At 44.7% G+C, this 72,089-nt stretch overlaps 1 protein-coding gene across 1 annotated transcript; it reads left to right on the top strand.

The window, feature by feature from the left end:
• Nucleotides 1–28,407: 28,407 nt before the first annotated feature.
• Nucleotides 28,408–52,547, top strand: LOC132385539 (zinc finger protein 239-like). Its single transcript, XM_059957678.1, has 2 exons — nucleotides 28,408–30,032; nucleotides 50,664–52,547. The coding sequence occupies exon 2, from the start codon at nucleotides 51,198–51,200 to the stop codon at nucleotides 52,335–52,337; it is 1,140 nt and encodes a 379-aa protein (XP_059813661.1). The 5' UTR covers nucleotides 28,408–30,032; nucleotides 50,664–51,197; the 3' UTR covers nucleotides 52,338–52,547.
• Nucleotides 52,548–72,089: the final 19,542 nt, after the last annotated feature.

Below are 72,089 nucleotides of genomic sequence, written 5' to 3'. Positions count from 1 at the left end.
TTTCTGAGACACCTCTCTCTAAAGATGTCCTCAATACTTTGTAGATTAGTGCCCAAGATGGAGCTGACAAGACTTACAACCTTCTGCAGCTTCTTTCGGTCCTGTGCAGTAGCCCTTCCATACCAGACAGTGATGCAGCCTGTCAGAATGCTCTCCACGGTAGAACTATAAAAGTTTTGAGTGTATTTATTGACATGCCAAATTGCTTCAAATTCCTAATAAAGTATAGCCACTGTCTTGCCTTCTGTATAACTATATCGATATGTTGGGACCAGGTTAGATCCTCAGAGATCTTGACACCCAGGAACTTGAAACTGCTCACTCTCTACACTTCTGATCCCTCTATGAGGACTGGTATGTGTTCCTTTGTCTTACTCTTCATGAAGTCTACAATCAGCTCTTTCGTCTTACTGATGTTGAGTGCCAGGTTGTTGCTGTGACACCATTCCACTAGTTGGCATATCTCACTCCTGTACACCCTCTCGTCACTACCTGGGATTCTACCAACAATGGTTGTATCATCAGCAAATTTATATATGGTGTTTGAGCTATGCCTAGCTATACAATCATGTGTATATAGAGAGTAGAGCAGTGGGCTAAGCACACATCCCTGAGGTGCACCAGTGTTGATCCTCAGTGAGGAGGATATGTTATCAGCAACCCACACAGACTGTAGTCTTCCCGTTAGGAAGTCGAGGATCCAATTACAGAGGAAGGTACAGAGGCCCAGGTTCTGCAACTTCTCAATCAGGATTGTGGGAATGATGGTATTAAATAGTCGTGTTTGTGTTGTCCAGGTGGTCTAAAGCCGTGTGGAGAGCCATTGAGATTGCATCTGTTGTTGACCTATTGTGGCGATAGGCAAATTGCAGTGGGTCCAGGTCCTTGCTGAGACAGGAGTTCAGTCTAGTTATGACCAACCTCTCAAAGCATTTCATCACTGTCAACGTGAGTGATACCGGGCGATAGTCGTTAAGGCAGCCCACATTATTCTTTGGCACCGGTATAATTGTTGCCTTTTTGAAGCAAGTGGGAACTTCTGCCTGTAGCAGTGAGAGGTTGAAAATGTCCTTGAATACTCCTGGTAGTTGGTTTGCACAGGCATTAGGGATACTCATGTTGGGAAATTGTCATGAAGATAATGGTTTCATGGAGAATGTGTAGATAACTGTTAGTTAGCACATGACAGTGAAGAAAGTTTGATGCATTTTCCATGGAATTTATGTGAATTTTTTTTTCTATGGGACGGGTTCTTCAGCACAAAACCATTTCAGTACCATGAGTAAAGGAAGTGTAGCAAACTTGTTTGTTAATGCAACAATGAGCTCCATCGATTAAGTGCACGATATTGACTAATATACATAAACACAGAAAATGCCCATGATGGACATTACAAACAGTAAATTTGCATGGGTGTGTCAGTGTTCACACAGTAATTACCTTCATTTTCCCTGAGAAGGAACATTCAAACCATTATGTTTGTGCTCACCTGAATCATATTTATTAATGGGAAATAGCCTTCTTAACGTTATTCCCCATGCATTTCAAATTTACATTACTCCCCATGCATTTCAAATCCACAGTAATTTGCTGCAGAGCCTACAGAGAGAAGGTTACACTTTAATTTGCCCTACCAAGGTGCAACCCCTCACAGTCATCTGGGTTCAACTTCATCTACCATTTCTCCACCATATCTGCAAATGATCGCTGTATTCTTTGCCAGTCTTCTGCAGTGTCCAGAATTACACCAATCTTGGTATCATCTGCAAACTTCCTAACCCACCCATCTACATTTTCATCCAAGTTACTTATATACATTACAAATAGCAGCGGTTCTGGCATAGATCCCTGTGAAACACCACTAATTACAGAATTCCAGTTTGAATAAGTCCCTTCAACCACTACCTTCTGTCTTCCATGTGCAAGCCAGTTCTGAATCCAAGCAGCCAATTCACCACAGACTCTTGCATCTTAATCTTCTGGATTAGACTGCAATGATGGACCTTGTCAAACACCTTACTAAAATCCACTGCCCTAATCTCACCAATCTCTCTCATCACCTTGTCAAAAAACTCAATCACGTTGGTGAGACATGACCTGCCCTTCGCAAAGCCATGATGGTTCTCCCATGGGATTCCAAATGCATGTATATATTATCGGTGAGAATTCTCTTCAGCAAATTCCCTACAACTGATGTGATCAGTCTGTAGTTTCCAGGATTTTCCCTTGTTCCCTTCTTAAATAGAGGTATAACATTAGCCATCTGGGACCTCGCTTGTGGTCCAGCAACCTCATGCCTTGTCTCCTTCAGGTCCTGGGGATTTATCCACCTGAATACTCATTAGGAAACCCAACTCTTCCTCCTCCTTGGCTACTAAATGCCCTAACGCATTTATACATTCGGCACTGATCTCCTGGTTGTCCATATCTTTTTTTCTGGCTTACTCCCCCAGCCTTGTGATCCCACACTCTTCCTTTTGTTCTTGATATATGTATAGAATGCCTTGCGATGTACCTTGATCCTACTAGCCAAAGCCTTTTCATGGCCCCTCCTGGCTTTCCCAATTCCCTTGTTTAATTCTTCTCTGGCTTCTTTATACTGCTTATGTGCCTCGTATGATCCTAACTTCCAAAGCCTTACGTACATTTTTTTTCTTGACTAAATACATGACCTTTCTAGACATGCAAAGCTTGCTTATCTTTCCAGCTCTGTACTTCCTTCTAGCAGGAACATACCTTTCCTGTACTCAGTGCAATTGATCTTTAAACACCCTCCACGTATCTGATGTGGACTTGCCAGAAAAAAAGATTTCTCTATGAAGTCTTCTTAGTTCCTGCTTAATGCCTTTGTAATTCGCCCTTCTCCAATTTAAAACTCTCCTACTAGGACTATAGCTATCCTGAAAGTTAAGGAGTTGTGGTTGCTCTTCCTTAACAGCTCACCCACTGAAAGGGCAGTCACCTGGCCGGGTACTTTACCCTCCTTTCATTGGATCATCCGCATATTGATTTAACAAACCTTCCTGGATACACTCAACAAATTCTGCTCCATCTAAACCCATTGCACTAAGAAGGTCCCAATTATACTTGGGAAGTTGAAATCCCCAATGACAACAACCCTATTACTTTTTAAACATTTCCTTAATCTGATTACATATCTGTTCCTCGATGTCCCTAATGCGATTGTACCTTTCATACTCCCGAGTTCGACCCAAGTGGTTCCTAGCCCTTCGAGAAACTAAGGTCTCCCGGGTAGTGTTGCAGATCTGACAGCCAGGTTATTGGTTTCCCTCCAGTTTGGGTGCAACCTCTCCCCCAGAAACGGTTCCAATGACCTGCTCAGCCCCTCATTCAATCGCACTGTTGCCCCATTCCAACCTGCACTAGCAGAGACGGATACAGGGCTGAGAGATGCGAGGCAAAGCAGCTTCAATTTCAAGGATACTATACATATTACAGAGTCGGAGGTGTTTGTTGCCTTGAGGTAAATTACTAACCAGGTTAGGTCTTACACAGTGAATGATAGGACACTGAGGCATGTGGTAGAACAAAGTGATCTGGGATTGCAGGCCCATAATTTATTGAAAGTGGCGTCACAGGTTGGCAGGGTTGTAAAGAAAGCTTTTGGCACTTTGGCCTTCATAAATCAAAGTGTTGAGTGCAGATGGAATGTGATGCTGAAGCTGTGTAAGACATTTGAAGTATTGTGCGTAGTTCTGGTCACTTGCCTCCAGGAAAGATATAAATAAGGTTTACTTTACAATCATGTTGCCTGGAATGGAGGACCTGAGTTTTATTGAAGGGCTTTATTCAATGGACCATAGAAGATTGAGGGGAGATTTGATTAGAAAAAGTTATCCGCGACGTAGAGAATGTAAATGCAAGCAGGCTTTTTCCACTGAGATTGGGTGGGACTACAACCAGAGAATCACTGCTACTTTGCTAAAAAAATTCAGCCTTGCCTCTGTTCTAAAGGATCATCCTCAATTCTGAGGCTGTGCCTTCTAGTTCTGGATACCCCCACCACAGGAAACATCCTCTCCACATCCACCTTTCAACATTCGTTAGGTTTCAATGAGATCTCCACGCATCCTTCTAAATTCCAGTGAGTACAGGCCCAAAGCTGCCAAACACTCCTTGTATGTTAACCCCTTCATTCCTGGAATAATCCTTGTGAACTTCCTCAATCTCTCCAATGACAACACATCCTTTCTGAGATAGACAGCCCAAAACTGTTTATAATAATCCACCCGTCTATATGCAGCCAGACCAGTGTCTTATAAAGGCTCAGCCTTCTTTACCACAGACTCAACCTGTAAATTAACCATCTGGGAGTCTTGCATGAGGACTCCTAAGTCCCTCTGTACCTCTGATGTTTTAACCTCCTCCACATTTAGTTAATAGTCTGCAGTATTGTTCCTTTTACCAAAATGCATTATCATGTATTTCCCAACACTGTATCCCATCTGCCACATTTTTACCCATTCTCCCAATTTCTCTATCCTGCTGAAATCGCATTGCTTCCTCATCACTAGCTACTCCTCCATCTATCTTTGTAACATCAGCAAACTTTGCCACAAAACCATCAATTCCATTATCCAAATCATTGACAAACAATGTGTGAAAAATTGATTTCCCTTTACAGAAATTATGGTGATTTTTATTCATTGGTCTCCAAGCAGCCTGAAACTTCATCCTTAATAATAGACTCCAACACCTTCCTAACCTTTGAGGCTAGGCTGACTGGCCTGTAATTTCCATTCTTTTGCCCTCCTCCCTTCTTAAAGAGTGGAGAGACATTAGCAATCTTTCATTCTTCTGGGACCATGCCAGAATCAAGTGATTCTTGAAAGATCATGAACAATACATCCGTCATCTCTTCAGCAACCTCTCTCAGGACTCTGGGATGTCGTCCATCTGGTCCAGGTGACTTATCCACCTTCAGACCTTTCAGTTTTCCTGGCACTTTTCCCTTTGTAATAGCAATGGCACTCACTCCTGCTCCCTGACAGTCATGTACCTTTGGGTCATTGCTAGTGTCTTCCACAGTGAAGACAGATGCAAAGTACCCAGTGCCATTTCTTTGTCCTCCATTACTACCTCACCAGTATCATTTTCTGGCGGTCCAATATCAACTCTCACTTCCCTTTTACTCTTTACAGAACTGAAAAATACTTTTGGTATTTATATTATTATATAAATAATATATTATTATTTATTTATATTATTATATTATTGACTAATTAGTCCTCATATTTCATCTTTTCCCTTCTTATAGCTTTTTTAGTTGCCTTTTGTTAGATCTTAAAAGCTCAGAATCAGGTTTATTGTCATGACATTTGTTAACTTAGCAGCAGCAGTTAGACAAGAAAAATTAAAAAAAATATTGGAGTTCTTTGAGCACCTAATGAGTGCAGTGGATAGAGGGGAACAGGTGGATGTCGTATACTTGGATTTCCAGAAGGTGTTCGATAAGGTGCCGCACAAGAGACTTATAAATAAAATACCGATGCACGGAGTCAGAGGAAGTGTATTGGCATGGATAGTGGATTGGTTAATCATAGAAGGCAGAGAGTTGGTATAAATAGGAGTTTCTCCGGTTGGCAGTCTGTGGTGAGTGGGGTGCCGTAAGGGTCGGTGCTGGGCCCGCAGCTGTGTACCATTTACATTGAAGAGGGGACTAAGTATAGCACATCAAAATTTGCTGATGACACTAAACTGAGTGGAAAAGCAAATTGTACAGAGGGATATAGATAAGTTAAGTGAGTGGGCCAAGGTCTGGCAGATGGAAAACAACATTGGTAAATGCGAGATCATGCACTTTGGAAGGAATAATAGAAGAGCAGATTATTATTTAAATGGTGAAAGATTGCAGAATGCTTTTGTGCAGAGGAACGTGGGAGTGCTTGTTCATGAATTGCAAAAAGGTGGCTTGCAAGTACAACAGGTTAATAAGAAGGCAAATGGAATGTTGGCCATTGCTAGAGGGATTGAATTCAAGAGCAGGGAGGTTATGCTGCAACTATACAGGGTACTGGTGAGGCCATACCTGGAGTACTGTGTGCAGTTCTGGTCTCCATGCTTGAGGAAGGATATACTGGCTTTGGAGGCACAGCAGAGGAGGTTCACCAGATTGATTCCAAGGATGAAGGGGTTAACCTATGAGGAGATTGAGTTGCCTGGGACTATACTCTCTGGAGTTAAGAATGAGAGGGGATCTTACAGAAACATACAAAATTCTGAAAGGGATAGATAAGAGAGAAGTAGGAAAGTTGTTTCCATTGGTAGGTGGGACTAGAACTAGGGGACATTGCCTCAAGATTCAGCGAAGAAGATTTAGGATGGAGATGAGGAGAAACTTTTTTCCCAGAGAGTGGTGAATCTATGGAATTCTCTGCACAGGGAAGCAGCTGAGGTTTCTTCACTAAATATATGTAAGATACAGTTAGATAGATTTTTAGATAGTAAGGGAATTAAGGGTTATGGGGAAAAGGCAGGTAGATGGAGTTGAGTTTATGGACAGATCAGCCAAGATCTTGTTGAATGGCAGGGCAAGCTTGATGGGCTGGATGGCCTACTCCTTCTCCTATTTCTTATGTTCTTTTGTTCTTAATAATAAATAAATCAATTACAACATATGTATATTGAATAGATTAAAAATCGTGCAAAAAAAAACCAAATATATATTTAAGAAGTGAGGTAGTGTTTAAGGGTTCAAAGTCCATTTAGGAATCAGATGGCAGAGTGGAAGAAACTGTTCCAGAATCACTGAGTGTGTGCCTTCAGGCTTCTGTACCTCCTATCCAATGGCAACCGTGAGAAAAGGGCATGCCCTGGGTGCTGGAGGTCCTTAATAATGGACACTGCCTTTCTCAGACACTGCTCTTTGAAGATGTCCTGGGTACTTTGTAGGCTAGTACCCAAGATGGAGCTAACTAGATCTACAGCTTCTTTCGGTCCTGTGCAGTAACCCCCCCCCCCCACCCCACCCCATTTCCAGACCGTGATGCAGCCTATCAGAATGCTCTCCACAGTACATCTATAGAAGTTTAAGTGTATTGTTGATATACTAAATCTCTTCAAACTCCTAATGAAGTATAGTCACTGTCTTGCCTTCTTTACAACTGCATCAATATGTTGGAACCAGTTTAAATCCTCAGAGATCTTGACACCCAGGAACTTGAAACTGCTCACTCTCTCCATTTCTGATCCCTCTATGAGGATTGGTTTGTGTTCCTATCTTACCCTTCCTGAAGGCCACAATCAGCCTTTTCTTCTTACTGACATTGAGTGCTAGGTTGTTGCTGCGACAACACTCCACTGGTTGTCATATCTCACTCCTGCATGCCCTCTTGTCACCACCTGGGATTCTACCAACAATGGTTGTATTATCAGCAAATTTGTAGATGGTGTTTGAGCTATGCCTAGCCACACAGTCATGTGAATACAGAGAGTAGAGCAGTGGGCTAAGCACACACCCCTGAGGTGTGTCAGTGCTGATCGACAGTGAGGAGGAGAGGTTATCACCAACCCACACGGATTGTGGCCTTCTGGTTAGGAGGTCGAGGATCCAATTGAAGAGGGTGGTACAGAGGCCCAGGTTCTGTAACTTCTCAATCAGGATTGTGGGAATGATGGTATTAAATGCTGAGCTATAGTCGATGAACAGCATCCTGACATAGGTGTTGTGTTGAACAGGTGGTCGAAAGCCATGTGAAGAGTCATTGAGATTGCATTTGCTGTTGACCTACTGTGGCGACAGGCAAATTGCAGTGGGTCCAGGTCCTTGCTGAGGCAGGAGTTCAGTCTAGTCATGACCAACCTCTCAAAAGCATTTCATCACCGGGCTACCGGGCGATAGTCATTAAGGCAGCTCACATCATTCTTCTTAGCCACTGGTATAATTGTTGCCTTTTTGAAGCTAGTAGGAACTTCCATCTGTAGCAGTGAGAGGTTGAAAATGTCCTTGAATACTTCCGCTAGTTGATTGGCACAGGTTTTCAGAGCCTTACCAGATATTCCATCGGGACCTTATGCCTTGCAAGGGTTCACTCTCTTTAAAGACAGCCTAACATCGGCCTCTGAGACAGAGATCACAGGGTCATCGGGTGCAGCAGGGATCTTCACAGCTGTAGTTGTATTCTCCCTTTCAAAGCGGGCATAGAAGCATTGAGTTCATCTGGTAGTGAAACATTCATGCTATTAGGTTCCGCTTTGTAGGAAGTAATGTATTGCAGACCCTGCCAGAATTGTCGTACATCCAATGTTGCCTCCAACCTCATTCAAAATTGTCTTCTTGCCCTTGAAATAGCCCTCCGCAAATCATACCTGGTTTACTGGTACAGGCCTGGATCACCAGACTTGAATGCCACAGATCTGGCCTTCAGCAGACAATGTACCTCTTGGTTCATCCATGGGTTTTGGTTTGGGAACGTACAGCAAGTCTTTGTAGGCACACACACAACCACACAGGTTTTAATGAAGTTGGTAACAATTGCAGCAAATTATCCAGGTTCAAAGATGAATCCCTGAATACAGTCCAGTCCACCAATTCAAAGCAGTCCTGTAGGTGCTCCTGTGCTTCCCTTGTCCGTACCTTCTTGGTCCTCACTGCTGGTGCTGCTGTCTTCAGTCTCTGCCTATACTCAGGGAGTAGAAGTACAGCCAGGTGATCAGACTTCCCGAAGTGAGGGTGTGGAATAGCACGGTAGGCATTCTTGATGGTGGTGTAACAATGGTCCAGTGTGTTGTTTCCTCTGGTATTGCATCTGTTTGATGGTAGTTGCTTAGTGATTTTTATCAGACTGGCCCGGTTAAAATCTCCGAAAGCAATGGTGAAGGCGTTAGGGTGCACTGTTTCGTGCATGAACCATCATCCAACGTCCCACTCACTTTTGCTACCTCATATGCACTTTCATTGGCATTAATGCAAACCTTAACTTGCCTTGTCAGCCATGGTTGCTGACCAGTGCCATTTGAGAACTTCTTCTGTGGAACATATCTATCCTGCGCCTTGTGAACTATTCCCAGAAACATCAGCCATCTCTGCTCTGCCATCATCCCCACCAGTATCCTCCTCCAATCCACCTGGGCAAGCTCCTCTCTCACACCTCTGTAATTCCCATTATTCCACTGTGATACTGATATATGTGAGTTATGCTTCTCCCCCTCATGTTGCAGTATTAATTCAATCATATTTTGATCACCGTCTCTTAAGGGTTCCTTTACATTAAGCTCGCTAGTACGATCCAGGTTATTACACAACACCCAATCTAAGATGGCCTTTCCCCAAGTAGGCTCAAGCGCAAGCTGCTCAAAAAAACCATCTCTTAGGCATTCAATAAGTTCCCTCTCTTGCAATCCGACACCAACCTGACCTTCCCAATCCCCTTGCATATTGAAGTCCCCCATCACAAATGTGCCATTACTCTTATTTCATGCCTTTTTCAGCTCCCTTTGCAATCTCAGCCCCACATCTTGGCTACTATCTGGAGGCCCATATGATTCCCATAATTTATCCTTGCTCTTTCTGAACTCCACAAAGATTCAACATTCTCTGACCCTATGTCACCTTTTTCTAAAGATATAATTCCAATCTTTTCCCGACTGTCCTTTTGATATACAGTATATCCTTTGATGTTGAACTCCAAACAATGACATTCTTTCACGACTCAGTGATGACCACAACGTCATACTGACCAATCTCTAATCGTGCTACAAATTTGTCCGCCTTACTCCAAATGCTACGTGCATTTAAATACAGCACCTTCAGTCCTGCATTCCTCGCCCTTTTGAATTTTGCCTCTGTGGTACAATTTAACTCTTTGCTGTGTCTGCATCTGTACCCAATCACTGACGTAAATCCTTCCGGCAGCTCCTGCAGCCAAGCTGGTATTGCTTCATAAGCTTTCCTTTGTACTCCACTGGTGAGGCTGAGAGGGGGATCTTCATGACTGTGCTTCTCAGCATCTCCATACCTTTGGCCCAGGTTTGTATTGAGGATCATCATCACCAGATGTTCTTCCAGAAAGCCAGATGTCAACCACCACGACCACTGGCCCTGTGTAATTTGCCATCAGTAAGAAATAACAGATCCTACACTGCATACAATTATAAAGGAAGTATAGTTATGAACGTGAACTTAACCAAACTGTTATTAAAGAAGAAAGAAAAAAAAACAGCCCAGTCAAATGTGCACAAGATTGGAGCTCAAATCTTCCTGTAACATGCTGGAAGGTTTCACTGATAATATATTGGTTTCTCTGTAGCAGCAACGTTTGGGTTATGACTAGAGATAACGGGGGTTGGAATGCTGTTGTTCTTTCTTATGAGTCTGGAAGAGAGATTTCCGCGGTCTTTTGCCAGGGAGAGATGTGAAGACACGAATAGAGAAAGATGGTAGACCGCCGGATGGAGTGGACTTGGAGTGAGGGTCCGAAGGGCAGCGACAATCGGAAGGGGTCGATTGTAGACAAATGGCTTATTAGTGAGCTCCAACTTTGCGCAATAAACTGTTTCATAATAAAGGGCCCATTATATAAGTAGGAATTATAACACTTAATTGTTTAATCGCATATTGTGTACTGTTTGTTATTTCAAGGTACTGATTTGTAACAGGGGACTCATCACGCAGTATCCACCCAAACGAAATTTCTTAAGTTTGGCTGGGCCGGGAGCTATCACCCTCTAATTAAGCCGCTAGCCGAAGTGACAGTTACAACTGTGGGGGCTACGTTCGGGATAGATTCCGGTGATTACCCTGAGCAATGAACCAGTGGGGCAGATATTTGTACTCCGGATGAATTGTTAATTCGCCTGTTAAGTACTGTTAAAGTTGTGATTGCGGGCGGAAGTTTGATAAAATGGTGGGCGCAGCTCTCATTTTAATGCAGGCCAGTGATGAGGTAGCGGTAGCTGGGAGCAGAGATTTCAAAGACAGTGTTCTCTCATTTCGGAGGAGTGAGGGGAAACTGGTCAGATTTGGAATGTCTAATTAGTCCACGTCCCCCAGTGAAGAGTGAGGATTCCGAGTTAGTATCTGCCCTTTCAGGTAGATGGAGATCGTCAGCCTGGGAAGGCATTGCATTTAAGAGAGGCAGAACTCTGATTTCAAACCTCAGCTGACAAATCCGGAGCTGGCAGTCCGACGTTGCTTTCAACCTCGCTCTGGCAACTCCTGTGATGACACCGGTGCCAAGCTGTGCCTTGCCCTGCCCTTGGACAACATCGGTGTCGTGGAGAGGGGAGACTCACTGTCTTCTATACAACCTTGCCCAGGCCTGCGCCCTGGAGAGGGCACAGATCTATGGTCTCGCGAGACTAACGGATGCCACACATCTGCCCTTACTTCTCTGGTGAATAAATGGAAAAATCAAAGTCCCAACTATGGCAGGATCCGCCTATTCTCTGGAATAACGCCCACCCAAAGGGGAGGAGGAGTATGGGCAGAGCGGACCTGTCAGTTGCTAGATGAGTGGCAGTGCTCTGATGATGTAAGGCAACAGAGATTGGTTGAAAGTTTGAATGGGCGGGCCGTTGACGTTGTGAGAGCTGTTAGGTTGCAATCTCCCGTAATTACAACTGTCAATTACATGAAAGCACTGGGCAATACTTTTAGCACGATGGGAAGCCCAATGGAGATCATGGTGGGGTTTTAGAACATGTGGCAGGAGAAGGGGGAGAAGCTTTCTGCTTTTATTTTTTGGCTAGAGAGGAAGCTAAACTGCTTACGGCGCAGAGGGGTCATTCAGGCGGCTGAGGCGGATCAGTTAAGAATGGACCAGATAGCCAAGGATGCCCAGTCCCATTACCAGACTGCGTGGGGTCTCTGAGAGTCTTGTAAGACGCATCCCCCCCATCTTTTGTTGAGCTGATCAGAGAGGTATGGGAAGAGGAGAATGCTGCAGAGGCTTGGGAGGACTCCGTCAGCAGGGTACAGGCCTTGGTAGTGGTCCCCTGCGGTGAAGTGACCACAAAGAGCCTACCGCGGGGAGCAGTAGAGGAGATTGCGGCAGAGTTGAGAATGGAGATACGTTGGCTGTTATCAGCAGGTGTGACCCCCCCCCCACCCCCCCCCCCCGTATGATGGAGCTGATGGGGGGCGGGGCAGATCCCCCAAGGAGATGAGCAATGCGGAGGGCTGCTGGCAGCAGGTGTCACGCCAGAAGGAGAGTTAGCCCCCGGGTACCTCAGCAGGGAGAGTTGTTGGGAAAACCTAGAGGAGAACAGTGAGGGAACGGCCTGGTGTCTCTGGGGACACGTTCCCAGCAATGTACCAAGGAACCCCCTGAAAGCAAAAGACCTGAAAGCTTAGTGGGTCCATGCTCCAGATAGAGGGTATTTATAGAGGGTTGCTCTGGATAGAGGGTATTTATCCTAAAGCTATACTCAACACCGGATTGCAGGTCACATTGTTGTACCGTTCGTTTTACAACCAGTATCTGAAGCATTTACCCTTGACCCCATTCAGCGCACTGGAGATCTGGGCGCTCAGTGCTGGTGATTATCCAGTGATTAACTGTTATTTGTCAGTGAAGTTGGCGTTCTCAGAGGCCGATGTGGGAGTGTCTGAGGTCCTCGATACATTGGTACTGTTTTGTCTGGACCCTGTTGAGAAGGGCAGTGTCTCAATTCTGGTGGGGACCAACCCCCCTCTTGTGGGGGCCTGCAAGAAGGCTGGCGAGAGCTTTCCGGGAACATTTCAAGCTGCTTTTGAGGAAGTGTGTGGCAGCATTGATACTGAATTTAGAGGAGGGACTATGTGGTTCAGCTAGTGATGCGGCCCAGGGGAAGAGTAGCGAGAGTGATGGGGACCCCCACATTTCACACAGTGTCTGAGTCATTCAACTCCGGAGACTCCCCGGTTCCTGCGGGTTGGAAGAGGAGGTTGATAGAGAAGATGTTGAAGCTGGAAGGTGACAAGTTTGATGTGGGTTGTTCCAAGAATACATGTTCACACTATTGGGTGACTGAAGATACCCCATTCAGAGAAAGGTTGCAGTGACAGGCCCCTGCAAAGGTGGAGGATGTTTGACAGCATTTGTGTAAGTTGAAGAAAGCTGGGATCATCACTGAGTCCCGAAGCCCCTATGTGTCCCCAATAGTAGTGGCCCAAAAGAAGAATGGGAAGGTACGGATGTGTGTGGACTGAAGGACTCTGAACAGGCGCACCACCCCTGACCAGTACACTGTCCTGAGGACTGAAGATGTGCTGGCCTGCCTGAGTGGTATGAAGTGGTTCAGTGTGCTGGACTTGACTGGATATTACCAGATCACCATGAGTGAAGCCAGCAAAGAGAAAATGGCATTTAAATGTCCCCTGGGAAAGGATGTCCCAGGGCATCTCTGGAGCTCCTGCAACCTTCCAGTGGGTCATGGAGAAGACGGTGGGGGATATGAATTTGCTGGAGGTATTGGTATATCTGGATGACCTCATAGTATTTGGATCCATCTTGGAAGAACATGAAGCAAGGTTGTTGAAGGTGCTGGGCCACTTGAAAGCTGAAGGGTTAAAACTTTCCCTGGACGAGTGCCAAATGTCTGTTAGCTATGTTGGGCACATAGTCTCACAAGAGGGGGTAGCTACAGACCCAGCAAAGATCGAGGTGGTCACCACTGGGCCAAGACCCCAGACTGTGAGCGCTCTGCGCTCGTTCCTCAGGGTCTGTGATTACTATCGGAGGTTTGTGAAGGGCTACGCAAAAGTGAGTCGCCCTTTGAATCAGCTTCTGTGCGGTTACCCTCCCTTGGGGAAGGGGGGGGGGGAAGGACAGGAGGGTGGAGAGTACCTTAGCCCATCAGAGCCCTTTGGACCGAGGTCGGGTGCAAAATGTGAGGAGGCCTTTCAGTCGCTGAAGGAGCTGCAGACCCAGGCACCGGTGCTGGCTTTTGCAGACCCCCGCACATGGATGCCAGCTGGGAGGGTTTAGGCGGCGTCCTGTATCAGGACCAGGGCTCTGGGTTGAGACCTGTTGTGTCTGTTGCCCTCTGAGAGAAACAAGTTGGAATTTCTGGTGCTGAAATGGGTGGTGGTGGATAAGCTGAGTGACTACCTCTACAGGGCCAAGTTTGAGGTGAGGACCCCCTAACTTATGTCCTGGCCTCGGCGAAGCTGGTGGTTGGTGGCATTGTCTGCCTATGATTTCAGCCTGACTAGGAAGCAGAATGTTGATGCTGATGCTTTGTCCCGACGGGCGCATGAGGGACTGGTCAGGGACGAGGAGTGGGAGAGCGTTCCTGCCCCGGGGGTGAAGGCCGTGTGTCAGTTTGCCATCACTGTGAAGGCAGAGGAAAAGGAGGGGCAGGATTGAGTGGTGGACCAATTGGGCCATCGCCCAAGTTTATTGTAACCCGACTGCTCTGAAGACAAATCAGCTACCAGAACTGAGTTCTGGGGAAGTGGCTGCTGCTCAGCGAGATGATCCGGGCAATGGTACCATTTGGGTGGTGGTTGAAAAGGGAGACGTGGCTCAGGCGGAGAAGACGAAACATGCCTCCATTGCTACGAGAATGGTCTCGGTTGGAGTTGAAGAACCAGATTGTATACCGGGTCACATCACCCCCAGACCAACCCCGGCGTTGCCAGCTGGTTCTGTCCGAGAAGTATCGGAGAAGTAACTTCAACATCATGAAGTTGAAATCACTTCATGATGATTCTGGACATTTGGGGGTGGAAAAGACCTATGGATTGCTCAGGGGCCGGTTTTACTGGCCCCGAATGAAGTCAGACGTCGAAGAATACAGCAAGTCATGCAGTCGATGCATACAGCGAAAGACGCCGCCCTTGTCCCAGTGTGGGGCCTCTGGACCCGGTGTGCAAGTCCATAGAACATCACAGACCACTACACCAGATATGCTCAGGCTTTTCCTACCAAAGACCAGAGGGCGTTTACGGTGGCAAAACTGTTCTGGGAGATTTATTTCATTTACTATGGCCTCCCCAGGCGGATACAGCGACGGGATTTCGAGAGCAGACTCATCCATGAGTTACTGGGCATGCTTGGAGTCGAGAAGTCGAAGACCATGTCCTATCACCTGCAGGATGATTCCCCAACCAGAGGGGTTTAATCAGACCTTGCTAGACCTTGGAGATCAGCAAGAAGAGCAGGTGGGGTCAACATATTGGGCATCTGGTTCACTGTTATAACTGTACCTGAAATGAAGCTACTGGTTACTTGCCATACTAACTGATGTTTGGGTGCGAGGTGAGGTTGCCCATTGACCTTTGTTTTGGGACTGACGAGGGTGATTTACGACCAAAGACTTATCTGAAGTACCTGTCTGACATGAGAAGAGAGTTGAAAAGGGCTTATGAATTAGCTGGAGTCGCGGCTGCCAGCCAGAATCAAGGGAATAAGAGGAGGTATAATCAAAAGGTGAGGCTCTCCCAACTCCTGCTGGGAGACAGTCTTCATAAGGAATTTGAAAGCACAAGTTGGCTGACCACTGGGTGGCTACGCCCTATATGGTGGAAAGTCAGATGCCAAACCTACCAGTTTTCCAGGTGAAACCAGAGGATGGGATTGGGCCTGTCAAGATTCTCCATCTGAACCTCTGGGTCAAGAGGTGCAGGTAGACTTAGAGCCCGACTTGGAGACGACACCTAATAAGAGGACTCTGGAAATGTGAGGTGACCACTGGGCCCGAGAGAGATACTGATTTGGATGATGAGGACCTGGATGTGTGGTCTATGCTGCCTTTTGCTAACTCCCCATTGACTGAGGACAAGACTCCTGGCCCTTCTCCCATCGGGACAGGTGAGGTGGGAGGGGCTATCTGTGGGCAGCCTGGATTACAGAGGGAAGTGGGGCTTGGCCACGGGACAGAGGGCTCCAAGTTGCAGGTGGGCCTGAGTGATAGATCAGGGGAAGCCTTGCCAGATAGACCGGTAGTATCCCTAGTGTCGGAACCTGAAGAGTTAGATGATGGGGTGCGGAGGTCTCAGAGACCACTGGATAGGCTGGCCTACGTAGCACCAGGGAAACAGAGTGTGACCCCTACTGTGTTGCTGAACTACGTCACTGCCTTTTACACCTGGATTGGACTATGTGTTTTGCAGGAAGGGTTGGTGAATTATCTTAACGTCATGGGGACATGACTAAATTTGGTGGAGGTAAGGGGTAAGTGTAGTCAAAAGAACAAGTTAATATGTGTACGTGACTAGGGTCAGGGTATGTGACTAGGGAAGTATAAGAGGACGGGGAACAGGTAACTAAAATAGAGTGTAGTCGGATGTGGCAACCACAGAGAAGAGGAACCACTTCCCTGCTAGGACAATGTGTCTGACAGATTCTCTGAGCTTTGTGTCTATTCTGAGATTCTCGCGCCTATACCTTCTCTGAGTATTTCGCGTGCTTAGCAACAATGCAATAGCCAATCAAACGATGAATTTGAATCAGCAACCATATTTGCGAATGTGGAGCACCGCTTCTGACTATAAATATGACCTCTGTAAAACACCAAACTTTGGAGTTGGCTACCGTACACCCGGAGTGCGTGTGGCTGCAAACTCTCCGCTGAATAAAAAACAGATTCAGAGGTTAATTCGTGTTCTTTCCTCAACAGAGCAGATTGAGAAGAGCACCAGACGGAGTGGACTTGGAGTGAGGGTCCAAAGGGCAGTGACAATCGGAGGAGGGCGACGGCTGACTTATCAGTGAGCTCCAACTTTGCACAATAAACTGTTTCGTAAGAATGGGCCCATTTTCTTTTTTTTGTTTTCTTTACTAACCATATAGTCAAAGTAGGAATTATAACACTTAATCGTTTTATCTCATATTGTGTACTGTTTGTTATTTCCAGGTACTGATTTGTAATAGGGGACTCATTGCACAGTATCCACCCAAACGAGATTTCGTAAGTTTGGCCGGGCCAGGGGCTGTCACCCCTTAAATTAAGCCACTAACTGAAGCAACAGTTATATTCCAAAAACTGATATGTACTCAGGGCCTCACCCCATCTTCTTTACTGATCACCAGTAGAATTTCCCCTCTTGGACTCCATCAAACCATACATTCCTGTTAGATCGAATCCTATGACTGGTTCTCTTGATCTTCTCTCTCCATCTCACACCAAAAAGACCTCGACCCACCCCAGTGTCCGTCACAAAAACCTCTCTACCCAGCATTCTCTAGAACATTCGCCCAATTCCACCATCCTGATTGGATGACATGACATTCCCAAGTTGAACAATCACATCCCCGGATCTTTAATGGTAACCCAAACACTACCAGCAGAACACACTGCTTCTACAGAAAACCATTAAATGAAATACTTCACAACATTAGTAAAATCTTAACCAGGGCATTACATATGTTCTAAATCTATAGCAAATACCCAGAGAATTATCATCCTAAACTGCCTGTGCTAGTTGCTAATTGTATGGACCATGAGGCATGAACTGAGAACTAGCCACAGCTGTTGGGCAACGCCCTCAAGCTACACCCAAAAGTGGATATATTTTAATAATCTGTGGGCACTAGCCTGCCGAAGAGCACAGAGACACAGTCAAACCCTCAGGGAGTAAAAAGGAGACTTTTGTAGTCCAAATAAATAAAATAATAAACAAACAAACAAATGGGAAAATGGTCAACTATGAAGGGAAGTTTGTGGTCCTAGAGAGAGGCAGAAATCAGGTGATCCATTGGTACCATGATCTATGGGATCATGATCTATGTCTATGATCTATGGGAGCCAAAAGCAAAAGATAAAGTTGGTGGCCTAGGATGAAGGACAATGTGCACTATGTCAAGAATTGCTTGATTTGTGGACAATAAAATCCTGATAGAAATGTAAAGAAAGGAGCCAGTCCTCCCACATACCAGACTAATGGCAGGCCCTTGAACTAATTTGCAGATAGATTATGTTGGACCAGTAGGGTATAAATATATCCTTGTAGTGGATAATTTTACCAACTGGGAAGAAACTTTCACAACTAAGATAATCATGGTCAAAACCACTGCAAAAACCTTATTGGAGAGGGTCTTTACTCATTGGGATTTCTGCAGAATATCGAATTGCATCAAGGCACACACTTTACAGCCCAGGTAATGCTAGATGTCATAGGTATCTAGCAGATGTACCTTATAGACCACAGTCTAGTAGAATCGTGGAAAGGATGAATCGAACACTATAGAATATGGCTGCTAAAATGGTGCAACAACGCGGAACAAGGTGGCAGGTGGTTTTGCCTTACGGTGCTGTTGATAAACACATGACCCGAAGAGACATGAGAGCGTTGGAGGAGTTATTAGGATTAGATTTGTCAGAACCCGAATTAGATAGGATAGTGTCAAAGTTTCTTGCAGGTCCATCATGATAAACTGTCCACGGGAGGATCTCGTACACAGGGAAGGTAGAAAGGAAAGGGCACAAAGGGACACAGGGAAGAGTTTCTGTCAGGGAACTCTTCTATTAGCCTGCCACAACGTCAAATAACTGCAACTACACCAGAGCCTAAATGCAGTGAGATCTAGTGTTGTTTGAGAGTATACAGGGGAACTTGCCACTTTGGTAGCAGTATACCAGCTTATGCAGATAATTTGTAATCTAACAGAAATAATGGTGTCTGAATGCTGCAGGTGTACTACAAGACAGTTATTTACTCATTATCTTGGGAGACAACGAAGCAGGGGTGAACTTAAGTCAGTCAAAAATTGGAAGAGAGGACTATTGCAATTACTGGGAACACGTTAAGTATCAGGGGTAGCCACAGTCAATACCCTAGACAGAGTAGAATTAGGAAACCAGACACAGTCCCTTCAGCAGAAAATGGGGGATATTACTGGAGGAAGTTATCAGGATCAAATTCGTCACAGTGCATCACAGGTAACTCTTTTTACAGCTAAATTTCTAAAGCCCCTGCCAGACTCAAAGAATCTGATTATTGACCACATGGACCCTCACATCTGAGGAAAGGCATCAAACTGAGATCAGTGCTACATAAGCTAACTGGCTGCTCACCATGACTGGTACAAATTTATTTCAACTTGATGCAGAAATTGGGTATCAGATGGGCAATGAAAGGAAAGAGTTGGAGAAAAAACCAATGTCACGTTGGAAGTCTCACATTAACCAATGGACTACTGGGTACTTGTAATGATGGTAAAGGAATGTTTTACGTCAGTGCAGTATTCCACATTCCCCTACATGGAAATAATTAAACCTACCCTTTGAAACAGGTTCCAAATGTGGGCAAATATCATGTGAAGACTTGGATATTTTTAAGTAACCCACCAACACATGCCGTTGCTATGAATGGTACCAGAAAAGGGATTGACTTATCAAGATGCTATCAAGGGAGGGCCCACTGGGCTTACCTAGAAGAGATGGTAAGGCAAAAATTCTAAATTGTGGTTTCAGTACTTACAAGAATTGTTCATTGTCTACTCTGCCTGTAAATAATAAGTCTTTTGCAATATGCATTGGTGGAACAGAGGATTGAAAACCTTTTAAAACCCTACAGAGACCAACTAAAAGAATCATTAGGAGGGAAAAGATGAACTATGAAAGCAAGCTAGCAAACAGTATCAAAGTGGATAGTAAAAGCTTTTTCATGTATCTAAAAAATAAAAGAGAGATGAGAGTGGATATAGGACGGCTAGAAAATGAGGCCAGAGAAATAATAACAGGGGTCAAGGAGATGGCAGATGAACTAAATGACTATCTTGCATCAATCTTCACTGTGGAAGACACTAGCAGTGTGCCAGATGTTGTGAGGGAAGTGATTGCAGTTACTGTTACAAGGAAGAAGGTGCTCAAAAATCTGAAAGACCCAACAAGGGTACATAATTCACCCAGGCCAGATGAACTGCATCCTAGGGTTCTGAAAGAGGAAGTGGTAGAGATTGTGGAGGCATTGATAATGTCTTTCAAAAATCATTGGAGTCTGGCACAAATCATTGTGCCAGACGTCTGGAAAATTGCAAATGTCACTCCACCCTTTAAGAAAGGAGGAAGGAAATTATAGACCAGTTAGTCTGACCTCAGTGGTTGGGAAGATGCTGGAGTCAACCTGCTGGAATTCTTTGAGGAGATTACACATAGGATAGATAAAGGGAATGCAATGGATGTTCTATATTTGGACTTTCAGAAGGAGAGGGAAAATGGATCAGCCATAATGAAATGGCAGATTTGGGCCAAATGGCCTAAGTCTACTCCTATATCTAATGGTCAGGCTCTCTTAAAAAGCATTCTCTCTCCCTCTCCATTTTCTTCTCCCTCTCCCTCCCGTTTTCTCTCTCTAAAGTCACTCATGGCTATACTTTACATGCCACCCATTCCTACTTTAAACCATTACCTAAAATCATGCATTCCTAAGGATAAAGTAGTTACCACAAAGTTCATTTACAATTCAAGGACATGGAGCAAATGTGTTACTCTGAGACTCCAAAGCAAAGCAGCCTTGGAAGTTATTCATCATGCACTAAACAAGTTTAAAGCATGGAATCCCCACATTCAACACAATTCCAACATATTCTGACCCTTCTGTCACTCTGATTTTGTTAGGATTTAAATTACATGTACAGTTCAGGGCATGATGACCCACATTACCAATGCTGATACAGCAGATCTGAGCACTGCACTGCACACACAACAGCTTCTCTGATAGGGTGAAGGCACACTTCAGCGCTGTATTAATTCTTTTCTATAATCTCTCTGCTGGCTTCTCTCCTGACTTGTATTTCCCCGCATGGTGCCCCCTGTATTTTCGCAAAGGGAAAACACTTAAGCTGCCTCTGGAGCATTCCTAAAGTTGAAACCTGGCTCCCGTGGACCCTTCTTCCGCACTCTAATCATTTTCCTCAGTATCCATGACAGGATGTGTAGCATCAATGTGATCAAACAGTTCCAACGTCTTTCTAGGTTCAGCGATGCGGTGAGACACTAATGTTCTTAACCATCTATCTGTGGGTTCTGGCTTTAACTGATCTTGTTATAATATTGATCCATACAGCACTTGGAACACCATCCACAAACGGGACGCAAATGCAGTCGGGTGTTCTCCTTTCCTCTGGTAACACCTATGTATCTCATCTATTGGCTCCCCTTTGTTATTGTTCGTAACAGTCTTTAATTTTTCATTTTATCCCTGAGCATGTCACTGTGCTTCTGACAAAGTGGAGTGTATGTTCAGATGGAAGCACATTATAAACAGTCTCCTTTCCTTGTTTATCACCGAGACTGTGTATTGTTCTCTGGTAACTGATTACTTGGAACAACTCACTAGAATATTCCCCAGGCACATGCATCCCAATATCCTTCATAATTTCCCTGATCTGCTCTAACCCAAACACATTGAGAGGAACAAAACTGAAGTAGAACTGCTAAAGGTAAAAAACATAATTTTCCTTTGGCAGCCGCTAGTCCCAAGCAGATTCCCCTAGGCAGTTGTATCCTCGGAATTTCCCATGTCACTGTCACAGCTAGACAAGTGAATCTCTGTGGAATACCATCTTGTTCACATTACACTTTATAAAAGACTTAAGGGTCGCAGATACATTTCCATAAGGCACTCTTGAAACTAGAGGCCTGCCCAACACAATTATTTTTATATACTCAAGGTCAAAGGTAAAAGTAGGGCAATTCTACATTTACAATCCTTCCATTGAATTACATATACTTTTCAAACATCTCAATCTTAATCTACACTCAAGACACCAAAAATGAATGTTAATGAGCTGCAGACTGGTAGCTTGCAAACAAAGAAACAACGCATTGACCTGAGAAGTGGGCATCTGCGTGAATGCGCTGCTGAGTGCTGACATCCACAGGGAGCTGGGACTACAAGTGCACAGTTCACTGAAAGCAGCTTTCAGCAGGTTTGCCTTCATCAATCAGGGCATCAGGGACCCTGTTGGAGATATACAGGTTATTGTTGAGTCCACCCTTGGAATATTGGAGTCATGGTGTCAGACAAAAACAGCACAGAAGCAGGTCCTTCTGCCCTTAGACGCTTCTAGGCCACGTTGAACCATTTAAATTGCATGCTCCCATCAACCTCAGGGGACCATAGCCTCTGTACCTCTTCTATCCAATCATTCCTTCAACATTGAAATAGAGCTAGCATTGCACCACTTGCACTGGCAGCCTCCTCACGACATCTGAATGAAGTTGCCCTTCATGTTCCCCTTAAACTTTTCACCTTCTACCCTGAACTCGTGGCCTCCCGTTGTCGTCCCACCCAATCTCAGAGGGTGAAAGGTTAAACACGAGGAAATCTGCAGATGCTGGAAATTCAAACAACACACACAAAATGCTGGTGGCACAAAATGCCGAGACCCTTGGTCAGGCTCAAAACGTCGACAGCGCTTCTCCTTATAAATGCTGCCTGGCCTGCTGTGTTCCACCAGCATTTTGGGTGAAAGGTTGCTTGCATTTACCCTATCTAAACCCCTCATAATTTTGTATGCCACTATCAAATCTTTCCTCCATCTTCTATGTTCCAGGAATAAAGTCCCCAGCCTATTTAATCCAACTCAAGTCGTCCAGAGTTTACTTGCAAATTTTCTCTGCACTCTTTCCACCTCATTTATACCATTCCTGAGGGTACACACTACAATGTGAACCACTTTGCTCTTTTAGAGCACAAGTTATATGATCAGAAATAGGCCATTTGTCCTATCGAGTCTTCTCCACCATTTCATCATGGTCGATCCATTTTTCCTCTCAGCCTGCCTTCTCCCTGTATACCTTCAAGCCCCAACTAATCAAGAATCTATCAGCCTCTGCCTTATGTATATCCAATCACTTGGTCTCCTCAGCTTTCTACTGATTCACCACTATTTGGTGAAAGAAATTCCTCCTCATCTCTGTACTGAAAGGACATCCCTCTATTCCCAGGCTCTTGGATTCCCACACCCTAGGAAACACCCTTTCACCATTCGATAGGTTTCAATGAAGTCCCCCCTCATTCCGGTGGGAAGAGGCTCAGAGCCGTCAAACACTTCACGTAAGATAATCCTTTCAATCCGAGTCATTGCTGTGCATCTCCTTAGAACCCTCTCCAATGTCAGCACATCCTCTCTGAGATAATAGGCCCAAAACTGCTCACAGTACTCCAAGTGATGCCTCACTGTTGCTTTACAAATCGTCAATATTACATTATTGATTTTATATTCTGGTCCTCATAACATTGCATTTGCCTTCCTCACCATTGACTCAGCTGTAATTTAACCCTTAGGTTAACCTTTGGGGACTCTTCTTGCATCTCAGGTTTTTGAATTACCTCTCTTTTAGAAAATAGTCTACATTTTTATTTCTTCTATCAAAGTGCATGACCATGCACTTCCCAACATTGTAATCCATCTGCTCCTTCTTTTCTCATTCTCCTAATCTCTCTGTTCTCTGCCTCCTCAAAAATACATGCCCCACCACACTCAGCCATAAAGCCATCAATTCTGTCATCCAGATCATTGACTTATAACAAAAAAAAGAAGCTATCCCATGTAGATCACACCAAGTCACTGGCACAACCGGAAAAGGCTCCCTTTATTCCCACCCAAACAGCCAATGCTCTATCCAGGCTAGTATCTTTTCTCTAATACCATTAGGCATACACTTAACTCATTAGGCATACACTTAACTCATTAGGCATACACTTAACTCATTAGGAATCTGATGTGTGGCATCCTGTGAAAGAACTTCTGAAAGTCCAAGTACACAACATCTACCAAATCTTCTTTGTCTATCCTGCTTGTTATTTCTTCAAATAATTCCAACAGATTTGTCAGGCAAGATTTTCCCTGAAGGAAACTCCACAGACTACGGCCTATTTTATCATGTGCCTCCAAGAACTCAGAAACCACTTGCTTAACAATCACCTTGGGACTCACCTTAACCCTACTTGCCAAGGACTTATCAAGGCCCATCTTGGCTTTCCCAGTTCTCTCCTTTTGTTCTTTTTTGGCTTCGTTATATCCCTTAAGTGCTCCATTCGATCCTAATTTACGAAGCTTTATATACTTTTTTCAGTACACACATCCTGGATACATTTAACAAATTCTCCCTGTCTAAATCCCTTACACTGAGAGTGTCCCAGTTTGTATTGGAAAGGTGAAATCCCCCAAGACAAACGGGGACATTTTATTTTTACACAATTCCTTACTCATCTGTTCCTCAATGACCTGATGGCTATTGTGGGGTCTGTCGCACAATCCCATCCAGATGATTGCACCCTTCCTATTCCAGAAGCTCCTCTTGCCACGCTGCCCCTCCAAGGGGTGAAACGGTCTGAATGGCTGTAGAGTGAGGGGAGAAGAGCTGGGCCTGAGCTCCGGGGAAGTCTGCAGCGGAGCTCTGGTTCGGAGCTGGAAGGGATCGGGAGTTGTGTGAGAGTGAGACAGGAGAGTGAGTGGCAGTTAATTTCATAATTCCTCTTTTTCCACCATCCCCATCAGGGTCTCAGCTGGATACCAGCGAGGTAAGTCACAGCAACACTGCAGTATCAGGCGCGTGGCTCAAGCTGACCTATGGATGGTGGGGTGGGGGGGCACTCTGGCGGTGACCCTCTTCTCACTCTGCTCCTCCAAGGTGGAGGAACGGTTTTGAGTAGCTTCCTTTGGGTACAGCAGTGAATCCATGGTCACGGAACCCTGTGCTCCACCCTTGAGCTCCTCAAAAGTCACTGACGATTCTGAACTTTCTCTCCGACAGAGTAGTCTATGTCTCTATTATCCATGAGCCCAAGTCTCTTAAATGACCCTAATATATACGACCATCACTCTGTGTAAAAACATACCCATGACACCCCCCCATACATTCCCACAATCGTTTTAAAACTCCATCCCGATTAGCTATTTATACTTTGGGTAAAAGTCTTTAGCTACCCACTTGATCTATGGCTCTCACCTGTACAACTCTGCGAAGTCGCCCCTCAACCACTCGCTCATGAAACCTGTCCTCATACAACTGACCCTCTAGACTCAGCTGTAAGCTGTTAACTCTCTTATGCACCCCCTCTAAAGCTTCCGTCACGTTCCTGTAAAGAAACCCCAGAACTGAACACCATATCCCGTGTGGCTTGACCGGAGTTTTACAGAGCTGCAGCAGTGCCTGACTTGCTCCCCAGATGATTGAGGTCATCACATCTCAGGCCTTCTTATCATATTGCGCAGCAACTTTAAGGGATCTATGAACTTGAACCCTAAACATGCCTTTGTTCCTGCATACCAAATCTCAGCCCAGCTCCGCATCCGTCAATGCCCAGTTGTAACCGGTAACATTATTCACAACAGCAACAATATTTATGTCATCTGCAACTATCCAATTCATTTGTAAAATTCACAAAGAGCAGGGGTCCCAGAACAGATTCCTACGGAGCACCACCGGTCATCACCCGTCAGGTAGAATACTTTTCACCTACTACCACAGACCATGGGCAAGCAAAGTTTCTCTGGATCCCATAACACATGAGTTTCTGAATGAGCCTACGATGGGGAATCCTATCAAACGTCTTAATAAAATACATGCACACAACATCCACTGCCATACCATCATCAATGTGCTTTGTCACATCCATAAGAATTTAATCACATTCGTGAGAGGTGACCTGCACCTCACAAGAACATGCTGACCATCCCTAATCAGAATATCTTTATTCAAATTCTTGTGCATACTAACAGTGATACTGGTGTTATCCCTGTTACATTCCTTGAACAAACCAATAACGTTTGTCACCCTCTAATCCTCTGGTACTACTGAAGGAGGAATAGAAATGCAAAGTTCATCGCCAGAAATATCTTCCCATAAAAACTGGGGTATATCTCCTCTGGGACAATCTATCCTAGGAATAACTGTGCATACTAGGAATAACTGTGCATAGTTCCCTGAAAGTGGAGTCTCCTGTAGATAGGGTGGTGAAGAGGGCTTTTGGAACGCTGGCCTTTATAAATCAAAGCATTGAGTACAGAAGTTGGGATGTAATGCTAAAGTTGTGCAAGGCATTGGTAAGGCCAAATTTAGAATATTGTGTGCAGTTCTGGTCACCGAATTATAGGAAAGATATCAATAAATTAGAGAGAGTGCAGAGACGATTTACTAGGATGTTACCTGGGTTTCAGCAATTAAGTTACAGAGAAAGGTTGAACAAGTTAGGTCTCTATTCATTGGAGCGTAGAAGGTTGAGGGGGGATTTGATCGAGGTACTTAAAACTTTGAGAGGGATAGATAGAGTTGATGTGAACAGGGGAGATTCAACAGAGTAGGGGAGATTCAAACTAGAGGACATGATTTGAGAGTTAGGGGGCAGAAGTTTAAGGGAAACACGAGGGGGTATTTCTTTACTCAAAGAGTGATAGCTGTGTGGAATGAGTTTCCTGTAGAAGTAGTAGAGGCCAGTTCAGTTGTGTCATTTAAGGTAAAATTGGATAGGTATATGGACAGGAAAGGAGTGGAGGGTTATGGGCTGAGTGCGGGTAGGTGGGACTAGGTGAGATTAAGGGTTCGGCACGGACTAGGAGGGCCAAGATGGCCTGTTTCCGTGCTGTGATTGTTATATGGTTATCCTGATGTTCTTGAAAAGTTCCAGCTCATCCTTCTTCTCTATCCCATTGTAACCTTAGACAACCCTCACCTTCACCACACACCATTTTGGTGTTATCACTAATTGTCTGAGCTACATTCGCCTCCAAATCATTAACACACGCAACTGGACACTGGGCACCCACTTCAGACAGGTCCAGTCAGTGCATCTCACAGCACTGAAGGGCCTCTGTTGTCATCACCTAGAGAGCAGCTTAGTACAGCGACGGAAAGATGACGGCAGAGCTCAGCTCAAACAAAACAAAGAGCAGGTAAAATGTCCAACTGAAGGAGACGTGGCAAATCTCCATTCGATGTCAATGAGCTCTATCCCAGTGAACATAGTGAAATGCCACCAATATAATAGAATCGGTCATTATAAAAGCCAGTGTCACTCATATCCAGTCCTACAGCAGATCAAAAGAACATGATTCAGACAAAGAACAAGCTTTCCTCGGGGCTCTAGATTTAAATAGACAAGGCTGGTGTACTATGGTTTATTTCACCAAATTGATAACCTCATCAATTATGGGACCTCTTCCTGCACAAGCAGGAGGTCCCGGTGCTCAAACATTTAAATTCACCACGTGCTGATCATTAGCCTCCTCTTGAGCCAAGATGTGGCACTTTCAGAGTGGATGGACCACACCTTCCATTCCATCTGGGTAGCCTCCAAACTGATAGCATGAATATTGATTTCCCTCATGGCCTCTATTCCCCACTCTGAGGTGCTAGTTCTCACCTGCCTATTACTTTCCACATGGTCTCCTCCTCCTATGGTCCACTCTCCTCTCCGATCAGATTCTTTCTTCTCCAGCCCCTGACCTTCCCCACCCACCTGGCTTCACCTATCACCTTCCAGCCAGCCTCTTTCCCCTCCTCCCACTTTTTCATTCTGGCATCTTCCCCCTTGCTTCTCAATCCCCAAGACACTGCCTGAGTTGCAGAGCTCCTCCAGTGTTTTGTGTGAGTTGCTTTTGATTTCCAGCATCCAAAGACTTCCTCATATTTGTTTTTTTTTCTTTTTTTAAAATTTTTTTTATTGAACACAAACAAAAACAAAAACACTGAACATATGTTAACGAAGCCAGGGAATCACACATAAGCAGCAAAAAATTTATAACTATTAACTTTAAATATACAAATGAAAAAGAAAATCCACTCTAAATACTGTTGGATAGAAGAAACAATATCTAAAGGGAGTCACAAAACAAAAACATTTAGAGAAATAACCTGAAACGTTGACAAATTTGTTCAGTCTTTACAGCTTTCTGCTTATGTATAGTTTGAAGTCTGATATAAAAATATAAATGAAGGTTTCTTATTGCTGTATTTGCATTTATGGATACAAGATTTGCTGTAAATTAACAAAAGATTTATGATTAAAAATTATCCCTATGAGATTTGGTATTATTAGTAACCCCAAATAAAACATTTTCAAAACAAAAAGTAAAATCCACATTAATGTATTGACAAACATCAACCCAAAATGTTTTAGCACATTCACCATCCCACAACAGATGAAATAAATCCTCTTGGATATAAACCACAAAAAGAACAGTTAGTTTCAATAACAGAATTAAACCCTGCAAAATAAACATTGGTTGGATACCTATGTATAATTTTAAATGAAATTTCTTTAATTTTATTCCTCAATAAAAATTTATTAACTAAGCCCCAAATACTCCTCCGCCTCAGATTCCCCAAGCGACTATTCCAAAAACTAACTATAAGTAGGAATAGAAGTAATGTCTTTTTGAAACAAACTTCTAATACCTCTGTTATTTTTTTAAAAGATGGAGGAAAACAAGTCTTTCCTACAGCTGCACTGGATGGATCCAAGCTGGGTAATTCAACTACCAAATATGATGAATTTCTAAACAACATAATTACACCAGAAGGATTTGCATCCATAACAACAGCAAATTCTTTTGGAGTCACAGGAAATTCCATATAGAAATAGGATCACGTAAAACTTGTTTAATCCAATTAATTTTAAAAGTATTATTAAGTATTGGCGCATGGCCCAGTGGGCAAAGCATCAGACTAGTAACTCCAGGCGCAGATCCATGGTCTCTCAAGACCGACAGATGCCACCACCACTATTAAGACTGTCAAAATCAAGAAAATTTAGACCCCCCCACCCTTGCCATAACTGTCCAGGACAGCAGATTTTTTAGTATAATGAAATTTGTTTTTCCATAAAAAATTAAACAACGTGGTGTCTTATCAATTTACAGATTTTTTTAAATCGACGTATAAGGGGAGAGCTATATAAATAAAAGCCTGGAAAGACCTTCTGCTTTACAAAGCAAAATTCGGCCTTTCAAAGATAAGTCCCTTTGAAGCCACTGGTTTAGTCTTTTTTGGTTTTGCCTATAAGAGGTTGAAAATTATCCACACACCTTATGTATTTGTTTTTAACAATAATTATCCCCAAATATGTGACTGTCTTTTACTGGAATATTATTAATTATACATTGAGTGCAGTCTTTAAGAGGAAACAATTCACATTTGTGAATATTTAAATAGAGGTCTGAGGCTTTGGAAAAAACAGAAATACAATTTAAAGCCAAAGAAATTTCAGAAACATTTTAAAAAAGTCGTATCATCTGCAACCTGATTAATCAGAAAATTAGAATTTACACAGGAAATGCCTTTCAGAGGACTAGGCTTGATGGAGTAGGTGAGCAGCTGAGCACATAAAAGGAACAGATAAGGTGAGATAGGACAACCTTGTCTCACCCCCCCCCCCCCCCCATTCACATCAAACCTCGGTGAAGTCCCCAACTTCAACTTTTTAGCATTTGTGTACAAAGCCTGAACAGCTTTACAAAATAATGGACCAAATCCGTATTTACCAAGAGCAGAGACGATAAACTGATGCTCAAAAGCTTCGTAGAAATCTAAAAACACTATAAAACTATCATTTTGAAGATGAGAATAACCAGTAAGATCTAAAACTAATCTAACATTAATAGATAATGAAGACCCCTCATGAAACCTGACAGTGTTTCATCAATAATAAATGTTAAAACTACTTTCATTCTGTTAGCAAAGATTTGGGCCAGAATTTTATAATCACTATTGAGAAGGAAAAACAGGAAGCCAATTATCGATAAATAATTTATCTTTTCTTGGTTTAGGAATTAAAGTAATAAGGCCCTGTGTTGAAGAAGTGGGAAATCAATAAACTAAATCTAAAAACAATTTTAGTATAAGGGGAGCTGAAGTGTCAGAAAACGTCTTATAAAATTCTGCAGTCCACACCCTATTGTTTTTTTTCAAATTTGAAATGGCAACCTTAGCCTCTCCCAAGGTAATAGAGGTCATTGGCCAGGTTCCTGAGGACATTAATATCATTCATGAAAAGTAGATGTCTCACAATATTATGAGTTGCAGAATTTTACCGTGATGGGACCAGGCGACCAAACGCGCATGCGTGAAGACCGCGGGCAGCACCGGAAAATCGCGCATGCGCTCAGTGGACAAACGGCTCGGCGAATCGGCAGCAGGTAGGACCGGCCTCCGCGTTGGGCTTTTATGGGCACCGGTGATTGAACCCGACGGAAGGACAATTATTGCGAGCTCGGCACTACGTGCCAATTCCAGCCCTTTCTCTCTCTCTGAGCTCCAGAATCCCGCGTAGCCGTGCCCCGCATTCTGCTGATAAGCGACTGAGCGGCTGCCATTTCCGTGGCGCATGCGCATCGCTGGTACTGCGGCAGATAGATGAGGCTCTCTTTCGTGGGGATTGCTGGGTAAACAGGCAGCCATTGGTGATATTGAACGTGTTTGAAAGGGCAGGGGGCGGGAAAGGGAGCGGATAGCTCTTACAGCTACTTCAGAGCCCCAGCTATCTAAGTCCAAGGGAACAACAATATAGTTCCTCGTTAATCTCAGCTGAAGAGTTCACTTTCCAATCAATGAAAATGTCAATTAGTACTGCATATAAAAAAAGAACAAAACCATTCCATCTGGTTCAGTTCTTGGGAAAATCACCTTTGTTCTTACTACGCTTGTTTTTCACCCTTCTGCCCATGAGAACCTTAACACGCAAGAGCAGAATTAGGCCATTCAGCCCATCCAGTCTGCTCCACCATACCATCACGGGTGGATCCCACTCAACCCCATACAACTGCTATCTTGCTATATCATTTGATGCCCTGACCGTTCAGGAAACGATCAAATTCTGACTTTGGTATATGGAGCTTAGAAAAATAGAGGGCTATGGGTAACCCTAGGTAAACTCTAAAGTAAGTACATGTTCGGCACAGCATCGAACATCCTTACCTTTGTTCTAAAAGGTCACCCCTCAGTTTTGAGGCTGTGCCCTCTGGTTCCCCACCAGAAATAACACCCTCTCCACATCCACTCATCGACTCCTTTCAACATTCGGTAGGTTTCAATGAGATCCCCACGCATTCTTCTAAATTCCAATGAGGACAGGCCCAAAACTGCCAAACAATCTATATATGTTAACCCTTTCATGCCCAGAATTATCCTCGTAAACGTTATCCTCTGGGCTCTATCCAATGACATCACACCCTTTCTGAGGTAAGGAACCCAAAACTGTTGACAATACTCCAAGTGCGGCCTGACTAGAGTCTTATCTCAGTGTGATCTCCTTGCTTTAATATTCTATTTCCCTTGAAATAAATGCCTACATTGAATATACCTCCTTTACCACAGACTCAACCTGTAAATTAACCTTCTGGGAGTCTTGCACGAGGACTCCTTAGATCCCCTGTACTTCTGATGTTTGAACTTTCTCCCCATTTAGATAATAGCCCGCACTATTGTTCCTTTTACCAAAATGCATTATAACATATTTCCCAACAGTGTTCCATCTTCTAATTTTTTTCCCATTCTTCCAATTTGTCCAATTCCTGCTGCAATCACATTGCTTCCTCAGCACTACCCACCCCTCTACCTATCTTTGTATCATCTGCAAACTTTGCCACAAAGTCATCAATTCCATTATCCAAATTATTGACAAACAATGTGAAATGTTGCGGGCCCAATACTGACCCCTGAGGAACACCGCAAGTCACCGGCAGCCCACCAGAAAAGGCCCTTTTTATTCCCACTTGCTGCCTCCTGCCTGTCAGCCATTCCTCTTTCCATGCCAGTATCTTTTCTGTAACACCATAGAATTTTAGCCTCATCTGTGGCACTTATCTAATGCTTTCTGAAAATCCAAGTAAGTGACATCCACTGCATCTCCTTTTTTCCACTCTGCTTCTTACTTCCTCAAGAACTCTAATGGATTTGTCAGGCAACATTTCCCTTTACAGAAGCCATGCTGACTTTGTCTTATCTTGTACTGTGTCACCAAGTACTCCATCACCTGATCCTTAACAATTGACTCCAACATCTTACCAACCACTGAGATCAGGCTAACTGGTCTATAATTTCATTTAGCAGGCCTTCCTCCTTTCTAAAAAAAATCGAGTGACATTTTCAATTTTCCAATCCTCTGGCACCATGCCAAATTCAAAATGATTTCTGAACAATCATTGCTAATGCTTCCACATTCTTTACTGCTATATCTTTCGGAAACCTAGGGTGCAGTTCCTCTGGACTGGATGACGTATTTACCCTTTGGTCTTTCGGCTTTTTGAGCACCTTCTCCCTTGCAATAGTAACTGCATTCACTTCTCTTCTTTCACACACAACATCTGGCACACTGCTCATGTCTTCCACAGTGAAGAGTGATGCAAAATATTCATTTAGTTCATCTGCCATTTCCTTGGTCCCCGTTATTATTTCTCCTGCCTCATTTTCTAGCAGTCTCTTTTATTTTTTACATACTTGAAAAAGCTTTTACTTGGTATTGCTTGCTTTCATATTTCATCTTTTCCCTTCTAATGATTCTTTTAGTTCCTCTGTAGGTTTTTAAAAGGTTCCCAATCCTCTATCTTCCAGCTAATTTTTGCTTTGTTGTATGTCCTCTCTTTTGTTTTTACATTAGCTTTGACTTCCCTTGTCTGTCATGCACCTTCCTCATTTTTCCCAGAAACTGATGCCATTGCTGCTTTGCTGCGATCCCTGCCAGTAGCTCATTCCAATTTACTGTTCATAAACTCCTCTCTCACTGTATTTTCCTTTACTCCACTGAAATTCTGCTGTCAGACTTTATTTTCTCCCTATTAGATTTTAATTGAACTGAATCTTATTGAGATCACTGGCTCCTAAAGTGTTATTTTACCTTAAGCTCCCTAATCGCTTCCAGTTCATTACATAACACCCAATCCAGTGTAGCTGATCCCCTGTAGGCTCAATGACAAACTGCTCTAAAAAGCCGTCTTGTAGGCATTCAGCAAACTCAAATCTCTTGAGATCCATTTCCAACCTGATTTTCCCGATCAATGTGCATATTAAACTCTCCCATGACTATCATAACATTGCTCCTTTGACACAACTTTTATATTTCCTATTGTAATCTGTGGTCCACATTCCAGCTACTGTTGGGAGGCTTGTATATATCTGCCAACAGGGTCCTTTTACCCTTGCGGTTTCTTAACTCAGTCCACAAAGATTCAACATCTTCCGATCCTACGTCACACCTTTCTACCCATTTGATGCCATTCTTCACCAGCAAAGCCACGCCTACCTTCCTATCCCTCCGATATAATGTGTAACCTTGAACCTTCAGTTCCCAACTACAACCATGATTCAGTGATGGCCACAACACCATACCTGACCATCTGTAATAGTGCAACAAGATCATCCACCTTTGTGGAGATGGAAAGTGTTGAAATCACTTTACCACAACAATGAGTGCACAAGTGGCAGTGCTTACTGCTCTAGCTTTTGTCGTTAGTCATCCAGACTGCTATCATCAGGAGCAATCATATACTCAGATAGTCTGTATATTTGTAGTAGTTTGAATATTTATAACCATATAACAATCACAGCACGGAAACAGGCCATCTCGGCCCTCCTAATCTTGCCGAACTCTTAATCTCACCTAGTCCCACCTACCCCCACTCAGCCCATAACCCTCCATTCCTTTCCTGTCCATATACCTATCCAATTTTACCTTAAATGACACAACTGAACTGGCCTCTACTACTTCTACAGGAAGCTCATTCCACACAGCTATCACTCTCTGAGTAAAGAAATACTCCCTCATGTTTCCCTTAAACTTCTGCCCCCTAACTTTCAAATCATGTCCTCTCGTTTGAATCTCCCCTACTCTCAATGGAAACAGCCTATTCACGTCAACTCTATCTATCCCTCTCAAAATTTTAAATACCTCGATCAAATCCCCCCTCAACCTTTTACGCTTCAATGAATAGAGACCTAACTTGTTCAACCTTTCTCTGTAACTTAAGTGCTGAAACCCAGGTAACATCTGCACTCTCTCTAATTTATTGATATCTTTCCTATAATTCGGTGACCAGAACTGCACACAATATTCTAAATTTGGCCTTACCAATGCCTTGTACAATTTTAACATTACATCCCAACTTCTGTACTCAATGCTTTGATTTATAAAGGCCAGCTTTCCAAAAGCCTTCTTCACCATCCTATCTACATGAGACTCCACCTTCAGGGAACTATGCACTGTTATTCCTGTTCCTCTGCATTCCTCAATGCCCTACCATTTACCCTGTATGTTCTATTTGGATTATTCCTGCCAAAATGTAGAACCTCACACTTCTCAGCATTAAACTCCATCTGCCAACGTTCAGCCTATTCTTCTAACCGGCATAAATCTCCCTGCAAGCTTTGAAAACCCACCTCATTATCCACAACACCTCCTACCTTAGTATCATTGGCATACTTACTAATCCAATTTACCACCCCATCATCCAGATCAGTTATGTATATTACAAACAACATTGGGCCCAAAACAGATCCCTGAGGCACCTCGCTAGTCACCGGCCTCCATCCCGATAAACAATTATTCACCACTACTCTCTGGCATCTCCCATCTAGCCACTGTTGAATCCATTTTATTACTCCACCATTAATACCTAACGACTGAACCTTCTTAACTAACCTTCCATATGGAACTTTGTCAAAGGCTTTGCTGAAGTCCATATAGACTACACCCACTGCCTTACCCTCGTCAACATTCCTCGTAACTTCTTCAAAAAATTTACCATAATGGGTTAGAGGGTTATGTTTCAGCAGATGATAAACTTTTACCATCAGCACCCTTGTTGAAATATACATTTGAGAAGGCAAGAGGAAACATTTATGGAGTAAAAATGGTGAAGTCTCATTTGAAGATGTCCCCAGAAGGGAACAGGATGACCAATGACCTAGCCAAACTATGAGCAAGATGCAGAGTGAAATGGAATACAGATATAGAGGGAAGGTTGACACAGAAACCAGCGAACAGTATAACTACAGAGTTAGTCAAGGTACTGCAACATGATCTTGTACCTTTTAAGAAAGGTAGAAGAGGAGGGAATTCTGAAGAGTATAGGAAATATCTAGGAACACAGATACCGAATGGGATTGTACTTGATAAAGGTGAGTTTCTGGTGCCAGATGGTTTAAAAAACACAGGTGATGTATTGGTACCATGACATTTTTTGGGTACAGGTAGAACTATGGATCAGTTGAAGAATGTGTTGGTGGCCAAAAATGCAAGGAGGTGTAAAATGTGGTGGTAAGAATTGTTTGATTTGTGCCCAGTACAACTCAGATAAATTGAAAAGTAGTTTTAGGGCATACACGCCTCGTAGAAGGACCATGTGTTAACCTGTGGATTGAGTTTGTAGGACCTTTACCTCCATCCTGTACAGGATTGAAATATACCCTCGTGGATACTTTCACCAAGTGGATAGAGGCTTTCCCAACTAGAAATAACACCACTAATGTTACAGCCAAGATGTTTTGTTTTGAGACAGTTTTTATCTGTTGTGCATGGCCAAGGAGTCCAGAATCAGATCATGGCCCCCACCTCCACACAGGTGATGAAACTGTTTTGGTGTATTCTTAAAGGGATGTGTAGGACTTTGAAGACAATGTTAACAAAAATGGCAGAGCAGTGCAGGGCCACATGGATCACTATCTTACCCTGTGTCTTTTTGGTCAAATACACTACTGAAGCTTCTCCCACTGGATTGCACCTTTTCAGGTTGATGACAGGTGTCAAATGAGAAGGTTAGAATTCCTGGTTGGGCTAGATTAATCAGAACCTGAGTGTGATAGTAGTATTGTAAAGGACAAATGGGTGCAGCAATTTATCAACAATATTAAGGAAGCCCATTATGTTGTGGACTGTAATGTGGGACAGAAGAAACAGAGTACAGGTTTCCCCCGCTATCGGAAGGTAGTGCGTTCCTATGGAACAGTTTGTAAGCCGGAATGTCGAAAAGTGAAGAAGCGGTTACCATCATATGGGAAAAATTTGTGCGCGTTCCCAGACCCAAAAAAAAACCTACCAAATAACACATAAAACCTAAAATAACAGTAACATATAATAAAAGCAGGAATGATCTGATAAATACACAGCCTTTATAAAGTAGGAATACTTTTCTGCAATCATTGCAGCACTGTCCACCGCAGCAAAAATCTCATGCAAGCGCTCTAGGCAGAAACACTCTCTCCAGTAATCTTTAAGCTATGAAGCTGCCAAATCATACCAAATAACACATAAAAATACACAGCCTATATAAAGTAGAAATAATGTATGTACAGTGTAGTTTCACTTACCGGAATCGGGAAGACAGCGAGCACAGTGATGATGGTGTGTTAGGCTGAGTCGTCGGAGGTTGGGGTGGTGGGAGGTAGAGGAGACTGGGGTGTCATCTCATCGTCATCTGTTTCCATCAGGGCAGGCAGGTCACCTTCTATGTCTGCCAGCCTCGATGCCAAAGGTCAAGGCTCGTCGTCTGCTGTGGCTGATGTGGAAGGCTTGAAAAACGACAGTATGCTTGACTGCTTAGTCTCACGCATTTTTCTATCATACAGTTCTTTGTAAGCACTCAAACCATCTTGCAAATATGCCCTAAACCTACGTACCCTTTCAAAATTAAAGTCATACTTTTCTGCAGTCATTGCAGCATTGTCAATCGTAGCAAAAATCTTACGCAATTGCTTTACGTTCAGTTCCTGGATGACTTTGCTACTGCATTCGGTTTTGATTGTTATCCTTTCCTCTTCATCAGCTCTTCATCTGTCAGTTCTTGGTCATGGGATGCCAAAACCTCTTCAACATCATCTTCGTCAACTTCCACAAACCCTTAGCCAAACTCACTATGTCCGTACTTCGTTCACCATGATCGAAACACTTAATTATGTCTAGTTTTATGCTAAGTATGACACCCTTACAAGCTCTTTTAGGCTTTTCTGATACCTTAGAACTCATCTTGTGAACGGATGCACAAAATAAACCGATGTAAAGCACAGATGCTCACAGGCACGTGTTTAAGCAATGCCGGCTAGAATGCAGTTCCAGTTTTGGCACACGTGCTGCCTTTTATCACACGATGCCTTTTTCGTACGCTGCCTTCTTTTGTAACAGCGAGGTGTTGTAAAGCGAAAGTTCAAAAAACGGGGGACACCTGTAAAGCTTATTTTGACGTGTGAACAAAAGCTAGGGAGTTGGAAATAGGAAAGAAGTTAATGGTCTCAGTACATCAGCCAGGTCCTTTTACATATCCAGAATTTGTAGGGCCTGATGATGTAATTGACAGAGCCAGTCCATCACTCTATCAAATCCAGACCGCTCCAAGTAAGTTAGGTTGGTATCATATTAACTAATTTAAGCCTCTTGAAGATAGTCGATGTTCTCTGGTAGCTGAGATCCATAAGGCACGTTGTCAATAGGACGCTCTGGGTAGAGATGATACTCTTAAATTTATCAACGATGACGAGCATGAAAGAGCAGTTGACCCCTCAGTGAGTTGGGCAACCAATTCCAGTTTGCACCTGGAGGTTAAGGGTAGTTCACTTCATACTTTGCATCAATCAAGAAGGAAGGGTTAAGGTGAGGCAATCTTTGCAATCACCTAAGTCAAGGCAGAGACAATGGAAGAGAGAATCAGATATCTTCATCACCTGATGTTCTGGAAATAAAGCAGGGTATAGAGGAGTTGAATTTTGAGGAGGTATCAGATAATTCAGTAAGTGCAGAAACTTACAGGGTTACCTACAGGTATTCAGAAATGAAAGGTATTGTAATACTACCAATGAGTGGCTTCACAATGGTCAAAGGTTCTTTTTAATGGTTATGTTTTTCCATAAAATGTACTATTTGACATTTGTATGTTCATTTGGACAGATGTAAGTGTAGTGGTAGATTTGTGAATCTGGAATTCATTGCCACGTATACTTAAGGCAGAGGTTGTAAGATTCTTGATTGATTGGGGCATGAAGGGATATGGGGAGAAAGCAGGAGTTCGGGGCTGAGAGGGAAAATGGATCAGCCATGATGAAATGGTGGAGCAGACTCAATGGGCCAAATTGACTAATTCTGCTCCTCTATCTTATCGGCTTAATGGTGTTATTCCTCTGGCACTCAGTTAATCACTCCCACACGTGAGGAGTTCACGTACTGTGCAAGCCTGGGTGTTATTGAGTTTTTGGTTCCTTAAGGTCGTTATAGCCGACGGTGGTAGTGGGGACCAGCTCCCACTACCAGTTAAAAGTTCCCAATGACTTGTGACTCAACCAGTCCAGCTCCTGACCTTTGCGTGTGGCTTAACTACTAAGCCTGGCAGAACCATTTCTACTGACAGGAGAAGGGGCAAAGGTGGGTAACAGGTGCCGTAAAACCAGTCACTTTGGGCAGCCGTGTTTGGCAGCTTATCAAGGAGAAGGAAAACTGATCTTAAACCTCCGCTGCTTTGCGACTATCCCCACTCATGGGAAAGGCTTCAGGAGTAAACCGCAAGGGAAAATTCTGGAGCTGGAGCACCTAAGGCAGTCCTACATTGAGTTCAATATTGACTGGCAACTCCTGTGATGCTGCTGTATCGATCTCTGCCGTTCATCAGGTGTGTGGAGAGGGGGAGCTTGCTACGTGGGCAACAGCTTGTTCTAGACAGCTAGGATGCAACATTCATGGTCAACTCTGACTGACAGAGGCCTCAGCTCAGCTATTGAGTTGTTGGGCAGTGGATATTGTCTATATAGATTTTTGTAGGGCTGTCACAAAGTCCCTCGTGGGAGGGTAATCCAGAAGATTATGATGCGTGGAGTCTGCTGCAAATTGGCTGTTTGGATTCCGAACTGGCTTGCACATTGAAGTCAGAGGGTAGTGGTTGAAGGGAGATTTGAGCTGGAGGTCTGTAGTCAGTGGTATTCTGCAGGGATCTATGCTGGGACCTCTACTGTTTGTGATGTATATAAATGACTTGGATGAAGATGTAGATGGGTGGGTTAGTAAATTTGTGGATGATACCAAGATCGGTGGAGCTATGGAGAGTGTAGAAGACCTGCAGAGAATATAGTGCGACGTAGATCAGTTGCAGATATGGGCAGAGAAATGGCAGATGGAGTTTAACCCAGATAAATGTGAGTTGTTGTTCCTTGGTCCAAATGCAATGAGACAGACAAATGCAAAGGAAAGATCCTTATCAGTGTTGCTGAGTAGGGAGATCTTGGGATCCAAGTTCACGTCTTGAAAGTGATTCCACAGGTCGATAAGGTGGTTAAGAATGCTTATGGAATGCTGCTTTTATTAGTCGAGGTACTGAGTTCAAAAATCAAGAGGTTGTGTTGCAATTTTATAAAACCCTGGTCAGACCACATCAAGTATTGCATACAGTTCTGGTCACCCCACTATAAGAAGGATGTTGAGGCTTTGGAGAGGGTGTAGAAGAGTTTTAAGTCAGAGAAATGTATACAATATACTCTACGTCCTGAAATGCTTTTTCTTCACAACTATCCACAAAAACAGAGGAGTGCCCCAAAGAATGAATGACAGTTAAATGTTAGAACTCCAAAGTACCCCCCTAGCTCCCCTCCCTCCAGTGTGTAAGCGGCAGCAAACAACAATCCCCCTCCCCCCACAGGCAAAAGAAGCATCGACACCCATCACTGAGCACTCAAGTGTGAGCAAACAATAGCAAAGACACGGACTTGCAGTACCCAAAGACTACACCTTCACCCAGTAGTCGACATACCACAGGTTCTCTCTTTCCTTAATGAGGGAGAAAGAGATGTGTCTGTTTCACAACAAGAGGGGAGACAACAAATAACTCACTGGTTTACGATGCTAAAAATCTGTTGCTTCCCTTTTTCTGAGCTCTGTGCCCAAAGATCTTAGGTCTCTGGACACAAAGCTCCCACGACACACTGGTCTCTGGACACCCGTCTCCAGAGCCCTGAGATCCTAGGCCTCCAAAGGCGAGCCGACCTCTTAGGCTGCACCCTTGGTATGTCGGATAACGGGCAGTGGTGACAACCTGACACTGAGTCCCATTCCCACAAAGAACCTTAGTCAGCGTGTTTCAAAAGAACCATGAAAGGGGAAAATAGAGATGTTAAAGATGGAAATAGAACTGTTTCTGAAAATCCAAGCAAAGGAGTCACCGTTTAGTGCCGTGTTAACATTCATTTTAAGGGGTCTAGAATATAAGAGTAGGGATGTGATGCTGAGGCTTTATAAGGCATTAGTGAGGCCTCACCTTGAGTGTTGAGAACAGTTTGGGCTCTTCATCTTAGAAGAGATATGCTGGCATTACAGAGGGTTCAGAGGACGTTCACAAGGATAATTCCGGGAATGAAAGGGTTATCATATGAGGAACGTTTGATGGCTCTGGGTCTGTACTCGCTAGAATTTAGAAGGATGAGGAGTAATCTCATTGAAACTTTTCAATTGTTGAAAGACCTAGACAGTGGATGATGGTGGAAGTCTAGGACAGGAGGACACAGCCTCAGGGTAGAGAGGTTTCCATCTGAAACAGAGATGTGGAGAAATTTCTATAGCCAGAGGGTGGTGAATTTGTGGAATATATTACCACAGGCAGCAGTGGAGCCCAGGTCGTTGGGCTTGATAGGTTCTTGATTGGAAATGGCTTTAAAGGTTCTGGGGAGTGAGGCTGAGGAGGGGATAAAAGGATCAGCCTTGATTAAATGGCAGAGTAGACTCTATGGGCCAAATGGCCTATTTCTGCTCATGTGTGGCAGCTTGTCGAAGGCCTTCTGAAAATACGAAATACACAACATGCACGGATTAGAACTGTAGTGGTAGTTAACAAAGTTATTCCTGTGTCACTCAATGGGAGGAGTTCACATGCAGTGCAAGCAGAGTTATCAGTAAAGTTCTGTTGAGTATTCGGCATGATGCTGTCTTGGTGTGTTCTGCACTGTTCGTCAATATTGAACACAACATATGGAGAGGAATAAACAGTTGTTTTAGGCTGAGACCCTTCACTATGCCTAGACTGTTTATTCCTCTGCTTAGATGCAGCCTGACCTGCTGAGTTCCTCCAACACATTGTAACTCTATATTCTTAGCATCTGCAAAATCTCTTGTGTTTTATATCTGCATTTGTAAATGGGTTGGACTTTGGCATGCGTAATGCCTATTGATATTGAGTGTATTGTTTGTGGGAGCTTGCTGCGTTAAAGCAGCTGCCGAGTTTTCTCCATAAAAACATTGACTATGTTTAAGGCACGTGGCATTGATCCAGTACTTGCAGACATGGTTAATGGCACCTTGCTTACCCAGAAACCTCCACGATCCAGAATTCAACAGCTCAAGCAGCATCTATCAAAAAGAATAAACAGTCGACAAAACTCTTAATCAGGACTGAGAAGGAAAGGGAAGAAAAGGTAGGGGGACGGGAACGAGGCTGTCTGGAAGGTGATAGGTGGAGCCAGGTGGGTGGGAAAAGTCAAGGGCTGGAGAAGAAAGAATCTGGTAAGAGAGCCGAGTGGACTATAGGAGAACGGGAAGAAGGAGGGGACCCGGGGGAAGCAAAAGGCAGGTGAGAAGAAGTCAAAGTTCAGAGAGGGGAATAGAGGAAAATGGATGGGATGGGGTGGAATTGTTCACCAGAAGGGGAAATCACTATTCACCCCATCAGGTTGCAGGCTACCCAGTCAAAATATAATTTGGTGTTCCTCCACTGTGAGAGTGCTCTTGTCAATTGGGGGATTGCTTCAACTCTGCACCATCTTCTGCACTGGGGACTTCCTGGTGACTAAACATTTTAATTCCTGTTCTGTCGTGTCCATCCGTGCCGTCCCTCAGGGTGGAGGAGTAATACTTCCAATTCTGACTGGGTACATCGATTTCTCCTTCTGGTAGGCAGATTCTGCCCTCCCCACTCTGAGCTTTCACTTCTTTGCTGCCTGAGTTGCAAAGCTCCTTCAGCGTTCAGTGGGAGTTGCTTTGGATTTCCAGCAACTGCAGACTTTCTCATGGTTGTTCCAGAATTCATTGGCCAGGCGATCAAATGCTCATGCATAAAGGTGGCAGAGAGTTCCAGAAAACCGCCCAGTAGACAAAAGACTCTTGGAGAATCAACAGCAGGTAGAAGTGGGGTCCCGGGCGGGGATTTCTTCGGCACCAGTGTATGAACCGTGGCCAAGGGACAATTATGGTGAGCTCCAGACACACTGTGGCTCCACACCCTGTCCCTTCCCTCTCTCTTAGCCCCATGATCCTCACCTGGGCCCCAGGGTGCTTCCTGCTAATGAGCGCAGTTGCTGTCGCCATTTCTGTGGTGCATGCACATTGCTGGGACTGTGGTGGATCGATGGGCCTCTCATTCATGGTGGTGTCTGGGTAAAAAGACTGTTTCAGGTGACACAATCAGTGCTTCCCTCGCCAGTCCATAGGGTGTGTTTCAAAGCACAGAGGGAGGGAATTGGAACAGTTAGATCTCCCTGACACTGCCAAGTTCCAGATAGCTTAATCCAAGGATTGGGAACTGGGGACATAAATATGACTCAGAGTTAATTTCGGATGAAGAGGAGTTTACCTTCTAGTCAATGAAAATGTCAATTAGTGCTGCATGGGAAAAAGAAAATCCTTCCATCAGCTTTAGTTCCGGAGAAAATCACCTTTGTTCTACCTCCTCTTGTTGTGGACCGATGACTGTGGCAGGGCATAGCTCCAACAAGTTTGCTGATGGCACTGCTATTGTGCAATGAATCTAAGGTGGTGATGAATCAACAAACAGGAGGAAGTTTGAAACTTCAGCTGAGTGGTGTCTTAACAACAAGCTCTCGCTCACTGTCAGCAAGACAAAAAGAACTGATTATAGGCTGCAGGGGATGGAAACCAGAGGTCCATGAGACAGAACTCAGAGGTGGAGAGGGTTGGCAACTTTTAATTCCAGGGAGTAACTGTTACTATTTCAGAGGATCTGTGCTAGACCCAGCATTTATGTGCAATTGCAACTAAAGCGCAGCAGTGCTTCTACTTCCTTAGGAGTCAAAACTTTGACAAGCTTCTACAGATGTGGAGTGGAGAATGCATTGACTGGCTGCATCACAGCCTGGTGTGGAAACACCATAGGAAACATTGAAGAAATTCTTAGGAAACACCAATGTCTTTGACAGGATATCCTACATAAGGTAGTGAATTCAGCTCAGTACATCGCAGGTAAAGCTCTCCCAACCATTGAGTTGTCATAGGGTAGCAGCATCTATCATCAGAAATCTCCACCACCCAGGCCATGCTCTTTTCACACTGTTGCCATCATGTACAAGGTACAAGACCCTCAGGACTTGCACCACCAGGTTCAAGAACAGTTACAACCCCTGAACTATCTGGCTCTTAAACCAAGGGGAAAACTACACTGGCTTGCCTATCCATTGAGGTGTTCCCACAACCAATGGTCTCACATTAAGGACTCTTTATCTTGTTATCTCATGTTCTCAGTATATATTGCTGGTTATTTCTATTTGTATTTGCACAGTTTGTTGTCTTCTGCACTCTGATCATTTATTGATTGTGTTACAGTTCCTACTCGCCACCCTCAATCACCTGAGTGGCAATGTAGTAACACGTGCTCTTCGTAACATGACCAAAATTTGAAATAATAATAATGGAGAGAGACAAAGTGAGCCAAGTCACAGATTTGTGACAGGCAGAACTGGCCCATTCTGGAAGGCCGTCTGATCGGTGCACAGTTAGACGATCACGTTGTTTCTCCAACATGGGTTGAACCTGACTTTAACAGTGTGATGTCAGAGCTCACCATAGAGACCAAAATTATCTTGTCTGAAATGCTGGCCTTTGCTGTGATTGTTTTTGAGGGACAGTGCAGAGCACACCAGGCTGCCAGCAAGCAGGACACTCCACTGAACTTTATTAATAACCCTGCTTGTATAGTATGTGAACTCCTCCCATGTGGTTCTGGCTAACTGAGTGGCCACACTATTAACGACCAATAAATATCCCCTTCTTGGAAAAGAAAGGAAGTACTGGGTATGTACTGCATCGAAGTGAAATTGAGATTGAGCGATTCAGTTCACTTTACCCATCAGCTCCTTACATAAAGAAATGCCAACATTGTAACTGTTGTTTTCTTTGTTTTTAATGGTCTCTTTCTCTGTTTTCCTCCTTTTTACAACAATTCCTTTTCTTTTGAGAACACTCTCAGCTTGCATTGAAACACTTAAAAAACACAATGTAATTGAGGTCAACCTAGACTTCCTGAACACTGGGCAGTGAGAGGATTACTCTGCCTCTTTAGTCACTTGCCCTCAGCTATTAGGCTATGAAGTATATCTCTGTGATAGGACAGATAAAAGACCATACCTGGTATAGGTTTCTTGAGATATTTGAACAGGTGTGCTCATCGTAGCGATCAGGCGCCTCTATTTTGTTCTCAACCTTTTGCAGAATTTGGAGGCACGTGCCTTTTCCGCCTGATTGCAACTTGTGATGTTCTGATCACAAACAATCATGGTGAATGATGCCAGACTTGTTCCTTTGGTGGATTGGTCTGAAACCCAAGTGGCTTCACCACTCCTGAGGTCAGGCCTGCTCTTCATTTTTACATTCTCAAAATGTCTCACTTTGTCTAAGTCTAGTATGTGAGGTTGGAGAAGGGAAGGAAGAACGGGTAGGTTTATTCTCAGATTCCGGCCCATTGACAGACTGTGCCTACAGTGCTCTGCAGGGGTCTTCTGCCTTCAGTAGGAGACCCTTAACAGCTTGCAATTATGCATCTTTCTGCATCTGCATTTGCCTGTGGGTGCTTGCCCAGTCCTTGAACTCATAGTCCCTAGTGGAGGCTTTCGATTCTGACCTGCTGAATTGTGGACACAAGACAAGTGTCATGGTGACATATGAGTTCCGTCCCTGAGTCCGTCCTTAAGTCGGATTTGTAAGTAAGTCGGAACAAGTAGTCAAACGTTTGTCTTAGTATATAATATATATTTTACCTTTTGATGCATATAAAATGTATGTATTCCAATAATTAAACCACTGCATTGCTTAGTAATAATTGTAGCTTTCATTGGGGCAGGGCCTTTCACATGCTCCATTATTCTCACTTTATCAGTTATCCTTTAAAATTGTTCTGATCGTTGACCGACTGTAGCCTAACGCTTTTCCAATGACCAATGGCGTTTCACTTCTTTTGAAATGCTTTATTATTTCCACTTTATTTTCAATCAAGATCGCTTCCTTCAACGGAACAGAAACACTGCGGGTGGCGGGTCCCAAGCTCTGCGAGATCCACTGGGTCCTAAGGACCACCGCATTGAGACAGGCTAAATGGGACAAGTGAGGGCTGAGCTGGGTTTGGGTATTTGATCCTCCACCATATTCTGCGTGGGAATTTAAACTGGAGGTGGCAGTACCAGGCCGAGTTGCAAGCTCGACATCAACCTGGCACAGATGGTACAGGTGGTGTGGCGACCCATTTCCTGGCACATCCGAACCGGCTCACAATTAGCCGGCGTTCTGGCTAAGGGAGATAGCCTACGGGGGTTTGCGAGCACAGAGCCTTTGGAGCCTCTGCGCCACGGGGGGCAGGTTGAGGGAGGCTTAAAAGCAAGGCTGGGTATTTCGAATAAAGTTTTTTTCTTTGACTGCAGTTACCGACTCCGTGTCGTAATTTTAGCGCTGCGTGTAGCACACCGCTACAGTGGAATATAAGGTGTTGTTCCTTCATTCTGAGTTTGGCCTTGTCACAACAATAGAGGAGGCCATGGATAGACATATCAGAATGGGAATGGGAAGTGGAATTAAAATTATTAAAATGGGTAGCCACTGGGAGATCCCGATTCTTTGTGAAGTAGTCTGCCAATCTACGTCAGGGCTCACCGATATACAGGAGGCCACACCAAGAGCATCAGGCACAGTAGATGACCCCAACGGTCTCACAGGTGAAGTGTCGCCTCACCTGGAAGGCCTGCCCATAGCCTCCCTCTGGTACTCCTCCCCTTTCTTCCATGATCTTCCCCTAGGGAATTAGATTCCCCCTAGGGAGCTAGGGCTTTACTCTTTGAAGAGAAGGAGGATGAGAGGAGACTTGATTTAGACAGAGTGGACAGCCAGCGCCTCTTCCCCAGGTCACCACTGCTCAGTACAGGAGGTCATGGCTTTAAGGTAAACCCCCTGGGTCGCCTCAGGCTGGCTCAGCTCGTTTCGTCTAGGGGGAGCAGCCTTCGGCCCCGCCAAACTGGGTAATCAGCTGGTGTGGATGCTGTGTGATGTCCCCGCCTTGCCCAAAAACAGACAGTACACCATATGCAATTAAATGAGAACAATTTATAAAGGTTACTATAACTAAGTGATTAATAATGATACAGTATATATGAAGAGAAAAAATAAAGAAAAGGCGCCAAACTTATCAAAGTCCAAACCACTTCGTGCACAACCGTTGGAGCTCAATTACTGAAGTCTTCTGGCCACCATTCGATCCCCTCCGAACTCCTCGACTTGCAGCTCAGGACCCTCCGAGTGGTCAACCAAGCACATCTAGCTTTATCCCCCCTCCTCGGAGTACCTCCCGGCCTCGGACCCCAAAGGGGGGTCCGATCCTCGCCCAGCTTAGAGCATTGCGTCCTCTCTCTCGACCCCCTCGCGCCGATCTCCCCAAAAGCTCGTCAACAAAAGCTTACAGACTCAGAAGAAAGAACATTAATCCCCATTTGGTTTACAAAGGAATACCATTCTCGTTATCAGTAAATTAGCATTCCTGCTAGTTAACAAAAGGAAACCCTTTCCCAACAGTATCAAAAGAAAAAAGAAACCCCCTTTACACTCTGCCTCCACCAAATGAAAGTCATGTCCTCATGACTACTAAATAACTCGCCACCTTTCCTGCCAACACACCGTAACCCAAGCACAAACAGTGACATCTCCTCCCCACACAGTAAACCTCACGCCCTGTTCCTCAGGCGCTACTTAGGCCAACTATCTGGGAGTTCCCTAACCCTTCTGAGGCCTCCGTACCCCCTCACCTAAATCCTTCAGGCTCGGACATAACTGGAGATACCTTGGGCCCACTACCAACTCCTCTCTCAACCTCTCACTCATGCCCCACACTGCACACAGCTAACCCTCCCCACTACACCTGACTCAATGGGAGAAGGGCCAAAGGTCTCTTCCTCAATCGAGGGAAAGTCAGCAAAAGGCAGCATGTACCACACATCCAGCACATCATCCATCGAATCTGTATTCTTCCTCATTTCTGTGATCGGTAGCTGCTGTTTGATCTTCTCCAAACAGAAACACGTGGCCTGCACTGCTCCTGCAGTCTCTTCAGCCTCCTGTTCAGTATTCACTGCACTTCTCTCCAGCTTTTTCTTCCTCATGACTTCTTCCAGATCAACTTTCAGGTTTTGCACTTCATTTGAACTGTCGATGGTCATCTCCAGGTTCCCTTCAAGCTTCCGCTTCTCTCTTCTGAGTTTCGTCTGTCATTTCTTCACCTCCGCAAACTCCCCTCTCCGGGTTCTCAGTTTGCTATTACCCTCAGTCAGACAACTTTCTTCTTTCTCTCCAACTTGTAATTCTTCCGAATGGTTCCAGATCACTTTCTCCAGTCTCTCCGTCTTCATTTCAAACTTGATTCCATAGAGACAGTCACTCATGAGCTGCGACCTTCGCCAGCCCTGGCACGTGTCCAGAAAACACTTTAACTCGGTAGTTCTCAGCTGCTCCTGCAACGACCTCACTTCATATTCTCCTGAGGCAAATCCAAATACCAAGAGATCATCCACATACACCAAAACTCCAAATGCCTCCACATCCCCTATGGTCTTCCACCTGCCCTGCAGGAAGGTTGCAAGGGCTCCAGATATGCCCTGTGGCATCTTTTCGGACCCGAAGACTCCTAGGAAATTTATAACGGCCGTCTTCTCCTTGTCAGCCCTACTCATCGGGATCTGGCAACATCCACTCCTCAGATCCAGCACCTTAAACCACATCGCACCACTCAGACAGGCCATCGCCTCTTCGGCCCTCAGGGCCAAATTCTGGTCACTGATAGTGCGCCTCTTCAGCGCACTATAATCCACAAACACGCTGCCTACATCTTCCACGGCTACAGGGGCCAGTCAACGCAACCTCTCTCTCTCCGAGGTGTCTTCAGCACTCAACTCCCCTCCCTTGTGGTATTCCGCAGCGTCCACTAAGAGGGTCTCACCCTCAGATACTTCCCCCAGGCCGTACCACCACCGACCCTTGTTTGAATTCGGTATCGGCCCAATGCTGCTACACACGTCCGCACAAGCAGCTCGAAACTCTGGGTGCATCGACAATGCCTCCAAACGGCGCTCACCCGCCTCCTCCGGGCAGGCCCCCAAGCACACCAGCAGGATATTGGTTCTCTCTAGAACAGAAACGCTGCCCGTCTCAACAGGGTCCGGACACATCAGCATTAACGATTCATGAACCTCAGTCTCCTCCGCATTTGCCTCTAAGAACTCCATTTTCACTGACCAACAACCGTTGTCTGGATAATCACCAGCACTGGTACCCCGAATCTCCAGTGTCCTCAATGTCGTCAAGGGTAAATGCTTCCAATAACGGTTATGAAACAAACTGTACAGCAACTTAATCGGCGCCCCGGTGCCGAGGATGGCTTTAACTTGACTTCCATCCATCCGTAACAACACCTGTGCGCATGGCCCCTCTAAGCCTTCAGGAATAGAGTCTGTTCCTTTCGGGAGTTCCTTGGTACATTGCTGGGAACGTGCTCCCCCAGAGACCCCAAGTTCGTTCCCCCACTGGGCCTCCTCTAAGTTTCCCGACACCTCTCGAATCAACGGAACAACTGATCCCCTTGACACCACAAGCAATTTATCTGCCCCCCTAGGCAAAAAGGGATACCCTAAAAGCTTCCCACCAATCTCCTGCCACGGATATGATAAGCCCCCCAGCTGCGGCATTTGACTTCCAGTCGAACCACATGCATTTTCCCACTTTCCCAGAACTGGCAGCGGTCACTTCGAGGTAATTGCGCCCGACAGTTCTAACAACGTCACCAGCCCGCCTACTCAAACTTTCAACCCGTCCCTTTCCCTCAGCCAAGCACTGCCACTCACCCAACAACTGAGGGGTCCGCTCCGCCCACACCTCCGCCCCTTTAGGGCTGGACATTATTCCAACAACTGGGCGGAGCTCACCACTGCTGAAACATCCCAACCTGTCACCCCTCACTCTCCAAACAGTGCGGACAACCCATGGTCCCACCACCATTTCGTCAGCACTAGTCGGAACTCGAACAACGACCTCCAGGCTACCAACAGCAGCCACCCCACCCAACACACACGCAGTGATAACCAGCAATCGCACACCCACAAAGGCACACCAGCTCTTCGCCGCAGACACAATTTAAAGAGGGTGATCACACAGCTTCCACAGAAATCAACCCCGGACGAGCACCCCACAATGTAACCCCCTGGGTCGCCTCAGGCTCGCTCAGCTCATTTCGTCTAGGGGGAGCAGCCTTCGGCCCCGCCAAACTGGGTAATCAGCTGGTGCGGATGCTGTGTGATGTCCCCGCCTCACCCAAAAACAGACAGTACACCAAATGCGATTAAATGAGTACAATTTATAAAGGTTACTATAACTAAGTGATTAATAACGATACAGTATATATGAAGAGAAAAAATAAAGAAAAGGCGCCAAACTTATCAAAGTCCAAACCACTTCATGCACAACCGTTGGAGCTCAATTACTGAAGTCTTCTGGCCACCACTTGCAGCTCAGGACCCTCCGAGTGGTCAACCAAGCACATCTAGCTTCATCCCCCCCCCCCCCTCGGAGAATCTCCCGGCCTCGGACCCCCCTTTGGGGTCCGATCCTCGCCCAGCTTAGAGCATTGCGTCCTCTCTCTCGACCCCCTCGCGCCGATCTCCCCAAAAGCCCGTCAACAAAAGCTTACAGACTCAGAAGAAAGAACATTAATCCCCATTTGGTTTACAAAGGAATACCATTCTCGTTATCAGTGAATTAGCATTCCTGCTAGTTAACAAAAGGAAACCCTTTCCCAACAGTAACAAAAAAAAAGAATCCCCCTTTACAGGAGGGAAGTTCAAGAGGGATATTAGAGGAAGGTTTGTTGGAGGCAGATACACTAGTGAAGTTTAAGAGACTACTAGACAGGTATATGGAGGAATTTAAGGTGGGGGAGTTATGTGGAAGGCAGGGTTTGAGGGTCGGCACAACATTGTGGGCCGAAGGGCCTGTAATGTGCTGTACTATTCTATCTATTTATCTTCTCCAGTCCTGTATCTCTTTCACCAACTTCCCAGCTCTTTACTTCATCCCTCTCCCTTGCAGTTTCACCTATCATCTTGTGTTTTTCACTCCCCTCCCCCCAACTTTTAAATCTACTCATCTTTTTTTTTCTCTCCAGGCCTGCCAAAGGGTCTCATCCTGAAACATCAACTGCACTTTTTTCCATAGATGCTGCCTGGCCTGCTGAGTTCCTCCAGCATTTTGTGTGTGTGTGTCTTCTGATACCATGTTGTGTTTGTTATTGAGGGACAGTGCAGAGCACTCCAGGATGCCAGCATGCAGAATACTCAACTGAACTTTATTAATAATCATTCTGGTACAGTATGTGAATTCATTTGATGTATGGGTGCCTAACTGAGTGGAATAGGAATAACACTATTAACAACCACTATATCTCTCCTTCTTGAAAGAAAAAGAAAAACTAGGTGTGTACTTCTTGTCTATAGATACTAAAATTATTTGATCTGAAATGCTGTCTGTCACCCATTGATGTTTTCTGTAAATAATTTTTCAGGTTACAAGAGACTAAGAATTTGTGACTGGGAATCACAAGAAAACAACAACACATCAGTTTGCCTGTCTCTGGATATTTCAGGGATGATCAGATATTTCCATTGTGACATCAATATATCAATTGTTGATCCTTGAAGATGAAGAATTATCTCATCCCAGCTGGAAACATGCTTTGTGTCTGAAATTTTCTGTGTTAATTCAGTGAAATCTACTGGAACCAGGATCTCAGAACACAACAGCATTTGTTCATTGGAGATCAGTTCTTCAACTGCATTGATTGTACGAGGGATTCACGATGTCTGACATTTCATTCTCTCAGTGTGGATCGGGATTTTCTCATTCAGCTGAACTGCAGACACATTAGTGGCTTCACAGTGGGGAGAGGCAATAGGGTATGGAACAGTACGGGACTCTGTGTACAGGACAGGATCTACTCAGTCATCCAGCCTGAAGATACATCAGGAAACTGCCAGCAGCAAGAGGCTGTTCAGGTGTTCTGTGTGTGGGAACAGACTCACCCACACTCAGCCCACCCATGGAAACACCAGTGAGTCAGGCAGTTCTCACTGGGGAGACACCGTTCAGTTGCTCAGACCGTGGGAAGAGGTTTACTCAGTCATCTGAACTGAACGTACATCAGCGAACTCACACCGGGAAGAAACTGTTCACTTGCTCAGACTGTGGGAAAGGATTCAGTCAGTCATCCAACCTACTGGCACACCAGTCAGTTCACACTGGGGAGTGGCCGTTCACCTGCTCAAGTTGTGGGAAGGGATTCACTCAATCATCCAAGCTACAAGCACACCAGAGAATTCACACAGGAGAGAGACCATTCACTTGCTTAGAATGTGGGAAGGGGTTCACTCGATCATCTGACCTACTGGCACACCAGCGAGTTCACACTGGGGAGAGGCCGTTCACCTGCTCAGACTGTGGGAAGGGATTCACTCGATCATCTGACCTGCTGGCACACCAGCGAGTTCACACTGGGGAGAGACCATTCACATGCTCAGACTGTGGGAAGGGATTCACTCAGTCATGCAACTTACAGACACACCAGCGAGTTCACACGGGGGAGAGACCATTCATCTGCTCAGTTTGTGGGAAGGGATTCACTCAGTCATCCAAATTACTAGCACACCAGCGAGTTCACACTGGGGAGAAGCCATTCACCTGCTCAGACTGTGGGAAGGGATTCACTCGATCATCTGACCTGCTGGCACACCAGCGAGTTCACACTGGGGAGAGACCATTCACCTGCTCAGACTGTGGGAAGGGATTCAATCACTCATCAAATCTACAGAAACACCAGCGAGTTCACACTGGGGAGAGACCATTTACTTGCTCAGACTGTGGGAAGGGATTCACTCGGTCATCAAACTTGCTGGCACACCAACAAGCTCACACTGGGGAGAGGCCATTCACCTGTTCTGTGTGTGGGAAGGGATTCACTAGGTCATCTAACCTACAGACGCACCAGTCAGTTCACACTGGGGAGAAGCCATTCACCTGCTTAAATTGTGGGAAGGGATTTACTCACTCATCCAAACTGCGAGCACACCAGCGTGTTCACACAGGAGAGAGACCATTCCACTGTTCTGTGTGTGGGAAGGGATTCACTCGGTCATCCCACCTTGTGGCTCACTACAAAGTTCACATTGCCAAAAAGGTTTAAACAAGATGCACGGGGGATATTTAACCTTTATGATGTAGAATCCAGAGTTAAGTTCAAAAGTGACTTCTTTTTGAACTCTGTAATTAATGCTGATCCAGTTCTGCATGCTGGTCACTGGACATGGGGGGAGTTTCTTCTGCTGATATTCACCTTTAATGGAATTGGAGTTTACTCTTCTGGATCTGTGACAAATAAATCAGTTTTATTTTAGACTCTGTCTCAGGTATTTACTGAACCTACAACACAGCCAGTGTGCATTTGGGAGTCACCACAGCTCAGCTGTTCCCTGCCAGTGAATTTGTTCAACGATAGTTCTTTTATAGACAGTTATTTTATTAGCCTGACTTCAGTGGTTGGAAAGCTGTTGGAGTCAGTTGTTAAGTATAAGTTAATGGAGTACTTGGTGACACAGGACAAGATAAGACAAAGTCAGCACGGTTTCAAGGGAAGATCTAGCCTGACAAACCTGTTGGAATGTTTTGAGGAGATTTAGGATAGATAAAGGGCATGCAGTGGATGTTGAATATTTGGACTTTCAGAAGGTCTTTGACAAGGTGTCACACATGTGGCGAGATTGCTTACCAAGTAAAGACCCCATGGTATCACAGGAAAGTTACTAACAATGGTTAGAGATGTAAAAAGGATGTGTTCCATGGTGGGGAAGTGTCAGACAATGGAGCACAGCCTCAGGATAGAGGAGTATCCACTTAACACAAAATGTGGAAAATTTTCTTTAGTCAAATGGCGAATTTGTGGAATTTGTTACCACAGGCAGCTGTGGAGCCCAGGTTGTGAGTGTATTTAAGGTAGAGCTTGTTATTATCTTAGAAAATAGTTAATAGGTGCAGGAGTAGGCCATTCGACCCTTTGAACCAGCACCACCATTCAATGTGATCATGGCTGATCATCCACAATCAGTACCCCATTCCTGCCTTCTCCCCATATCCCTTGACTCTGCTATCTTTTCTTTCTTTTTCAATCTTTTTATTAAATTTCATATATAAAAAAAATAACACAAAATAATGAATAGATTACAGATTCAATAGACTTGAGATTACATTAGTAATAGGATAATAATATCCTATTAAAACATCCATCAACAAAAGGTACATAAATCAATCAAGTCTATATAAATATATATGAAAAACAAAAATAATCGTCGAAAAAAGAAAAAAAAATTGAAATTATATATGAGAAAAAATATATAATGAAAAAAAATACTAAACTAAAACTAACATGGGCAATAATAGCACTTTATAAATATATAAAGGTGTCAAGAAAAACTCCAGAACTCCATACCTGAACAAGTATAAGTAGAGAAAAGGATCTGAAATAAGCCAAATTAATTCATATGAAAGTGTCGAATAAATGGTCCCCAGGTTTCTTCAAATTTAATTGAAGAATCAAAGATAGTGCTTCTGATTTTTTCCAAACTCAGATAAGAAATAGTTTGGGAGAACCACTGAAATGTAGTAGGAGGATTTACTTCTTTCCAGTTTTGTAATATAGACCTTCTGGCAATTAATGTTACAAAAGCAATCATTCGTCTGATTGAAGGGGAAAGCTGATTGCCATCTTCATTTGGTATACCGAAAATTGCAGTCTGCTATCTTTTAAGAGCTCTATCTGACTCTTTCTTGAAAGCATCCAGAGAATTGGCTTCCTCTGCCTTCTGAGGCAGAGCGTTCCACAGATCCACAACTCTCTGGGTCAAAAGGTTTTTCCTCAACTCCGTTCTAAATGGCCTACCCCTTAATCTTAAACTGTGGCCTCTGGTTCTAGACTCCCCCAACCTCGGGAACATGTTTCCTGCCTCTAGCATGTCCAATCCCTTAACGAAGTACTCCTGCCCCAACTAGTCCATTCTTACAACTACAAGTGGACTATATTACTTTACTGAAGTGCCGAGGATATTCAGATGTTAGTGACAGTGGACTAATTTTCAAGATAGGTGGAAGCCATCCCAGCAGGAAAAGCCACTGCCATGTAACAGCCGAAACTCTGATTCAGGACCATATTCCTCAATGGGGATTGCCATGCCACATCGACTCTGACCAAGGAACACAATTCACTGGAAATGTTTGCCAATAATTAAGTCAACTGATGAACATTGTCTTTTCATTGTCCACATCCTCCAGAGTCATGAGGACAAGCTGAAAGAAAGAATGGCATTCTAACAACGGCTGACTAAGTAGCTTGAGGAAGGTGTACCGTGGCCTACAGCTCTTCCTTTGGTTTTATGTGCCATCAGAACAACCCCAAACAAAATGGAGTCCATTTGAAGTGATGATGGGGCAACCTATATCACTACCGGGAGCTTTTGATTTCAAAGAGGCTGATATACGGTATGTGTTATTGCAAGTACATTTATTATCAAAGAATATATAAATTATACAAGTAATCCACAAAAATGCAAAATGCATTTTACACAAAATGCTGACTCAGAAGACCAGATAGAACCTATGGGTAAGTGGTCATTTTGGGCATCAAGACTGGAGGGGAAAAAAAAAGGAGTCAGTGGAGTAGGTGTGGAAATGGGAGGAAGAAACACAATTGCAATTCCATTGATGGTCTTTCATGCTCAGATCCTGCTGCTGCACCCAGTCGGAATCCGCACACCCGGCTCTGCCCAACATTGTTTAATTTTATAAGTGAAACCAGGAGGAGGGGAGGGGTGAAGTTAAGAGTTGGGAACTTGATTGGTGAAGGAGACACAGGGCTGGAGAAGTGGGGGCATGATAGGAGAGACAGAAGGCCATGGAAGAAATAAAAGGGGAAAGAGCACCAGAGGGCAGGCAAGGAGATAAGGTGAGAGAGGGAAAAGGGGATGGGGAATGGCAAAGGGGTGGAGCGGACGCATTCCCAGAAGTTCGAGAAATTGCTGTTCATCCCATCAGGTTGGAGACTACCCAGTTGATAAGGGGTTGCTCCTCCAGCCTGATTGTGGCCTCATCGTGACAGTAGAGGAGGCCATGGACTGACATGTCGGAATGGGAATGGGATGTGGAATTAAAATGGGGGGCCACTGGGAGATCCCATTTTTTCTGACGGATGGAGCGTACATGCTCAATGAAGTGGTCTCCCAATCTACGTTGGGTCTCATCAATATACAGATGGCAACTCCAGAAGCACCGGATATAGTAGGTAATCCCAACAGACTCACAGGTGAAGTGTCGCCTCACCTGGAAGGACTGTTTAGGGCCCTGAATGGTAGTGGGAGGAGGTGTAGGAGTGGAGTAGCACTTGATCAGTTTTCAAGGATAAGTGCTAGGAGGGAGATCAGTGGGGAGGTACAAATGGACAAGAGAGTTGCACAGGGATCCCTGTGGAAAGCAGCAGTTGGTAAGGGGTTTGAGGAAAGATGTGTTTGATGGTAGGATCCCGCTGGAGATGGTGGAAGTTATGGAGAATTATGTGCTGGATGGAGACCAGTGGGGTGGTAAGTGAGGACAAGAGGGACCCTATCTCTGGTGGGGTGGTGGGAGGATGAATTGAATTGAATTGAGTTGAATTAACTTTATTACTTCAAAGGTTTCAAATGTACATTTAATGTCAGAGAAATGTATACAATATACATCCTGAAATTCTTTTTCTTCGCAACCATCCATGAAAACAGAGGAGTGCCCCAAAGAATGAATGACAGTTAAATGTTAGAACCCCAAAGCCCCCACAGCTCCCCTCCCACACAGGCAGCAGCAAAGCAACGATCCCCCCTCCCGCACCAGCAAAAAAAGCATCGACACTCCCACCAAGCATCGACACAGATTTGCAGTATCTGGAAGACTGCTCGTTCACCTGGTAATTCAACATTCCACAGGCTCTCTCTCTCCCTAATAAGGGAAAAAGAGGTGTCTCCGTTTCACAGCAAGAGGGGAGACATAACAAACAACTCACTGATTTACGATGTTAAAAGTCTGTTGTGTGGCTTTTTCCGAGCTCTGTTCCCAAAGAACTCGGGTCTCTGGGCAGACGGCCAGCAGCCTGCTTGCTGCTTTCGATCTCCCGTCTCCCACGACACACCGATTTCCTGCAGAGGCACTGATCTCGAGTCTGCCCACCTCTAGAGTTACGAAATCCTGGAACCCTAAGGGTGCCCTAGGCCGTGTCCTTCGTATGTTGAATAGCGGCCAGTCGTGAGACACCGAGAGTGGGTCCCATTCCCACAAAGTCAGTGTGTAACTCAAGGTCAGGGTCTTCAAAAGAACCGTGGAAGGGAAAAATAGAGATATTAAAGTTAGAAATAGAACTGTTTACAAAGATGTGAGCAAAGGAGTTTCTGTTAGGCACCTTCATCCTCCTGAGCTCCACCCTACTCGCATCCTTATGAGGAGTGAAAATAGAAACCCTACAGCACAATACAGGCCCTTCAGCCCACAAAGTTGTGCCGAACATGTCCCTACCTTGGAAATTACTAGGCTTACCCATAGCCCTCTATTTTTACTAAACTCCTTGTACCTATCCAAAAGCCTCTTAAAAGACCCTATCATTATCCGCTTCTAGCACCATTGCCGTCAGCCCATTCCACACACTCACTACTCTCTGAGTAAAAAGCTTCCCCTGTCATCTCCTCTGTACCTACGCCCCAGCATCTTAAAACTGTGTCCTCTTGTGGCAACCATTTCAGCCCTGGGAAAAAGCCTCTGACTATCCACATGATCAATGCCTCTGATCATCTTGTACATCTCTATCAGGTCACCTCTCATTCTCCATCACTCCAAGGAGAAAAGGCCGAGTTCACTCAACCTGTTTTCATAAGGCATGCTCCCCAATCCAGGCAACATTGTCGTAAATCTCCTCTGCACCCTTTCTATGGCTTCCACATCCTTCCTGTGGTGAGGCGACCAGAACTGAGCACAGTACTCCAAGTGGGGTCTGACCAGGGTCCTATATAGCTGCAACATTACCTCTGGGCTCCTAAATTCAGTTCCACGATTGATGAAGCCCAATACACCGTATGCTTTCTTAATCACAAAGTCAACCTGCGCAGCTGCTGTGAGTGTCCTATGGACTCGGACCCCAAGATCCCTCTGATCCTCCCACACTGCCAGGAGTCTTACCATTAATACTATATTCTGCCATCATATTTGATCTACCAAAATGAACCACTTCACACTTAGCTGGGCTGTCTAGTAATATAACTGATAACTTATCTGGTAACATAAAATCTTTATGTTATGTGTTTGTCTAAATGTGCAACGTGCAATTTATAATAGTATGTACAACAGGATAGTCAATATGACGGAGAAATTCAGTTGCATCAGCATGAATTGTCTGAAGGCTTGGTTGAAGAAGTTGTCCTGGAGCCTGTTGGTCCTAGGTTTTATGCTGCACTACCATTTCCTGGATGATAGCAACTGGAACGGTTTGTGGTTGGAGTGACTTGGGTCCCCAATGATCCTTAGGGCCCTTTTTACACACCTGTCCTTGTAAACGTCTTTCTACAGATGCGCTGGGCTGTCCGCACCACTCTCTGCAGAGTTTTGCAATTGAGAGAAGTACAATTTCCCATACCAGGTAGTGATGCAGCCAGTCAGGATGCTCTCAATTGTACCCCTGTAGAAAGTCCTCAGGATTTGGGGGCCCACACCACCCCAGATCCATTGCTGTAAATAGGGGCTAGCCTGTCTCCATTCCTCATGTAGTCCACAACCAACTCCTTTGTTTTTGCGACACTGTCAGGGTGATGTAGACTGCTTCATTATTGTTTGAGAAGAGACCAATCAGTGTAGTATCGTCAGCAAATTTAATTAGCAGTCATGCCATCAGGTTGGAGTCAACCCAGATGGAATATAAGGTGTTGCTCCTCCAACCTGAGTGTGGCATCATCGTGACTAGAGGAGGCCATGGACTGACATATGGGAACGGGACGTGGAATTAAAATGGGGTGAGGGCAGATGTGCGCAAAATGGAAGAGATATGCTTGAGGGCAGTGTTGATGGTGGAGGAAAGGAATCCTCTTTCTTTGAAAAAGGAGAACATTTCCTTTGTTCTGGAATGATAAATCTCCTTGGAGCACATGCAGCAGAGACAAAGGAATTGCAAGAAGGTGATGGCATTTTACAAATAATTCCTGTATTGCTGTTGGCTCTTATGTTAAGCTTCACTTGCGGCCCCTTGTCAAAACCCTTCTGAAAATCCAAATGTTATGTCATCTAAGAATTCAGTTAACAGGTAACCTGTAGGACAGTGCTGGTGAAGCCCAGTGACTACTTATTGTCAGCCAAAAAAAACAAAGGATACAACTAAATACTACTGAAAGTTTTACTTATAAGAATTATTGTAAGTGAACAGTGCAAAGAATGGAGAGGCGAGCAAAAGTGAGGCTGAGTCATGCAGGTGCAAGGCAAAGTCGGAGAGGAGGAGAGGCAGCTCTGAGGCCTGTCCACCTGATCCACGGACGAGGTTTGGTCAATCTAAGTGCCAGGTCGATTTGGAAAGGCCAAAGGAACATCGACTGTTTGCTTTTTTTCATAGGTGCGGCCTCCAACATTCTGTGCGTGTTGCTTTGGATTTCCAACAGGTGCAGACTTCCCTGTGTTGATTTCCTTAATTGTACAATTTGTTTATGTTTCTCTCTGACTGCCTTCTTTCTTTACGGGTTCTTCTGGGGTTCATTGCTTTATGGCTGCCTGCAGTGGGACCAATCTCTAGCTTATAAATTTGATAAGATAATAAATGTACTTCAAATTTAAATTTGTCAGACAAAATTTCCCCTTTGGAAATCCATGAACACTTCGGCCAATTTTCTCACATGCTTCCAAGTAGTCTGAAACCTCATCCTTAATAATACTTTCCAACCACTGAAGTCAGGCTAACTGTCCTACAATTTATTTCCTTCTGCCTCCCTCACTTCCTAGAGTGCAGTAAGATTAGCAATTCTCTAATCGATAAGACCGTAAGACATAGGAGCGGAATTAACTCACTCAACCCATCGCGTCTGCTTCAACGTTCCGTTATGGCTGATCCTGGATCACACTAATCTCCATACTCCTGCCTCCTCGCCATATCCTTTGATGCCCTGACCAATCAGGAAACATGCCCATGGATTTGGCCTCCACTGCAGTCAGTGGCTGAGCATGCCACAAATTTACTACGCTCTAGCTAAAAAAAATTCCTCCTTACCTCTGTTCTAAAACAGTACTCCTCAATTCTGAGGCTGTGTCCTCTAATTCTAGATACCCCCACCATAGGAAACATCTTCTCCTCAGCCACCCTATCTAGTCCCCTCAACATTCAATGAGATTCTTCCCCCCCCCCCCACCAATTCTTCTAAATTCCAGTGAGTACAGGCCCAAAGCTTCCAAACACTCCTCATATGTTAACCCCTTCATTCTCGGAGTCATCTTTGTGAACGTCCTCTGGACTCCCTCCAATGACAACATATCTTTTCTGGGATATGGGGCCCAAAACTGTTCATAATCTCCATGTGGCCTGACAAGTGTCTTAAAAATGCTGAGCATTATCTCATTGCTTTTATATTCTATTCCCCTTGAAATAAATGCCAACATTGCATTTGCCTTCTTTAACACAGACTCAACCGTAAATTAGTCTCCTGGGAGTCTTGCACAAGGGTTCCTAAGTCCCTCTGCACCTCTGATGTTTGAGTTTTCTCCCCATTTGGATAACGCTCTTTTACGCTCTTCTATTGCCTCTTTTACCAAAATGAATTATCCTACATTTTCCAACACTATATTCCACCTGCCACTTTTTTGCACATTCTTCCAATTTGTTGGTCCTGCTGCAATCCCGTTGTCTACTCAGCACTACATACCCCTCCCACCTGTCTTCGTATCAGCCACAAAGCCATCAATTCCACTATGTAAATCACTGACAGTGTGAAAAGAGGCGGTCCCAATACTGACCCCTGAGGAACACCTCTTCTGGGGCAGGTGTGACCTGTACAAAAAGGGTGGGAGGGTTGCACTTGAATCTGAGGGGGACGAATATCCTGGTGGGGAGGTTTGCTAATGTTTTTAGGGAGGGTTTAAACTAGATTCGCAGGGGGTGGAAACTGAAGTGAAGAGCTAGAGGTTGGGGAGGTTGGAGCACAAGTAGGGACAGTTTGTAGGGAGTTTGTGAGGAAGGATAGGCAGATGTTAGAGCGAAGATGGTTTGAGATGTGTTTATTTTAATGCAAGGAGTACCATAAACAAGGTGGACGAACTTAAAGCATGGATCAATACGTGGAACTGTGATGTTGTGGCCGTTACAGAGACTTGGACATCTCAGGAGCAGGAATGGCTGCTGAGTGTGCCGGGCTTCAGATGTTTCAAAAAGGACAGGGAGGGAGCAAAAGAGGTGGGGACATGGTATTGCTAATTAGAGATAGTGTCATGGCTGCAGAAAGGGAGGAAGTCATGGAGGGATTGTCCACTGAGTCATTGTTGGTGGAATTCAGAAGTAGGAAAGGGAAATTACTGGGTGTTTTTTATAGACTCAATAGTAACAGGGATGTTAAGGATGCAGATTCTGGGATGATGCAATAATAACAGGGTTGTTGTGATGGGTGATTTTAACTTTCCTAATATTGACTGGCATCTCCTTAGTGCAGGGGATTAAGAAGGAGTGGAGTTTGTTAGGTGTGTTTGGGAAGTTTTCCTGATGCAATATGTAGATAAGCCACTAGAGGGGAGGCTGAACTTGATCTGGTATTGGAAAATGGTCAGCTGTCAGATCTCTCAGTCAGAGAGCATTTTGGAGATGGTGACCACAAGATTATCTCATTCGCCACAGAGCTGGAGAGGGATAGGAGCAGACAATTTGGGAAACATTTAATGGGGGTAGGGGGAAATATGATGCTATCAGGCAGGAATGAGAGCATAAATTGGGAGCCGCTGTTCTCAGGGAAATGCACGGCAGAAATGTGGCAAATGTTCTGGGAACATTTCCATGGAGTTCTGCACAGGTATGTTCCATTGAGGCAGGGAAAGGATGATAGAGTTAAAGAACCATCGTGTACAAGGTATGTATAAAATCTAGTTCAGAATGAAAGAAAAGTTAAAAAACTGTTAGAGCTCTAGAACATTACAAGGTTGCTCGGAAGGAGCTTAAGAATGGAATTACGAGAGTCAGCAGGGGCCAAGAGAAGGCCTTGGTGAGCAAGAGTAAAGAAAACCCCAAGGCATTCTACAAGTATGGGAAGAGGAAGCGCGCGAAAGATCTAAGAATAGGGCCAATCAGGTATAATAGTGGAAACGCGTGCATGGAGACGAAGGAGATAGCAGAGGTACTCAAATTAATATTGCTTCAGTATTCACCAGGGAAAAAGACCTTGGCAATTGTGGTGATGGCTTACAGCGGACTGAAACACTTGAGCATATAGACATTAAGAAAGAGGATTTGCTGGAGCTTTTGAAAAGCATTAGATAAGTCACTGGGACCGGATGAGATATACCCCAAGATGAGATATACTGGGAAGCGAGGGAGGAGAACGCTGAGCCTCCTGAGATGATCAAGAGATCTTGAGATGATCATCATCAATGGGGACGGGAGAAGTACTAGAGGATTGGAGGGTTGCAAATGTTGTTCCCTTGTTCAAGAGAGGGAGTAGAGATAACCCAGGAAATTATAGATCAGTGAGACCGACTTCAGTCATGAGCAAGTTGTTGGAGAAGATCCTGAGAGGCAGGAATTATGAGCATTTGGAGAGGCATAATCTGATTAGGGATAGTCAGAATGGTTTTGTCAAGGGCAGGTCTTGCCTTACGAGCCTGATCGACTTCTTTGAGGATGTAACAAAATACATTGATGAAGGTAGAGCAGTGGATGTAGTGTGTTACGAACCCCGTAACTGGGTCACTTACCAGCAAAGATAGAGAGGTCCGTTGAAGTCTGATGGTACTATTTTTAACAGTATTTATTGATAAAGAGACACAAAAATAAGATCAATGCAATCATACAGGTAATATACGTCATCAATGCTAAATCTAAAAGTGTGGGTATAATAATAATCAATAAGAAATAGCTCTATCGTTGTCTAGGGGATAATGTATTGTCCGATGGAAATATAAAAGTCACTGTTAGTTCGTTCAAGCTGCAGCGTTTTTGGGGTTGAGAGAGAGACGGGTTAAACTTGCCCAGTTCTTTTATGATGCCAATCCTTCGAGTCTCTTGGGAGTTGGTTTCCCCGTCGTTAGCTAAAAGCCAGTCTCCCGTGGTGAAAGCCACTGGTTCCAGGGCAAATGGAACCGAACGCACATGGCCTCCTCCCTACGGGCTTCCGCTATTACGGGATCGCTAGCATTTCTTCTGGTGCGTCTGAGGGGCTGTTCTCTCTTTTATCCTGACTCACAGGGTTGCAGATGTCAATCAGGTTGGGGGTGATGCAATCCCTCCCTCAACCAGCCCACTTTGCCTGAGGGCTTCCACGTAGCACAGTATTGCAATACACAAGTTCGTCTTCAGGAGACTATGGCCATGTCCCGTAGCTTTATATCGCCGGGGGGATCGAGACATTCCGCACGTGTCTCTCTCATTTCCTGGGTCTCCTGACCCAAATCAATAGTGATCTTGCAATTCTCCCAAAGGAGGGGGCTACCCCACACCCTTCGGCCCCTCAGAGCTGTGGTACATGCATAACACCCCCTTTCTTCAAAGCATTTTCACCAGTGGTGAAACGAAGTAGTACAGAGTCTTACAGGATTTTAGAATCTTAACACAATACAAAAGCTTTTCCTTTTCACTACAGAGTAATACAGTTATACATTCAATTCAGCATCTAAACAGTTAACGATTACAGTATCACTTCCTTTAATATCTTAACATCTTGTACCTTACTAAAGTCTTGTAGCATCAGACAAATTGAATAACCACCTATTTTTATTTCTTCCCTTCAGCAAACAAAAACTAAGGAATTGTGATCTTAGCTTACGGGTATCTACAAAAGTTCATGCAAATACTAATCTTTCTGTTGCTTTAAAACTTAACAGGCAGGCTTCCATGGGGTTGTCTTTATTATTCACATGCTTTGTCGAAATCCCATAAAACCGGCTTTTGCTATTTAACAACGGCGTCCCCATTAACCGTCGCCTCTTTTCCAGTTAGTTCCCATGTGGGGAGCTTGGGTACCCTGGTGAAATAGGCTTTCGCCCGCTTCTTTCATAGGAATTATTTTATCAACACAGTGTCCCAAACTTAGACCATCTTCTGAATTTCCACCCAATTCTTTAATTTTACACAGGTTGCTAGTCCTCTCTTCAGGACCCTTCAGGCTATTAGCTTTCAGTTCGAACTCTTTGTTCAAGCAGCATTTCAAATTCTGCCTTTTCACACCACACTCTGGAATAACAATAGCATGGGGGGCCCCATCATCTTCCAACTTAATCTGTAAGCGATCTGCAGGTTTTAAATTTTCTTCATTCGATTTGGGAACTATATCGAATATTTATCTCCCCACTTTTGATTTCCGCATTAACTTTTAACACACCATCGAGCACAAACATCTGGGAACTCTCGCTTCCCACTATTACCAAGGTTAACCCTTTCTTCACTGAAAGCCTGTTCAAGCCTATCTGACCCACAAGGACGGCCGTCCCTTTCAACTAAATCAAATACCTCAGACTTTTTCTGAGCTCCGTTACTAGGTTCAGTACCATGGGCATCCCCATCTTGGACACACTCAAACAGGACATTGGCCTCTTTCAGGCTTTCAATACCCGTACCCGGTCCAAATTCTAAATTCCCCTGATTCTCCCAGCTACTCTCTGGGCAACTCCCTTCCGGAGTAAACTCAACCCCGCGGGCTGAAACAACCTCATCTGCCAACCCAGCAGACTTCTTCAAGGTAAGGGCACCCTTTTCATCTAGGACTGCCCTCATTTCATTATCGGGAACACCTCTAGCATTTTCAACTTCTTCAAACAGTTCTGCCAACCCAGACAGATTATCCAGATCCAACACTGGACCTTTTAACAGCTCTAGCTGTTTCTCATCTTTATCTTCTGCCTCTAAAACTTTTCTCCTCGCTAAGGGCAGGTCTACCTCCTCTCCCTTACCCTCTTTCACTTTACTACTCTTCGTTTTACCACCCTCTAAACCCTCGTGGTACAGGGTCGGTAAAAACGTCTCGGCCAAATCGAAACTGGCCGGATTTAAACTGCTCCCTTTCTCAACTGCCTCTCTCGACATGATCGCGCATGCGGGGTAGATCTTGGAATCTAGGGGCGGGGCCGCAACTCTCACCGGCCGGCTTGTCATCGTTGTTGCTGCCCAAACCTTACCACCTGCTAAATCGTTACTGAGAAGGACGTCCGCGTTAGTTCTCGGGAATTCTGATCGCACCCCTATTTCAACTGGTCCAGACACCAGCTCACAATCCATAATAACCTTATGTAAGGGCACCATTTCTGTCCCTTTGCTTAATCCTTTCACAGCTACCATTCTCGTCTTGCGACCAATATCTAGTACCTTACTCTTCAGATCCGTACGGGAACTGGTGTGTCTCCCTCCCTCACAGACACAGTTCTGTTTGACAGACAAGTCTCAGACCCTTCTCGTACTCTGTCTACCTGGGGCTCTCTTGTCGATTTACTGATTACCACGGCGGATCCGATAGGGACTGCTGCTTTCCCTTTTCCTGTCTCTTTCCTCGGAGCAAGGCACCTAGATGCAGTATGCCCCCCCCACCTTTCCACAATTAAAACAGGTCAAGCCCGGAAATCTCTGGCCGTCTGGCCTTTCCCCCTCAACCTTACCACTAGCTCCCGGCGGGACCTCTGCCTCAGCCGGCGGACTTTCTCAATCGTTCCCACGGTCTCTCTGGGAACTTTTATTCGAGGAAAACTTTGTCTTGGGGGTTAGAGCATATTCATCTGCGAACCTAACAAATTTTGAGATGGACTTATTCAGCTTCTCATTCAAATACATCTGGATATCCTCCAAAACACAATCTTTAAATTCCTCAATCAGAATTAACTCCCTGAGACGCCAGTAATCCTCCTCCACTATCTCTGCTGTGCACCAATGGTCCAAGAGCACACCCTTCTCATAGGCAAACTCGGTATACGTCTGATTCCACCCTTTCTTTAAATTTCTGAACTTTTGTCCATACGCCTCAGGAACTAGCTCATAACTCTGGAGAATGGCCGCCTTTACTTTGTCATAACTCTCCTTCTCTTCCTCCTCTATGGCCAACGCCGTATATGCCCGCTGTGCCTTCCCTTTTAACACACTTTGTAACAACGCCACCCACTGACCTCTGGGCCACTTCTGATTCACTGTCACCTTTTCAAAAAACAAGAAATAACTATCAACATCCGTCTCCTCAAACGGAGGAACTAACCTCAACTCTCGACTAACATTGAACCGCTCCTCTTGGTCTGACCCCTGAACTCGTGGCTCTTGCCGTAACTTCTCCATCTCCAAGTCATGTTTCCTCTATTTTTCTGCCTCCCTCTCCTTCTCGGCTCTTTCTTTCTCTTTCTCAGCTGCTTCCAGCTGTTTTAACCAAATTTCATGCTCTCTTTGTTTCTCAGCTCTTTTCTGCTCCCGTTTCACCTCTAACTCCTTTAGCTGGAGCGCATGCTCCCTTTCTTTCTCCCTCTCAGCTCTTTCCCGCTCCCGTTTCACCTCTAAATCCTTTAGCTGGAGTGCATGCTCCCTCTCTCTCTCGGCTCTTTCATTCTCCTGCTCAGCTGCTTCCAGCTGCTTTACCTTAATTGCATGTTCCAACCTTAATTTCTCCAACTCTAACTGAGCCGTCCCACTAGCTGGTACCTTTTCAGGAATATTTTCCAATACCTCAGCTGCAAACACATTCTTCCCAGTATAATACTGAGTTATTGCCCTTCGCTCCTCCCGCTTTTTCATTGACAACCTTTGAAGGTTTAACCCCTTCGCCAAATTTATCAAGTCTGATTTGGTGGCCGCCTCTAGCGCCTCCAGTCGGGTTTTCTATAAATTCACCCATGTCCATCTTTGCTGGTTTCCTGTCTGGCTACCCACGTAACCAGATCCAAGTTTTGGACTTACAAGCCCGATTCACCGGCCTTCCAATTTGGTGTCAAATCCCAGATGAGCCCCCAATGTTGTTACAAACCCCGTAACTGGGTCACTTACCAGCAAGGATAGAGAGGTCCGTTGAAGTCTGATGGTACTATTTTTAACAGTATTTATTGATAAAGAGACACAAAAATAAGATCAGTGCAATCATACAGGTAATATACGTTGTCAATACTAAATCTAAAAGCGTGGGTATAATAATAATCAATAAGAAATAGCTCTATCATTGTCTAGGGGATAATGTATTGTCCGATGGAAATATAAAAGTCACTGTTAGTTCATTCAAGCTGCAGCGTTTTTGGGGTTGAGAGAGAGACGGGTTAAATTTGCCCAGTTCTTTTATGATGCCAATCCTTCGAGTCTCTTGGGAGTTGGTTTCCCCGTCGTTAGCTAAAAGCCAGTCTCCCGTGGTGAAAGCCACCGGTTCTGGGGCAAATGGAACCGAACACACGTGTCCTCCTCCCTACCGGCTTCCGCTATTACAGGATCGTTAGCATTTCTTCTGGTGCGTCTGAGGGGCTGTTCTCTCTTTTATCCTGACTCACAGGGTTGCAGATGTCAATCAGGTTGGGGGTGATGCAATCCCTCCCTCAACCAGCCCACTTTGCCTGAGGGCTTCCACGTAGCACAGTATTGCAATACACAAGTTCGTCTTCAGGAGACTATGGCCATGTCCCGTAGCTTTATATCGCCGGGGGGATCGAGACATTCTGCACGTGTCTCTCTCATTTCCTGGGTCTCCTGACCCAAATCAATAGTGATCTTGCAATTCTCCCAAATTAGGGGGCTACCCCGCACCCTTCGGCCCCTCAGAGCTGTGGTACATGCATAACAAGTGTATATGGATTTCATTAAGGCATTTGTTAAGGTTTCCCATGCAAGGCTCCTTCAGAAAGTAAGGAGGCATAGGATCCAAGGGGACATTGCTTTGTGGATCCAGAACTGGCTTGAACACAGAAGGCAAAGGATAGTTCATAATCTGCATATTCTGCAGTGACCAGTGGTGTTCTGCAGGGATCTGTTGTGGGACCCCTCCTCCTTGTGATTTTTATAAATGATCTGGATGAAGACCTAGAAGGGTGGGTTAGTAAGTTTGCTGATGACATAAAAGTTGGGAGCGTTGTGAATAGTCTGGAGGGTTGTCAGAGGTTACAGCGGGGCATTGATAGGTTGCAGAACTGGGCTGAGAAGTGGCAGATGGACTTCAACCCAGATAAGTGTAAAGCGGTTCATTTTGGTAGGTCCAATTTGAAGACAGAATATAATACAAATGGTAAGACTTGGTAGTGTGGAGGATCTTGGGGCCCATGACCATAGGACACTCAAAGCTGATACGCAGTTTGACAACAACAGACACAAAATGCTGGTGGAACACAGCAGACCAGGCAGCATCTATAGTGAGAAGCGCTGTCGATGTTTCGGGCCGAGACCCTTCGTCAGGACTAACCGAAAAGAAAGATAGTAAGAGATTTGAAAGTAGTGGGGGGAGGGGGAAATGTGAAATGATAGGAGAAGACCGGAGGGGGTGGGATGAAGCTAAGAGCTGGAAAGGTGATTGGCGAAAGTGATACAGAGCTGGAGAAGGGAAAGGATCATGGGACGGGAGGCCTCGGGAGAAAGAAAGGAGGTGGGGGGAAGCACCAGAGGGAGATGGAGAACAGGCAAACAACTAAATATGTCAGGGGTGGGGTAAGAAGGGGAGGAGGGGCATTAATGGAAGTTAGAGAAGTCAATGTTCATGCCATCAGGTTGGAGGCTACCCAGGTGTTGTTCCTCCAACCTGAGTTTGGATTCACAGTTTGACAGTGTTGTTAAGAAGGCGTATGGTGTGTCATTCATCAACTGTGGGACTGAGTTCAAGAGCTGTGAGGGAATGTTACAGTTATATAAGACCTTGGTCAGACTCCACTTGGAGTAGTGTGCTCAGTTCTGGTCACCTCACTACAGGAAGGATGTGGATACTATAGAGAGAGTGCAGAGGAGATTTACAAGGATGTTACCTGGATTGGAGGGTGTATCCTATAGGTTGAGTATACTTGGCCTTTTCTCCTTGCAGTGACAGAGGATGAGAAGTGGCCTGATAGAGGTGTACAAGATGATGAGGGGAATTGATTGTGTGGATAGCCAGAGGCTTACTCCCAGAGTTGAAATAGCCAACACGAAGGGCGTAGTTTTAAGGTACCGAGGAGATGTCAGGGGTAAGTTTTTCACACGGAGAGTGATGGGTGCGTGGAATGCACTGCTGGCGGCGTTGGTGGAGGCAGGTACAATAGGATCTTTTAAGAGCCTCTTAGATAGGTACATGGAACTTAGAAAAATAGAGGGCTATGGGCTAGGGACATTCTAGGCAGTCTCTAGAGTAATTTACAACATTGTGGGCCAAAGGGCCTGTAATGTGCTGTAAATTTTTATGTTCTGCATTCTATGTTCTAACACCATTCGTTACTGGCAGCCAGCCAGTAATGGCCCTCATTATTCCCACCCACTGCCTCCTGCCTGTCAGCCATTCCTCTATCCATGCCAGTATCTTTGCTGTGATGCCATCGGATTTTATCTTGCCTTCTGGAAATCCAAGTAAGTGACATCCACTGCCTCTCCGTTGTCCACCCTGCTTGTCACTTCCTCGAGGAACTAACAGATTTGTCAGGCAAGATTTCCCTTTACAGAAACTATGCTGACTTTGACTTATTTTATCATCAATCTCCAAATACCCCAAAACCGTATCTTTAATAATAGATGCCAACACTTTCCCAACCATTGAAGCCGGGCTAACTGGCCTATAATTTCCTTTCTTTTGCCTTCCTCCCTTCTTAGAGTAAAGTGACATTTGCAATCTTCTAGTCTAATGCATCATGACCAATGCATCCATTCAGCAAGCTCTCTCAGGATTCAGAATGTAGTCCATCTGGTTCTGGTGACTTATCCAATTTAAGATCTTTCAGTTTGCCTAGCACTTTTCCCTTTGTAATAGCAATAGCACTCACTGCTGCTCCCTGAAACTCACGGAACTGATTGTGTCTTCCATAGTAAAGACTGATGCAAAATACCCATTAAGTTCAGCTGCCATTTCTTTGTCCCCCATTAGTACCTCACCAGCATAATTTTCAAGTGGTCCAATATCAACTCTAACCTCCCTTTTACTCTTCGTACAACTGAAAAGAACTTTTAGTATCCTGATTTGTATTATTGGCTAGTTTGCCCTCATAGTTCATCTTTTCCCTCCTTATAACTTTTTTAGCTGCTTTTTGTTGGATTTTAAAAGCTTTCCAATCACATAACTTCCCACTCACTTTTGCTACCCTATATGCCCTTTCCTTGGCTTTTATGCAGTCCTAAACTTCCCTTGTCAGCCACGGTTGCCTACCCCTGCCACTTGAGAACTTGTTTTTCTGTGGGACATATCTATCCTGCCCTTTGTGAACTATTCCTAAAAACTTCAGTCACCTCTTCTCTGCCGTCTTCCCTGCCAGTATCCTCCTCCAATCCACTGGGGCAATGGCAATCCACTCCTCTCTCATGCCTCTGTAATTCCCTTTATTCTGTTGTGATGCTGATACATCTGAGTTATGCTACTCCGTCTCGAATTGCAGTATGAATTCAGTCATATTTTGATCATGGCCTCCTAAGAGTTCCTTTATGTTAAGCTCCTTGATGGGTTATGGGACCTCAGATACGAGAGGATATTGACTATCTTCAAGGGGTTTAAGTTGGTTATACTTATTTGAAGCCATCTGTATTTGATGGACTGGCACTGTCAATTACATCATATGGCACTGGATTGGAATAGATAAGGGATATTAAATCTCCGCTTGACACAAAAGATTTTTCAGATTTTGTGTCATGTGTGGTGAAGTGCAGACCTCGATGTGTTTCTAGACTCTTTGGCAATTCCTGATAGATAAAAAAAACTCAAACAAAATCCTGGCTGTAACCTTGGCAGTGGAAAATCTAGTTGGAAAATCCTGTATCCCCTTGGTGAAAGTATCCACCATCTCTAGAATACATTTCAGTGTTCCACTGGATGGAGGTAAAGATCCTGCAAAATCAATCTGCGGACTAACTCATGGTCCTTCTACAGGGTCCATGTTCTAGTGAATTTCTCTTGAGTTTTTCAGTACCTCCAGTTGAACTCTTGTCTTTTTGTGTGTTTCTCCCTCAGCTGTCAGTCTGTGGTTTTGTATTGCCATGTGCTCCTGACCCCACTCCTGCTCCACTCCGGCCCCTGTATCACTGAGTACTCCGTCTCTCATCTGTTTCTCATTATTTCCTGTATCGCTGCCACCCGTGTCTCATTGTGCTCCACCTATCATCTGCCTCTCTGTTTATTGCTCAGTGTATTTCAGTCCTGTGTTTTCACCTGTTTGTTGCCAGATTGTGCCGGTGAGTTTTCCTGAGTCTTTCCAGCATTTGTATCTGTACTCTGTCCGTCTGAATATCGACTCTGCCTGTTTCCTGATTCTGGTTTTTGGATTTCTCCGGATGTTTTGATCTCTGCTGGCTTTGTTTGCACCTCGGGATTTGTTACTCAATTAATATATTAATATCACTGTGTGCACAGTACTGGGTCTGCGATTGGATCCCTGATAGGGTGAGACTGGGCACAAATCAAACAATTCTTTCTGTATTGTTCTACATGTCTTTGCCATTTTGGCCACTAACACAGATTCTTCAACTGTTCCATAGTTCTATCTGTGCCCAAAATGCCATGTTATCAATATATCATCTGGTTTCTTTCTTCTTCTGGCATCACAATGTGTATTCAATATTCCTGGATATTTCCCATACTCTTCAGGATTCACTCTTCTCTGTACCTTTCCTAACTCCTGATCATGTTGCTGACTAACTCTGCAGGTATACTGGTTTCTGCATCACCCTTCTCTCTACGTCTGTATTCCATTTCTCCCTGCATGGTCGTCGGCCATCCTTCAAACGAGATTTCACCGTTTTTGCTCCATAAATGTTTCATAGAAACAGAAAATCTATAGCACAATACAGGCCCTTCGGCCCACAAAGCTGTATTCAAAATGGCTCCAGTCAGCCACATTTCTCCTTGAGTAACACAGCTGACATTGTGTTACTGGTGGCAGTGACCTCCAAAGACAATGGCTAGGAATGATTGGGGGTCTTAAGAGCAGACGCTACTGCAAGGCAAGATCTGATGCCGCCATCGTGTGTTCTGGCTTCCATTCCCATGAAACATCTTTCTCCAGACTGCGCAGGCGCATGACATCCGCCAGTTGAGTGTGAACAGTTTAAAAAGGGCAAGGAATCTGCAGAAGTTTTTGATTCGGAACAAGAAGGCAGCGGAAGAGACTCTTAAGGATTTCCAGCGGGAAGACATTTTGAGTTTTCGGGGGAAGAGAGAGGCCAGACTGCGCAGGCGCGTGACGTCAGCCAGTTGAGCGCGAACAGTTTAAAGAGAAGGCAGCCATATCCAGTTGGCAGTGGAGTGAGAAGCAGCAGAGTGAAAGGGCTTTGGCTCCACGGGCTTCGGCGGTAACGGAACGAGGTGAGGCGGCTGTTGATTGCAAAAGGAGGTAGTATGTGTGTGAGGCCAGCTTTCAGATGTGGGAGGTCCTGGAGTCTCCCAGTGTCCCAGATAGCCATATCTGCACCCGGTGGGAATCAGAAAGTGAGTGCAGGGATTAAGGTAGGAGGACAAAAGATTAAGGTAGAAGGCAAGATGCTAAGAGTTCTGAGTTGATGAGGAAGGATAGGCAGGGGACAGATCATAATTGTAGCCAGTTAAAGGGG

This window comes from Hypanus sabinus (assembly GCF_030144855.1).
Source record: "Hypanus sabinus isolate sHypSab1 chromosome 24 unlocalized genomic scaffold, sHypSab1.hap1 SUPER_24_unloc_8, whole genome shotgun sequence".
Classification (NCBI taxonomy): Eukaryota; Metazoa; Chordata; class Chondrichthyes; order Myliobatiformes; family Dasyatidae; genus Hypanus; species Hypanus sabinus.
The sequence above is the reverse complement of the archived record's forward strand: the minus strand, read 5'-3'. Positions and strand labels throughout refer to the sequence as shown.

Excerpts from the sequence above, each read along its gene's own strand:
- LOC132385539 (XM_059957678.1), top strand. The coding sequence starts at position 51,198 with ATGGAAACACCAGTGAGTCAGGCAGTTCTCACTGGGGAGACACCGTTC.